At 32.5% G+C, this 72089-nt stretch overlaps 3 protein-coding genes across 3 annotated transcripts; 2 read left to right on the forward strand and 1 right to left on the reverse strand.

Moving 5' to 3' along the window:
* Positions 1 to 10973: 10973 nt before the first annotated feature.
* On the forward strand, positions 10974 to 36081 carry LOC139890238 (uncharacterized). Its single transcript, XM_071873133.1, has 2 exons — positions 10974 to 11247; positions 35771 to 36081. The coding sequence occupies exons 1-2, from the start codon at positions 10974 to 10976 to the stop codon at positions 36079 to 36081; spliced, it is 585 nt and encodes a 194-aa protein (XP_071729234.1).
* A 16634-nt stretch (positions 36082 to 52715) lies between these two features.
* LOC139893899 (uncharacterized) lies at positions 52716 to 54440 on the reverse strand. The gene is made up of 3 exons (XM_071877098.1): positions 54372 to 54440; positions 53151 to 54262; positions 52716 to 53040 (listed from the first exon to the last, which is right to left on the reverse strand). The coding sequence occupies exons 2-3, from the start codon at positions 54216 to 54218 to the stop codon at positions 52984 to 52986; spliced, it is 1125 nt and encodes a 374-aa protein (XP_071733199.1). The 5' UTR covers positions 54219 to 54262; positions 54372 to 54440; the 3' UTR covers positions 52716 to 52983.
* A 4303-nt stretch (positions 54441 to 58743) lies between these two features.
* Positions 58744 to 59751, forward strand: LOC139890239 (uncharacterized). Its single transcript, XM_071873134.1, has 2 exons — positions 58744 to 59008; positions 59186 to 59751. The coding sequence occupies exons 1-2, from the start codon at positions 58744 to 58746 to the stop codon at positions 59749 to 59751; spliced, it is 831 nt and encodes a 276-aa protein (XP_071729235.1).
* The last annotated feature ends 12338 nt before the right edge of the window (positions 59752 to 72089 follow it).

The following is a 72089-nucleotide window of genomic DNA, read 5'->3' on the forward strand; positions in this document are numbered from 1 at the left end:
AGCTAGATCCATTTTTCTCTTTTCCAGTAGGTTTATCCAAGGAACTTAAGGTAGTAATGATGTTCATAACATCATTCGATTCATACATATAAAGCTATCTTATTCGAAGGTTTAAACTTGTAATCACTAGAACATAGTTTAGTTAATTCTAAACTTGTTCGCAAACAAAAGTTAATCCTTCTAACTTGAATTTTAAAATCAACTAAACACATGTTCTATATCTATATGATATGCTAACTTAATGATTTAAAACCTGGAAACACGAAAAACACCGTAAAACCGGATTTACGCCGTCGTAGTAACACCGCGGGCTGTTTTGGGTTAGTTAATTAAAAACTATGATAACCTTTGATTTAAAAGTTGTTATTCTGAGAAAATGATTTTTATTATGAACATGGAACTATATCCAAAAATTATGGTTAAACTCAAAGTGGAAGTATGTTTTCTAAAATGGTCATCTAGACGTCGTTCTTTCGACTGAAATGGCTACCTTTACAAAAACGACTTGTAACTTATTTTTCCGACTATAAACCTATACTTTTTCTGTTTAGATTCATAAAATAGAGTTCAATATGAAACCATAGCAATTTGATTCACTCAAAACGGATTTAAAATGAAGAAGTTATGGGTAAAACAAGATTGGATAATTTTTCTCATTTTAGCTACGTGAAAATTGGTAACAAATCTATTCCAACCATAACTTAATCAACTTGTATTGTATATTATGTAATCTTGAGATACCATAGACACGTATACAATGTTTCGACCTATCATGTCGACACATCTATATATATTTCGGAACAACCATAGACACTCTATATGTGAATGTTGGAGTTAGCTATACAGGGTTGAGGTTGATTCCAAAATATATATAGTTTGAGTTGTGATCAATACTGAGATACGTATACACTGGGTCGTGGATTGATTCAAGATAATATTTATCGATTTATTTCTGTACATCTAACTGTGGACAACTAGTTGTAGGTTACTAACGAGGACAGCTGACTTAATAAACTTAAAACATTAAAATATATTAAAAGTGTTGTAAATATATCTTGAACATACTTTGATATATATGTATATATTGTTATAGGTTCGTGAATCAACCAGTGGCCAAGTCTTACTTCCCGACGAAGTAAAAAATCTGTGAAAGTGAGTTATAGTCCCACTTTTAAAATCTAATATTTTTGGGATGAGAATACATGCAGGTTTTATAAATGATTTACAAAATAAACACAAGTACGTGAAACTACATTCTATGGTTGAATTATCGAAATCGAATATGCCCCTTTTTATTAAGTCTGGTAATCTAAGAATTAGGGAACAGACACCCTAATTGACGCGAATCCTAAAGATAGATCTATTGGGCCTAACAAACCCCATCCAAAGTACCGGATGTTTTAGTACTTCGAAATTTATATCATATCCGAAGGGTGTCCCGGAATGATGGGGATATTCTTAAATATGCATCTTGTTAATGTCGGTTACCAGGTGTTCACCATATGAATGATTTTTATCTCTATGTATGGGATGTGTATTGAAATATGAAATCTTGTGGCCTATTATTATGATTTGATATATATAGGTTAAACCTATAACTCACCAACATTTTTGTTGACGTTTTAAGCATGTTTATTCTCAGGTAATTATTAAGAGCTTCCGCTGTCACATACTTAAATAAGGACGAGATTTGGAGTCCATGCTTGTATGATATTGTGTAAAAACTGCATTCAAGAAACTTATTTTGTTGTAACATATTTGTATTGTAAACCATTATGTAATGGTCATGTGTAAACAGGATATTCTAGATTATCATTATTTGATAATCTACGTAAAGCTTTTTAAACCTTTATTGATGAAATAAAGGTTATGGTTTGTATTAAAATGAATGCAGTCTTTGAAAAACGTCTCATATAGAGGTCAAAACCTCGCAACGAAATCAATTAATATGGAACGTTTTTAATCAATAAGAACGGGACATTTCAAGGACACACGATCAACCTCAGATTTTCACACAATTTCGCTAAAATGATTTCTTAAACAATGTGCTAAGGATAGCACAAGAGGCAAAAACATCAAAAGTAATGAATAAGAGTAACGATGACATAAAAATGTCTTTGAAGTATCAAGAATCTTTAAATGTCAAGAATCACATTTCCGATTCGCAACCCAAAGCACAAAGGCACCACGACACAAAGGCACGTAATATAACAAGAATGTTATATACCTAAACATAATAGCTGACATTGAAATGTCGAGCCTTTAGAAGTCAAGGATGACATATCGCGTAATATAACTCAAACGTTATATACATAACCATAACAGATGACATAGAAATGTCGAGAATTTCAGAAGTCAAGAATGACATCCCTCGGTTTCACTATCCGAGGTATTCTTATAGAGATGAACTCGCATGAGTCGGAGAATACGTTTAAATCAGAACGGGAGTTCCTCCCGGATTCAGAACATAACAGAGATGTATGTATGATAACAATATACATACCAATACGATATAAATAACCACATGTAATAATATATTATAGGCCGGGCTGTAGACTAGACTCACTAATGCACCCTATTGACTCAGGTAACGACATCAATGCAGCCTAATTCCCTACAACCAGAGCTCTGATACTAACTGAAACGACCCGTCAAAGTACACTTGATGACCATCGTTATCTTGGTCCCACAGCTTGATCATAACTCTATATGAATTTGATAAATAACCTTGCATTCTTTATTTAAAAATGATTTCCTATAAAGGAAACCTACCAAAATATGTAAGTTTAGAAAAACCATACATTAATACTTAACCAAACGTTGACCAAAATAAAGTTAACAACATCCACTATTAAATGTATCAAAATAGAATGCAAGTTAATGTTTAACAAAAGCTGCCATCATAAATATGCAGACTCTCTAAGCACAGCGGAAGCAATCAATCATGAACCTGAGAATAAAACATGCGAGTAACTGTTAACAAAAATGTTGAGTGAATTATAGGATTAATATTGCAAACAATACTTAATTTAAACCATAAGAATTTATGTTTGAAAACATAAAAACTCCTTTTTGGACCACAAAATTATATGCTAGAAAACATATAAAACATTATTCCATCTTCCGTGAGCCACCTGATAACCACTTAACCATTTATTTACCCTTGCCAAACACAATAAATAATATACACCGAACAAGTGTATCTTCAACTAAATACGGAGTACTAAACATTCCGATTATAAATTGCTAGCGCGACTAGCTCGAAATTGGGTTGTCAAACCCGATAGATCTATCCATAGGATTCGCATTCACCAGTAGAAATCAGTGATTACAATTACCAGATTAGGAAATATTTTTGTTCGATTCACAATGAATAATTTAAACTAACTTCCACTTGTGTCCAATACGTAAAAATAAAATGCATGTATTCTCATCCCAAAAAGATTTAAAATAGAAAAATGGGACTATAACTCACCTTAAAGCAAATGAAGTAACCAGACAAAAATGCAAACAGCAATGGAGTAAAGTGATCAGGAATGATCACAACGCCGACCTATAAATAAAGCAGGTCGATATAAATTACTAACTTAGGTCAAGTCTTAGTATGATAGCTATTGTACATGTTGCAAGTAGACATAGAACAACACTCAACATGCATCAATTTGATCATAACAGCGTACGGACACACACTTTCTATTTTTAGAAAGTTTCTATTTTTAGCAGGTTTCCATTTTTGGAAAGTTTCTATTTTAGGAAAGTTTCCATTTTTGGAAAGTTTCTATTTTTGGAAAGTTTCTAAGTTTAGAAAGTTTCCATATTTATAAAGTTGCTATTTTTGGAAAGTATATAAGTTAGGAAAGTTTCCTTAATTAGAAAGTCAACAAAAGTCAATTGAAAGTCAAAGTCAACCAAAAGTCAACTCAAAAGTCAACCTTGGTCAAACATAGTCAACATTAATTTTAAAAGTATAAGTTATATTAATAATATAGGTTATAACATTAATTAAAGTCATATATTTATAATTATGTCATAACATAAGTTTTAATTAAATTAAATGAATTATCAAAGTTAACATAAGTTTAAATGATATAATTAATATAACATAAGTATTTAATTAATTAATTAAATATTAATCATAATATAAGTATTATTAATTAATAATAGATTTTAAATCATATCATAAGTATTATTAATTAATAATGAATTATTAATCATATCATAAGTTTCTAATTAAAATTATTAAATCATAAGTATTTAATAATTAAATTATAATTAAATAATAACTAAGGATTATAATAATTAAATGATTAATTAATCCTTATTATAAGTCTTATTATAATAATCTCATAATATAAGTTTAATACTTACCATAAGTATTTTTCATTAATAATAAAAGTATTATTAATCATAAGTTTAATTAAATGTTTAATTAAATCATAATTAATTAATAAATGATATAATATATATATATATATATATATATATATCATAAGTCTTAAATTAAATAATTACTTTTTATATCATAAGTAATTTTTTAATAATGAAATTCATTATTTATATAATAAGTCTTATTTAATAACCATAAGTTTTAATTAAAAGTTCATCGGGTCATAACTTGAGCCCCGGGAATCAGTTTTCGGCGAGTCTTATATATATATCTTAGCCTAACCAACCCTCCTGACACATTAGTGTGCTCAAGAACACCCCAAGAACAGCAAATAAGTCATGACTTAAAACCATAAATCAACTTGTAGCTTTAATCCGTTCAAAAACACGTTTTAGTCATACCGGGTGATCCGTGGCTCGGATTTCGATGACCCGAACATGAAAGTTCATCCCATCATCAATCCTAACACACTAGTACACCCTAAAGACTCCAAAAATGATCACAAAGTCGGACCATACCTGATTCAATTCGTTTTCACATTTTAATCTCAACACAACACCATTTTAAGCATAACTAGAGCTCCGAGAATCGAAATGACATGAATCCGGAGTCTAAAATTAATGTCTTGATGAGAAGAACTCATCTAAACACTTTAATTTCACTTTTATATCAGTTATATTTATAGTAAACAACAATCAAACCGCTGTCCCAAAACAATCAAACCGAAAACATGAATTAACGAGCATTTCTACGCATACAATCAACAATACAATAACATATACTCATCATACTATTAATATAACATATAAAATCAGAAAAATAAATGAAAAATTGAAAAGCTAGGGTTAGGGTTTATACCCTAATCAAGAATCAAGAGATATGGTTGCGTAGAGATGAACGAGAGGAACGCGTTTATGTAATTGATTTGATGATCCAAGCTTGTTCTGATGAAGATGATGATGATTGTTTATGGTGGTGGCGACGGCCATGATTAGGGAGGAAGAGGAGAGGTTTTCTCAAAAATGAAATTAGGGTGGAATGAGGAGTAGTGAGGGTTTAGATCAAATTACATCACAAGTATCAAAGTTTGTCAACATTACCCCCTCCCCTTGTATTTTTGGCCGAACCAAAGCATGGGGGTGGGCCCTACTAGCCCAACTTATTAAAATGTTAATTGCTTGTGGACCAAACGCTCGAACGAAACCCGAAACACGAAAACACGACTACGCGATTTAAAATTCGGAGAGATAACAAATACGCGACGAAAAATATATATAAACATATGACATTAAAATATCATATTTAAAATAATTAGGACATAAAAATCCCAAAAGCTTGACCGTTGGTTTAAAAACCGAAACGATTCTCCAGATACACGTATAACTTAAAATATGAATACAAATATTCATTTATCACATAATGATTAATATATTATTACAAAAATAATAATATAGGTCATAGAAATGACGTGGCACGAATAATAGTTAACAGTCGTTAAATAATTAACGGTAAAATATAACGGAAAAAGTAGGGTCGTTACAGTCAAACAGGTCATCAATACGCGGGAGTGGATAAAGATTCTTGATGGTTAGCTTGTTGAGGTCTCGGTAATCAATATACATCCTTAACGTGCCATCTTTCTTCTTAACGAAGAGAACAGGTGCACCCTACGAAGACGAGCTAGGACGAATGAAACCTTTCTCTAAAAGTTCTTGGAGTTGGTTGGATAATTCCTTCATCTCAGGTGGAGCTAAGAGGTATGGTGCCTTTGCAATAGGTGCAACACCGGGAGTTAAATCAATCTGAAACTCAACCTATCGTTGGGGAGGGAGACCAGGGAGTTCTTCAGGAAATATTTCAGGAAAGTCTCTAACCACCGGTACATCTTCAATGCGTTTCTCTTTCGGTTCGAGTTCCTTAACATGTGCCAGAATGGCTTGAGTTTCACCATTCTCTAGAGGAATACTAACAATTTTATCGAAGCATAGGATTCTCGCTCTCATTGAGGCTAAACAATCCATTCCGATAAATACATTGAAACTTCCTAACTTGATCGGCAATAAGTCAATGTAATCATAAGTATGAGGTAGTTTGGTTACAACGAGTTCATCGTATATCTTCAAATTAGATGATGATTTCCCTTCATGTAATCATATTGAGATTTTCGAATAAGTAGTTTGGAAATTTTCTTTGATTCACTTTCTATTCCATATGTCATGATATTGGAATATTTTTATGAATTACCTTAATATAATCACGTTGGTCGGGCGTCATTATATTTCACTAATTCATATTTCCATTCCAAGGTCACTCCATAAGGTCAGGATACGTGATCAAACTAAAGATTTTTACTTATTAGAAAACTATCTAAGGATTTAAAACTTAATTGCTGTTTTACAGAATCCTTAACCTAAAACGTTTTCCCAACACACTAAGGATAGCATGGAGAGAATCTTCACGAGTTACGAATAACGTTTTCTGGTTCACAAACCAAGGCACCACGGTATGTATTATAACAATAATGTTATGTACATGACCGTAATCGATGACATGAAAATGTCGCGAAATTCAGAAGTCATAAATGACATCCTTAGGAAAGGAAACAGGGTATCGAGAGGGTTGCTAAGAAAATATATAAGGGCAAGATAAAAAGAAACATATAGTAAGGAAACACTAAAAACTAAGGCATGAATATGAACAAGTAAAGGCACTTAAGCTAAGCCAGGAAAGGTTATAGTCCTATAGATTGCTAAGGCACCTAACTAACACATAAGGCACACATAAAATGCAATCCTGGTTCTCTATAACAACCTGGCTCTAAAATAATGGGGGTCATATGTGACTAACCAATATCAAAACACAAGTGTAAAGTGAGAACGACTCTAAATGAGACGTTTTAATAGAACAAAATTTGATTTGTAGCGGAAACGCAATAATGTTTTACATAATGAAATTCATATGTAAATAATAATTGATAAGTTCTAAATATGTGGACTCCAATGCAACAGCTAGCTAAGAATCATAGGGCATCACATAAGCTAATCTTCACCTGAGACAAACATGCTTAAAATGTCAACACAATGGTTGAGTGAACATCATAGGTTTAATAATTAATAAATTTAGACCACAAGATTTATTTCAAAACATCAAAATATTCAATATGCCATGAGTTATAATATCGAGCTAAACATTAATCCCTGACACTGTACGGGTGTCGGTTATCATTATTATGTACCCCCTTGACGATCGGTCAATGGGTAAGGACGTCGCTCTCAATAGGCCTACTCACAATAATTAAGCTTGCAACATTTCAATTCCAGAAATTAACGATATTATAGTGGGGATTGCATGTAAGAATACAAGTTAACAATAATCTCATGAAGTTGCATATCAAAAAGTTTAGGCACTTGTGTCTAAATTGTAAATCATTTAAAGCAAGCATGTGTCTCACCCCAAGATTTATAAAATTCAATAAAAGATGTAAAAGTGGGGCTATGAGTTCACCTTAGTAGCAAGTAAGTTATTCCACGCAAAGAAGAATGAACGGAGTAAGTGATCGGAGATCTCAACCTAGAGATATAATCTTTGATTAGTTAATGTCTAACAGACATAAAGTATGTTTATTAACATAGCAACTATATTAACAGTGACGGTTTTCGAGAAAAGTTTCTTTTTTTGGAAACCTACTATTTATGAAAAGCTTCCACTTATAGTAAGTTTCTAGTTTAGGAAAGTTCGGGTTATAATTCTTCACAAAGATGTTGTACAATCTTGCCCAAACTTCGTTGCTATCATGCAAGTCACTCGAATGATCTGTTGTTACCGGGCGCCCAGAATTCTTGACCAGAATCCAAGTCATGGCATTCGAAATCCACAAGCGGTTCCCATAAGGCAACAAGGACCACCCTAGGCCACATGTAGCGGTGATGTTTGTAGACTTTGTACGTTATCTTTAATTATAACCTTTACGTTATAGATGTATACACATAACGAATTATTAATGTACTTAGTAATTATATATATATATATATATATATATAGGTGATAATATACTTAGTGTAATTAAAGTGTTACCATATAGATAGGTTTATAAGTCATAATTATTATTCTTTTATTAATCAATCGTTAAGTAATCTTATCAATACATGTATATGTTTAACTATATAATATATGTATATATTTTATGTAAGTGTTATATATATATATATATAAATAAAAAGATGGTACATATATATATATACACTTATATTACTTTTCTTTTTTGTGTTTAATAAGTTTATATACTTATACATACACACTCATACATACACACTCATACATACATACACAAGTACATATACATACATATATACACATACATATACATGTTTGTATATATTTACATATACACACACACATATATCTATAATGTGTACATGTACATACGTACGTATGCATGCATGCATGCACATGTATTATTATCTTTATCATTTACTATTCCACCATCAAATATTACTAACTATTATTCAAGTCCATAAATCATAATACTTAATCATATTCATCAACCCTAATCTTATTAACCCTAACTTTAACATAATACTTCATATACATAAATCATGATCATAAATTATATTCATACTTGATCATATTATCTAGTTCATACCTTTTTAATTATTCATACATCGTTCAATATACTTAACATAACTATCATCATGATCAATTCATAATTCTAAATCCTATAATCATATTCATCTTATTCGTAATCTTTTTATCATATTCAAGTTCATGATTATATTAACCTTATAAATTTATTCATCTTCATCACTTCAATATCAAAATTTTTGATCATATTCATAATCAATAACTAATAACATAATAATTAAAACAAATTAAAAGTATGATTAGTTATAGACTTTAGGGATACCTTAAGTGAATTTGTTAACCAAGAAACAAGATAAATGATGATGATGTTGAACTGAAACAAGAACTGAAAATGCAGCAGCAACAAATCAAGATCAAATGGTGGCGAATTGGGTTGGTTTTTGGGTCTCCTAGTCATGCAAGAAATAGCAGCAACACGCGGCAATTTTAGCAACAAAATCAAGTCGATCTTGGGCTGTTTTGGGGTCACGATTTGCATCAGCAAAATAGAAGGGAGATGGGCTGTTTTCGTTGCACAGAAATAGCAGGAAACAAGCAGGAAGGGCTATTGGTGGTGGCGAAAAGTAGGCTGTAGAGTGTGGCTTGGGTGTCGACTAAAAAGGCTATGAAGGGTGACGAATGGAAGCTGTTTTGAGGGGCTGTTTTGATGGGGAAATACAGCAGCAACAAGAGCCTGTTGTGGCTCAAAAATCACAGCAAAAACTGTTGTAATTTGCGACGGTGAAGGGTTGTGATGACAGTCGAACTAGTTGTGGTGGTGGCAGTTTGTTGGTGATGATTTGGAGGGTTGTTTGGGTCGACTAGAATGGTGATGAGGGTGCTCAAAATCTGCCGAATAACAAGCACAAGGGAGAGGGTTTTTGTGATTTTTGGTATGTAATTTGTGAATGAGGTTCAAGAGCTAAAGGGGTCCTTTTATAGAGTGGAGTTTTAAATCCTAATCACATTATAACTCTAAGGGATTACTTGAAGATCAAGGACTAGTATTAGGATTAGATTAGGATTAGGATTTGACTAGGTTTGTAGGTTACTTAGTGAACAAGTATATTTTTTTTTAGCCAATTTTTAAATTTATATATATATATATGTATTATTATTATTTTTTTTATTCGGCATTTACTTATTTATTTATATAATTTATATATTTTTTATTAAATAATTACTCTTATTTAATATAAGTTTTATTTATTTATTGTACATTATTTGTCCATACCCTTTTTGTTAAATTTTAATCTACTTCTCATTTGTTTTAAATTTATAAATGTCTCATTTAATTTATTACATATAGTTTATATTTTTAATTTAATATCAGGGTTAGGGTTTATATTTAATATTTAGGGTTAGTGCTTTAGTAATAAATAGGATCATTTAATACAAGTATTAATTATAGTTCATTAATCATAAACGGATAATAACCCTAAATCGAATACACAGAAGAACAAATAAAAATCCCAAGGGCATTTTGGTCCTTTCAGAATGGAAGTATGAGGGTTGTTATAAGGATTGAGCTGAGCCCCCCTTAAAGCGTTCATAAATTTCGATCAACCTCCCCTCCTAAGCATCAGATGTCGTCTAGACCTAATTCTCAAGGACCTAATTCTCAAGGACCTAATTCTCAAGGGTCTAATCAACATGTGATTTATGAAAATCCGTCCAAGACTGGTAATGGTAAAAGGGTTAAACAAGATAATGTTTATTTTAAGAAACTCTTACATAAAAGTCAAATGTGGGTAACAAAAGAGGGAAGTAATGGGGCTTGTGGTTCGGGTACTGCTTACAGGGAAAATGAAAAAGTTGTCAATGTTAATGGGAAACCCATTGCAGATAAGGCATGGGTATCCCCCTCAAACTAATCATTTTTCTAATTATTTATGCAGGTCGCCTTAGTACAAACAAAAATACTTGGATTGTTAATAGTGGGGCGTCCAGGCACATGAAAGAAAACATGTCTCTGCTGCATGATGTTAAATCCATTAAGGGTGGACCTGTTTCTTTTGCGTTTGATCAAGGAGGGTTCATAACTGCTCAAGGGATGATTTCAAATTCCCCGGTCAGTTTCGACAAAGTGAGTTATGTAAAGGAAATGGAAAATAACCTGTTGTCCGTTTCTCAAGTGTGTGATAAGAGGCATAAAGTTCTATTTGACGAACAGCAGTGTTACATCATGAGAAAGGATTATAAAGTTCCTGAAAATATGATTCTTATGACGGAACCTAGATGTCAAGATTTGTACATTCTTGATATGTCAAAGGCTTATGTATAACAACCCGGAATTTCCGATAAAATTTTAACAAATTCTTTACATGATTTCATCTAACCTCGACTAATTCTGACGATTCACGAACAACCGGTTATAAAAAGATATGTAAATATATATGTATATACATCATTTACAATCATTATTATTATCAGTATTATAATTATTATTATTACTGTAATAATTATCATTATCATTAATATAATTACTAATAATATTAACATTATATAGTTATCATTATTAATATTGATAATATAACATTTTTACTAAAATTATTATTGTTATTATTATTATTATTATTATTATTATTATTATTATTATTATTATTATTATTATTATTATTATTATTATTATTATTATTAATAATATCATTATTAAACTTGATATTAATTATTATTATTATCATTATCATTATTGTCATTACTAACATTATTATCATTACTAGTATTATTATTAACTAGTATTGTTATTAAGTAGTATTATTATTATAAGTAGTACTAATACTTATTATTATTATTATTTCTACCATTTTAGTATTAATACTTATATTACTAAAACACGTGGGAAACTATGTCGTTTCACCCCCACCCCCTCACAAATTTGGTCAAAACGACATTGACCCAAAAATTACCTCAAAAACGCAAAAAAACCCCTCAACTTTTGGACCTTAACAAAAGATACCCTGTAATCTAGGGGGGGTAAACTGTCAATTCCGAAACTTAAAATAAAAACTTCCCCCGTACCCTTCAACAGCCTGTATCTTCACCCTCGCTCTGATTTAAACTTCACCGAGCACTCCATTAAACTCGAAATATTATTATGAACAAAACGAGACTAACTACGTTCGAAACGGACACTTTTTAAAAAACGCTAAAAACAACGACAGCCCGTATCTTCTCGCTCGCCGCAACTTAAATTTTTTCGACAGTATCGTCAGACTCGAAATAATTTTATGAACAAAACGATACTAACTACATTTGAAACGAACACTTTTTAAAAAACGCTAAACACAACGACAGCCCGTATCTTTCTGCTCGCCAGGAGTTAAATTTTTCCGCCAGCACCGTCAGTCTCGGAATAATTTTCTCAGGAAAAAGAAACTAACTATGTTTAAACCGAACATATTTTAAAAAACACTAAAGACGACGACACCAACAATAACGCATAACACATGAGCCGTTTTCCCTTCTGTAAATAAAACTGCGTTAAACATGAATACGCGGACCGAAAGACCCCGCCGCATCGCGCGGGCTGAACCGAACTAGTTATTAATATTATTATCATTATTTTTATTATTTATCATTTATAAAAATTATTATTATTATTAATATAATATAATTATTATTATTATTAATATTATTATTATTAATATAATTATTAATTATTAATATTAAATAAATTAAAAGAATAGACATATACCTAAATTAGGTTATCTATTTTTAATTTTTTTATATATCGTGGTCTGCTTGCATTTTTTTAACTAATCCTATCAGCCTTTATATTTTTTATTTATCTGCATTTTATTTTTTAATTCAAATCGTGATCGAGCTTTTCTATTTTTCTTCTTATGTGTGCTTGAATGTCGACATCCTCAACTGCTATAAACAAATCGATCCTACATATTGGAAAAAAATTCATTCCATTACTCACCATCATTATCAGATACAATTTTTTTTTTATACTGAAAAATAAAATTTGCTCGACCTCTGTTTCATTATTTATTTATCAAAACTCGATTTCAAATGAATTATCAAAATGTAAAAATGCAGAGTTGTTAGTAATGGTGTAAACAAACTTCTGCAAAGATTCAAGTCTCAATTTTATGTATCGAGTCTTAATTTCGAAGTCAAAGCTTATTTGTAAAAAGTCAAACGATTATTCAATCAAGAAATTCGAGTTCGTTTTTAATGTTTCAGTTAAATTGATGATTTGAAAAGGTTCCTTAAATGATTTAAAACAAATTTCATGTTGTAATTTCCATCCAAAACGATCTAAAATTCGAAAACCCATTTGGAGTTCATCCTGTTCTTCGTAACTGTCATTGCTGCTGCTTGATTTTTCTGTTGATTAAGCAATCAAATCGTGGTCGTTCTGTTTCATTTGCAAATCCAAACTAAACCTATAATTCATGGTTATGCAAAGAAGAAGAAGATAAACAAATACGTGTTATATATATATATATATATATATATATATATATATATATATATATATATATATATATATATATATATATATATATATATATATATATATATATATATATATATATATATATATGTAGAAATAGATTAAAATAGAAAAACAGAAATGGAGCATTGGTTAAGGGTGTTAGCGGGTGAGCATGAGGTCACGGGTTCGAGCCCGGTTCGGGGCAATTCTTTTTATACAAGCTTTTGAAAGGTAGTTTCTTTTTAAAAATTCTTATTATTATTTATTATTATTATTATTATTATAATTAATAATTATTGTTGTTGTTACTATTATTATTATTATTATTATTACTATTAACATCATTAAAAGTATTATTATTAATATCATTAAGGTTATTATTAGTAATATCAATATGATTAAAATTATTATTATTATCATTATTGTTATTATTAGTATTAGTATTATTATTATTAATAACATGATTTTAAAACTATTATTATCATGATTATTATTATCATTATTATCAATACTAGAATTATAATAACTATATGTTTATCATTATCATCATTATTAATATTATTACTACTACTGTTAATATTATTATTATGATAACAACTATTATTTCTTACAAATACCATAATATTACCTATTATTATATTTTAATATTATATTAATTATATTTACATAATATTAAACAAATAAATATATTAATGAAAGACTTACTATATTAATGAACTAATGATGAAAATGAGTTAACATATATTTAAAAATATATATATAAAATATATATATATATATATATATATATATATATATATATATATATATATATATATATATATATATATATATATATATATATATATATATATATATATATAATTATATCACTAATAATTATGTACAAGTTTATTTGATTACAATGTTTTAATATATATAAAACTGATATAGGTTCGTAAATCTGAGGATAACTCTGCACTTGTTCAGTGCCATCATACTCGTAATTACTACGAAATATCATACAGTATCGTGAGTTTCATTTGATTCCCTTTTACTCTTTACATTTTTGGGATTGAGAATACGTGCACTATTTTATAACTGTTTTACACGCTAGACACAAGTGCAAACTTTAAACTATGCTATACCCGGCTATGTCCGACTAAGTCCTTAACCGACAAGTATAAACACAACTTGTCTTTGGGGCAAACTATGAACAACTTTTGGATCTACGTGATCTACTAATTGGTCCCTGCGAGACCAAGCTTATGAATAACTTTTAGATCTGCGTGATCTACTAATTGGTCCCTGCGAGACCAAGCTTATGAACAACTTTTGGATCTACATGATCTACTAATTGGTCCCTGCGAGACCAAGCTTATGAATAACTTTTGGATCTGCGTGATCTACTAATTGGTCTATGTGAGACCAAGCTTATGAATAACTTTTGGATCTGCGAGATCTACTAATTGGTCCCTGCGAGACCAAGCTTATGAACAAAAATCTTGTGGTCTAACACTATTACTGAAATCATTATTTATGACAAACCTATGAACTAACTCAACCTAGTGTTGACTTTTTAAGCATGTTTATTCTCAGGTACTTAAATATTGCTTCCGCTGTATATCTGCTGCTTTGATGATGATTGCTTGCCATGCTTGGAGTCATGCATTTCATATCATATCAATTAAAGACATTTAATGCATTGTTCATTAAATACAATGTAATCTATTTATCTTCCGCTGTAAAACTCAATAAAATGTCTCATATAGAGTCGTTCTCATTTATAGAACTATAATTTGATATATTTTGTGACGTTATTCTTCCAGGCCCTATCTGGAGGACGTCACAGATTGGTATCAGAGCAGTGTTGTTGTAGAGAACCAGGATTGCATTTTATGTGTGCCTTATACAATTAGGTACCTTAGCAATGTAGGACTACAACTTTCCTTGAATACAGTGTCTTTAATTGTTGCCTTTAATTGTTAAATGCTACACTATACTTTAGAAACTTAACGTATCTTAGAATGCTGAGCTAATCTAATAATTCTTCTCACTTTCCTAAGTACTATCCAATTCCGCCACCGCATTTAATTGCAACATCATGATTTCAGAAATTCTTGACATTCCTATGTCATTTATCATGGTTTTGTGTATTATATATGTATTACATGAAACATTATCCATGATTTTTGAAACTCCTATAATTGTTACTATTCATACTCAAACGTATATAACTCCCTGTTATATATCACGTACCTATATGCCTTATGCCTTTATGCATCGGTTTGCGAATCGGAAAATGTCATTGGGTTATCACAGTATACGAATTGAAAGTCTTTAATCGAAAGATTATCAAATTACATACTTATCATTTTATGATCTCGACACGTCATACTGCCATTATTGGAGTATAGACACATCATATCTTATTATATCTTATCATATCTATCTCAATAGACTTTGTCTAACACTTTTCCTAAATTTCCTCCGTAAATTACGGGAATCTTTTTGCTATATATACTATTCTAGGAGACGAAGATATCATTTAATATTCAACACCCATTTCATATCAAACCCTATTCAAAACACATAATATAGATTTCTCGAACTTCTCGAGCTCCAATAGCAGCGTAACCGGAATGAACCAACCAATTAGCCATCATCTATTTTGGATGAATTGGGGGTGGGTTCATAGCCGACTCAATCAATGGAGGCAAGAAAAAGGTGATCCCTTCCACCAACCGAATTCACCACTTGACGAAGAACCAGAAGCACTTACCGGCGAACCAATCCGAAACACCATTTTCACCCTCATTTCCAGAACAGCTCGCCACGATTATATAATATCTAGAATTCTAGATCTTATTCGTCCCCTTGTCCGAACCGCCAATCATCCCAGTATAATAGAAGAAGTTAACGAGATTCGCTCTCGAGTGGTGGCTCTGGAGAATATGGTGCAATATCTACAAGCATCATCAGCACCAGCAGCATAACCAGCACCACCAGTACCATCAGCATCACCACCAACAGCACTAGTACCAACAACAACATCTGCATCCCACGCCTCAACATCGCATTCGGAACATCGAACATCAACATCATACGCCCCATAGATACCAAGGAATATTAGTAATAACGAGTTAAGATGTATTGACTCATTCTTCCTGAAGAATTGTATATGTATACTTGATATATCTACATGGATTGGAACAATAATAAATCTTTTCGTACTAAGCTATTACGTGTGAATCTTAACTAGTATGTACTACTTGGTTAATTCATATCACTAATATGCTATAATGTACATCCTTCGTTAATGACTTAACAATCGTTAATCACTACTTCAGCACAATAAACTCCATTTCATAATAAACTACGTGTATTATTCAAATACATGTTTGATTTTACACTTCTGTTTTCGATGTACTCGAAACTTTCTAGAAACCATCATTCGTGCCTTGCGAATTTCACAAGGATTCCACGAGCACCAACATCATATACCGAGGTATATCAAAAACAATGAACGATGAAGTATTGATTCATAACTTCATTAAAGAAATATTCCGTGACGATTATGTAATCTCTCAAGTTTTGAAGATTATTTATTCTCGCTTCAACCGCAAATCAAATGAGTTTAATATTATATTAACTCATTAAATCTATATTATACCTGAAGAATACATATATGAACGTATATCTTCATAAAGATGATAATCCTTTTGTACAAACCGTTAATTGTGAAAATATTTTAACGGGTAGGTAAAACCCGAGAAATATTTATATCTCACATTAATATGTTACATCGTACAAATTCTGATTCAATAGTCAGTAACTATACTACTTACATTCACAAGATATATGTATCTGTTCACTAAGGAACAACCATTTGCATACAAATTCAATTAAATATTCTGATTTTGACATATCAGAATCCAAGTAAAACTTTAGCAAGTGTTATCTTCCTAAAGATCACTACATTCATGAATTATATTCATTCGTATTCTATGATGAATTATCACATCAAACCACCGAAATTATCATTCATTACTTTTGAAATTAACAACGCCTATTCATCAACCATTAAATCCGTTGACGATTACAATCAGCATTTAATCATCTAAAAATAAAATTTCTTGAAACCATCTCGGATTGATAATCAATGATTCAGATTCGTTAACCTTGAGAATGCTGACGAAGCAACAAAATCTATAGACAGTCTTAATGGCCAAAAGTTTGATGATAAAAAATAGTATAAGCTCAGATTTTGAACTGGAAAACGGATTGAGCAAACTATGAAGGAGGCTGTGGACAAATCATAAGGACTAAACCTATACTCAAGGAATCCAGATGATTCGATTTCTGATGGAAATTACAGAAGACAAATAATCTCCTTACGCATTCTAAATCCTTACAGAAGAATTTTCCACATTATCATTCGATCTTAGAAATTCTAAAGATTTCATCGTATCTTTTGTTATAAATATCCTCTATATTTCTGAAGATATCTTCATAACGATTCTTGGTCGCAATTAATTATCTCTTTGCGATATCTTTATCACATCATAAAGGAAACTATTTTAGTTTCTATATTCTCTAAAATTCAAGTTTAAATTATAAATGTTTTGAAGAAGTGTTGAGAATTGAAGCATGAGTTAGTATAATATAATGACGTCAGGCCAACGTGATTATATTACAGTAAGTTATGCTAAATTTTTAATGGAAGATGATGATTCATAGACTTTATAATCATCATTCGCCATGTTACACGACTCTTACATTCTATTTAACCTCTAAACATATCAAGAAAATATTTTTCTTGATGATTCGGTCTTTTCCCAGATATTCTGTTAATTTGACAAATCAAATCGTGCTATTACCTTTCCTTTCTACTTTATATCATTCAAAACTTCATACCTACGAATTCTGGACCATCACTCGCTTTACTTAAGAGTCGAGAAGAGAATAAAAAGGCAAAGAGCTCCGACATATAAGGAAAAATATAAAGCCCGATAACGATACCGAAATTACAAACCGTGTATATCAATACGTATGGCAACGTAAAGACACGGGAGAATTAAAAATATTATAACCCCAAGGTAATAGTAGAAGAAAACAAATTCCTCTGGTGGTAAATGAAAAAGAAGAATGACTGCATATATGGTCAATATAATAACAAGTATCAATACGGGATTGAGCATACTAACAAATCTTTTGGAAGTATGAATTTAGGAAGAAAGTATAGAAGTGGTGAAGATAATGAAACAGAAGAAGCTAATTTATAGCAAAATTCCAAACACAGCAATCGAGGCAATTCACCGCATTTAATCAAATAAATCTCAAAATTCCTTAACTACCGGAGAATCAAATCTTATAGATTATGAAGATTTCCTTTAATTCCTTGAATTCCGAAAATCAATCGTGACTACATCAAAAGATAAGGCGAACATTTAATTTTCTCATTCACTGATTTACGATAGCTTCGCTTATACTCTTCCTATAATCGAATCGTTTTATCCGAATTATTCAAAAGGAGTTAAAACTCTATTTTTCAACTCATATTCGTCATTCTTGTTGTAAACAATGACGATCTCTATCAAATTTCATGACTATGATTTTCATGAACTCCTCTATGTTTTGTCTGCCCTAATATTGTGGCATAAACGCTCAAAGTTTTAAATAAGCTCACTATTATTCATAACACATTTCATGTGTTCAGTGTACTGAAATGCTTATATAGCATCATCATTCCTTTTGAGGATAACCTAGTCAAATGACACTCTTGTTAATCTTTTAGATAACCTCTGCATTAATAATAAAATGCACTTCATCGAAGAACCTGTAAAATATATGGTTCGTATGATTTAAACTCTTGAAACAAAACAATATTCTATTAGTTGGAATTCACGCAAGGCCCCGAGTATACATGGGAACGTGAAGACCAAATAAAACGTAAATATCCTCGTCTATGTACGAACAACGCCGATTGATGGCAACAACTAAATTTCGGGACGAAATTTCTTTTAACGGGTAGGTACTATAACAACCCGGAAATTTTCGACAAAATTTTAACAAATTCTTTACATGATTTCATCTAACCTCGACTAATTTCGACGATTCACGAACAACCGGTTATAAAAAGATATGTAAATATATATGTATATACATCATTTACAATCATTATTATTATCAGTATTATAATTATTATTATTAATAATTATCATTATCATTAATATAATTACTAATAATATTAACATTATATAGTTATCATTATTAATATTGATAATTTAACATTTTTACTAAAATTATTATTGTTATTATTATTATTATTATTAATATTAACATATTATTAATATCATTATTAAACTTGATATTAATTATTATTATTATTATCATTATCATTATTGTCATTACTAACATTATTATCATTACTAGTATTATTATTAACTAGTATTGTTATTAAGTAGTATTATTATTATAACTAGTACTAATACTTATTATTATTATTATTATTATTTCTACCATTTTAGTATTATTAATATTATTATCATTATTTTTATTATTTATCATTTATAAACATTATTATTATTATTAATATAATTATTATTATTATTAATATTATTATTATTAATATAATTATTAATTATTAATATTAAATAAATTAAAAGAATAGACATATACCTAAATTAGGTTATCTACTTTTAAATTTTTTATATATCGTGGTCTGCTTGCATTTTTTTTAACTAATCCTATCAGCCTTTATATTTTTTATTTATCTGCATTTTATTTTTTAATTCAAATCGTGATCGAGCTTTTCTATTTTTCTTCTTATGTGTGCTTGAATGTCAACATCCTCAACTGCTATAAACAAATCGATCCTACATATTGGAAAAAAAATTCATTACATTACTCACCATCATTATCAGATACAATTTTTGTTATTTATACAGAAAAATAAAATTTGCTCGACCTCTGTTTCATTATTTATTTATCAAAACTCGATTTCGAATGAATTATCAAAATGTAAAAATGCAGAGTTGTTAGTAATGGTGTAAACAAACTTCCTGTAAAGATTCAAGTCTCAATTTTATGTATCGAGTCTTAATTTCGAAGTCAACGCTTATTTGTAAAAAGTCAAACAATTATTCAATCAAGAAATTCGAGTTCGTTTTTAATGTTTCAGTTAAATTGATGATTTGAAAAGGTTCCTTAAATGATTTAAAACAGATTTCATGTTGTAATTTCCATCCAAAATGATCTAAAATTCGAAAACCCATTTGGAGTTCATCCGTGTTCTTCGTAACTGTCATTGCTGCTGCTGCTTGATTTTTGTTTCTGTTAATTAAGAAATCAAATCGTGGTCGTTCTGTTTCATTTGAAAATCCAAACTAAACCTATAATTCATGGTTATGGATTTCTGTCGACTTGAATTTGGGAAGAAGAAGAAGATAAACAAATACGTGTTATATATATATATATATATATAGAAATAGATTAAAATAGAAACACAGAAATGGAGCATTAGTTAAGGGTGTTAGCGGGTGAGCGTGAGGTCACGGGTTCGAGCCCGATCCGGGGTAATTCTTTTTATACAAGCTTTTAAAAGGTAGTTTCTTTTTAAAAATTCTTATTATTATTATTATTATTATTATTATTATTATTATTATTATTATTATTATTATTATTATTATTATTATTATTATTATTGTTGTTGTTGTTGTTGTTGTTGTTGTTGTTACTATTATAATTATTATTATTATTATTATTATTATTATTATTATTATTATTATTATTATTATTATTACTATTAACATCATTAAAAGTATTATTATTAATATCATTAAGGTTATTATTAGTAATATCAATATGATTAAAATTATTATTATTATCATTATTGTTATTACTAGTATTAGTATTATTATTATTAATAACATGATTTTAAAACTATTATTATCATGATTATTATTATTATCATTATTATCAATACTAGAATTATAATAACTATATGTTTATCATTATCATCATTATTAATATTATTACTACTACTGTTAATATTATTATTATGATAACAACTATTATTTCTTACAAATACCATAATATTACCTATTATTATATTTTAATATTATATTAATTATATTTACATAATATTATACAAATAAATATATTAATGAAAGACTTACTATATTAATGAACTAATGATGAAAATGAGTTAACATATATTTAAAAAATTATATATATATATATATATATATATATATATATATATATATATATATATATATATATATATATATATATATCACTAATAATTATGTACAATTTTATTTGATTACAATGTTTTAATATATATAAAACTGATATAGGTTCGTGAATCCGAGGACAACTCTGCACTTGTTCAGTGCCATCATACTAGTAATTACTACGAAATATCATACAGTATCGTGAGTTTCATTTGATTCCCTTTTACTCTTTACATTTTTTGGACTGAGAATACATGCAATATTTTATAACTGTTTTACACGCTAGACACAAGTACCAACTTTAAACTATGCTATACCCGGCTATGTCCGACTAAGTTGTAGTGACCCGAACTTTTTCATGTTTATATATATATTAAATGAAATTGTTATTTACATGATTAAGTGTTTCCAACATATTAAGCAATCAAACTTGTTAAGACTTGATTAATTGAAATAGGTTTCATATAGACAATTGACCACCCAAGTTGACCGGTGATTCACGAACGTTAAAACTTGTAAAAACTATATGATGACATATATATGGATATATATATAGTTAACATGATATTATGATAAGTAAACATATCATTAAGTATATTAACAATGAACTACATATGTAAAAACAAGACTACTAACTTAATGATTTTTAAACAAGACATATATGTAACGATTATCGTTGTAAAGACATTTAATGTATATATATATCATATTAAGAGATATTCATACATGATAATATCATGATAATATAATAATTTAAAATCTCATTTGATATTATGAACATTGGGTTAACAACATTTAACAAGATCGTTAACCTAAAGGTTTCAAAACAACACTTACATGTAACGACTAACGATGACTTAACGACTCAGTTAAAATGTATATACATGTAGTGTTTTAATATGTATTTATACACTTTTGAAAGACTTAAATACACTTATCAAAATACTTCTACTTAACAAAAATGCTTACAATTACATCCTCGTTCAGTTTCATCAACAATTCTACTCGTATGCACCCGTATTCGTACTCGTACAATACACAGCTTTTAGATGTATGTACTATTGGTATATACACTCCAATGATCAGCTCTTAGCAGCCCATGTGAGTCACCTAACACATATGGGAACCATCATTTGGCAACTAGCATGAAATATCTCATAAAATTACAAAAATATGAGTAATCATTCATGACTTATTTACATGAAAACAAAATTACATATCCTTTATATCTAATCCATACACCAACGACCAAAAACACCTACAAACACTTTTATTCTTCAATTTTCTTCATCTAATTGATCTCTCTCAAGTTCTATCTTCAAGTTCTAAGTGTTCTTCATAAATTCCAAAAGTTCTAGTTTCATAAAATCAAGAATACTTCCAAGATTGCAAGTTTAGTTCCAAGTTTTCTAAATCCATTCCAAGTAATCATTTAAGATCAAGAAACCTTTGTTACTTACAGTAGGTTATCTTTCTAATACAAGGTAATAATCATATTCAAACTTTAATTCAATTTCTATAACTATAACAATCTTATTTCAAGTGATGATCTTACTTGAACTTGTTTTCGTGTCATGATTCTGCTTCAAGAACTTCGAGCCATCCAAGGATCCGTTGAAGCTAGATCCATTTTTCACTTTTCCAGTAGGTTTATCCAAGGAACTTAAGGTAGTAATGATGTTCATAACATCATTCGATTCATACATATAAAGTTATCTTATTCAAAGGTTTAAACTTGTAATCACTAGAACATAGTTTAGTTAATTCTAAACTTGTTCGCAAACAAAAGTTAATCCTTCTAACTTGACTTTTAAAATCAACTAACCACATGTTCTATATCTATATGATATGCTAACTTAATGATTTAAAACCTGGAAAAACGAAAAACACCGTAAAACCGGATTTACGCCGTCGTAGTAACACCGGGCTGTTTTGGGTTAGTTAATTAAAAACTATGATAAACTTTGATTTAAAAGTTGTTATTCTGAGAAAATGATTTTTATTATGAACATGAAACTATATCCAAAAATTATGGTTAAACTCAAAGTGGAAGTATGTTTTCTAAAATGGTCATCTAGACGTCGTTCTTTCGACTGAAATGACTACCTTTACAAAAACGACTTGTAACTTATTTTTCCGACTATAAACCTATACTTTTTCTGTTTAGATTCATAAAATAGAGTTCAATATGAAACCATAGCAATTTAATTCACTCAAAAAGGATTTAAAATGAAGAAGTTATGGGTAAAACAAGATTGGATAATTTTTCTCATTTTAGCTCCGTGAAAATTGGAAACAAATCTATTCCAACCATAACTTAATCAACTTGTATTGTATATTATGTAATCTTGAGATACCATAGACACGTATACAATGTTTCGACCTATCATGTCGACACATCTATATATATTTCGGGACAACCATAGACACTCTATATGTGAATGTTGGAGTTAGCTATACAGGGTTGAGGTTGATTCCAAAATATATATAGTTTGAGTTGTGATCAATACTGAGATACGTATACACTGGGCCGTGGATTGATTCAAGATAATATTTATCGATTTATTTCTGTACATCTAACTGTGGACACCTAGTTGTAGGTTACTAACGAGGATAGCTGACTTAATAAACTTAAAACATCAAAATATATTAAAAGTGTTGTAAATATATTTTGAACATACTTTAATATATATGTATATATTGTTATAGGTTCGTGAATCAACCAGTGGCCAAGTCTTACTTCCCGACGAAGTAAAAATCTGTGAAAGTGAGTTATAGTCCCACTTTTAAAATCTAATATTTTTGGGGTGAGAATACATGCAGGTTTTATAAATGATTTACAAAATAGACACAAGTACGTGAAACTACATTCTATGGTTGAATTATCGAAATCGAATATGCCCCTTTTTATTAAGTCTGGTAATCTAAGAATTAGGGAACAGACACCCTAATTGACGCGAATCCTAAAGATAGATCTATTGGGCCTAACAAACCCCATCCAAAGTACCGGATGCTTTAGTACTTCGAAATTTATATCATATCCGAAGGGTGTCCCGGAATGATGGGGATATTCTTATATATGCATCTTGTTAATGTCGGTTACCAGGTGTTCACCATATGAATGATTTTTATCTCTATGTATGGGATGTGTATTGAAATATGAAATCTTGTGGTCTATTATTATGATTTGATATATATAGGTTAAACCGATAACTCACCAACATTTTTGTTGACGTTTTAAGCATGTTTATTCTCAGGTGATTATTAAGAGCTTCCGCTGTCGCATACTTAAATAAGGACGAGATTTGGAGTCCATGCTTGTATGATATTGTGTAAAAACTGCATTCAAGAAACTTATTTTGTTGTAACATATTTGTATTGTAAACCATTATGTAATGGTCGTGTGTAAACAGGATATTTTAGATTATCATTATTTGATAATCTACGTAAAGCTTTTTAAACCTTTATTGATGAAATAAAGGTTATGGTTTGTTTTAAAATGAATGCAGTCTTTGAAAAACGTCTGATATAGAGGTCAAAACCTCGCAACGTAATCAATTATTATGGAACGTTTTTAATCAATAAGAACGGGACATTTCAGTTGGTATCCGAGCGTTGGTCTTAGAGAACCAGAATTTTGTATTAGTGTGTCTTATCGAGTTTGTTAGGATGCATTAGTGAGTCTGGACTTCGACCGTGTTTACTTGAAAAATGATTGCTTAACAAATTTTGTTGGAAACTATATATTTTTAACAAGTGAATATTATGTGATATATTAATCTCTTAACGCGTTTGATATTATGTGATAGATGTCTACCTCTAGAACAAGTCCCATTGACTCACCTAATAATAATGAAGAGTCAAATGTAAATTGGAATGATTCGTGGACTGATTCACAAGTTCCCGAAGAGGAACCGGAAGAAGAGTCGGAACCGGAAGAAGAATCGAAACCGGAAGAAGAATCGGAACCGGATGAAGAAATAGAACCGGTGGGGGAAATAATAAAACGGTTAAGTAAAAGAAAATCCTCAACCAACCGACCAAGGTTAATTATGGTCAATGGTGTTTCCGCCAAGGAAGCAAAATATTGGGAGGATTACCAATTCTCCGATGAATCGGATTCCGACGAGAATTCCGATGATGTTATAGAAATTACCCCAACTGAATTTAAAAAGGCAAAAGAAAATAATAAGGGAAAGGGCATAAAAATAGAGAAATCTAATTCTAACCCCGATGAACTTTATATGTATCGTCAACCCCCGAAGCCCTTAAGTTGTAACAATGACCCGGGAACCTCTAAACCACCAGGTTTTTCTAAACCGTTGTGGAAAACGACAGCTCGTATTAGGGGAACATCATATATCCCTAGAAACTTGGTAAAACGAACCAAAACCGAAGAAGAAGAAACGAGCGAGTCGGAATAAGATAGTTGTATTCGTGTGGTGTAATATATGTAATATAGTGTGCTTATGCTTTATTTATATATGTAAAAATTGCTTGTATTAATAAGTATTTTTTTATGAATCTAACTCTTGTCTATTTTACAGTATAAAAACACAAAATGGATAGACAACCCAATATTTTAAGAGACCTACCCGGAGACATGATTGATGAAATCTTGTCTAGAGTCGGTCAGAATTCCTCGGCACAACTATTTAAGGCGAGATCAGTTTGTAAGACATTCGAAGAACGTTCCAAGAATGTCTTGGTTTATAAGAGACTTTCATTTGAAAGATGGGGGATATCACATTGGGAAACCCATAAGTTACGATGTGTTTACTTTGACTCATATATTGCGGGGAACCCAAATGCTATTTTACGCAACGGGTTAAGAAATTATTTTGACTTCATGATTTAGAAAAAGCGGCTAACATGCAACATAAAGAAGCATGCTATGCTTACGGGTTAGTAATGTTCACTTCTCACCAAAGTGAGAAAAAGAACATCGGGCTACAACTATTCAACAAAACGTTCCCACAAGTGACGGAGTCGGTAATTGGGGTAAGAAATGAGGTTTTTAGGTTATTACGAGACTATTGGTCATTACGTAACCCTCGTCCCTTTGACGACGTTACAACACGCTGTCTTATCAACGGCCATAACGGTTATGTTCCACAAGACCAAGGATGGGAAGTAGTCCTAGTAAAACCAGAATGCATGACTTGTTTCTGGACGTATGAATTACGTGTCTTTATTGCCTTTGCTGAAAGACTTGTGTACTAGCTAGAATAATCTTCACAACTATCTTGTATCAAAGTTATTGTGTGCTATATTTCATGCTTTATGTAAAATAAGCGGTATTGTAAGTTTGTAAAATATTGTATAAAAGTTTGAACGCGAAATATTATTATAATCAGTTTTTCATATAGAATTATAGTAGTTGAATTGTATATTAGCTACTAAGTATGAACTTAACGGGTAGGTACTACCCGAATTTAAACTTATAAAACGCTAATATGAAGAAAAAGCTTTTATAAATGAGTTCATATTATGCTACGAAATACTTTTAACTACTCTTAATATTCTGTATGATTAACTTGTTCCATTTGACTATTTTGAAGGAAATGGCACCGACTACTCGACACACCGTGAATATGAATGAAGAGGAATTCCGTACTTTTCTAGCTTCAAACATAGCCGCAGTACAGGCTGCGCTACATACCAACAATAACCTTGGATCTAGCAGTACAGGAAATCGTGTAGGATGCACCTACAAAGAATTCACTGCCTGCAAACCGTTGGAATTAACGGTGGACCGAGAAGGTCGAATCGGTGTTTGCCATAAGTAAGTGTACTGAAGAGGACAAAGTGAAGTACGCTACGCATACCTTCACAGGTTCTGCGTTAACATGGTGGAATACCTATCTAGAGCAAGTGGGACAAGATGATGCGTACGCACTACCGTGGTCAGCATTCAAGCACTTGATGAACGAGAAGTACCGTCCCAGAACCGAGATCAATAAGCTCAAGACAGAACTTAGAGGGTTACGAACCCAAGGATTTGATATTACCACGTACGAAAGACGATTCACAGAATTGTGCCTATTGTGTCCGGGATCGTTCGAAGATGAGGAAGAGAAGATCGACGCGTTTGTGAAAGGATTACCGGAAAGAATCCAAGAAGATATAAGTTCACACGAGCCCGCCTCCATACAACAGACATGTAGAATGGCTCACAAACTAGTGAACCAGATTGAGGAAAGAATTAAAGAACAGATGGCTGAAGAGGCCAATGTGAAGCAAGTCAAAAAAAAGTGGGAGGAAAACGGTGATAAGAATCACCAATACAACAACAACAGCAATTACAATAATAATCGCAACAATTATCCCAACAATCGCAACATCAATCGCAAATACAACAAACGGCCCAACAACATAAACAACAACAACAATAACATCAACTACAACAATCATCCTAACAACAATAACAACCGCAATAACAACAACAATCAGAAGCTGCTATGCCAAAGGTGTGAAAAGTATCACTGGGGTTTCTGCACCAAATTTTGCAACAAGTGTAAAAGAAATGGTCATAGCGCGGCGAAGTGTGAGGTCTACGGACCAGGGGTTAACAGAACGAAAGGAACAAATGGTTTCAGAACGAGTAATGGCGGAGCAAGTAGTGTCGGAGCAAGTTATGCCAATGTAGTTTCTTATAAATGTGGAAAACCGGGCCACATTATTAAAAATTGCCCGAACCAGGAGAACACGAATGGACAAGGCCGCGGAAGAGTTTTCAATATTAATGCGGCAGAGGCACAGGAAGACCCGGAGCTTGTTACGGGTACGTTTCTTATTGACAATAAATCTGCTTACGTTTTATTTGATTCGGGTGCGGATAGAAGCTATATGAGTATAGATTTTTGTGCTAAATTAAGTTGTCCATTGACGCCGTTGGATAGTAAATTTTTACTCGAATTAGCAAACGGTAAATTAATTTCAGCAGATAATATATGTCAGAATCGAGAAATTAAACTGGTTAGCGAAACATTTAAGATTGATTTGATACCAGTAGAGTTAGGGAGTTTTGATGTGATAATCGGTATGGACTGGTTGAAAGAAGTGAAAGCAGAGATCGTTTGTTACAAAAATGCAATTCGCATTATTCGAGAAAAAGGAAAACCCTTAATGGTGTATGGAGAAAAGGGCAACACGAAGCTACATCTTATATATATATATATATATATATATATATATATATATATATATATATATATATATATCACAAAAACTAATAAGAAAAGGTTGATATGTTGTTCTAGCACACATCGAGAAAGTACAAACTGAAGAAAAGAGCATCAATGATGTTCCCATTGCAAAAGAATTTCCCGATGTATTTCCGAAAGAATTACCGGGATTACCCCCACATCGATCCGTTGAATTTCAAATAGATCTTGTACCAGGAGCTTCACCAATAGCTCATGCTCCTTACAGACTCGCACCCAGCGAGATGAAAGAACTGCAAAGCCAATTACAAGAACTTTTAGAGCGTGGTTTCATTCGACCAAGCACATCACCGTGGGGAGCTCCTGTTTTGTTTGTCAAGAAGAAAGATGGTACATTCAGGTTGTGTATCGACTACCGAGAGTTGAACAAACTTACCATCAAGAACCGCTACCCACTACCGAGAATCGACGACTTATTTGATCAACTATAAGGCTCGTCTGTTTATTCAAAGATTGACTTACGTTCCGGGTATCATCAAATGCGGGTGAAAGAAGATGATATTCCAAAGACTGCTTTCAGAACACGTTACGGTCATTACGAGTTTATGGTCATGCCGTTTGGTTTAACTAATGCACCAGCTGTGTTCATGGACCTTATGAACCGAGTGTGTGGACCATACCTTGACAAGTTTGTCATTGTTTTCATTGATGACATACTTATTTACTTAAAGAATGACCAAGAACACGGTGAACATTTGAGAAAGGTGTTAGAAGTATTGAGGAAGGAATAATTGTACGCTAAGTTTTCAAAGTGTGCATTTTGGTTGAAAGAAGTTCAATTCCTCGGTCACATAGTGAACAAAGAAGGTATTAAGGTGGATCCGGCAAAGATAGAAACTGTTGAAAAGTGGGAAACCCCGAAAACTCTGAAACACATACGCCAGTTTTTAGGACTAGCTGGTTACTACAGAAGGTTCATCCAAGACTTTTCCAGAATAGCAAAACCCTTGACTGCATTAACGCATAAAGGGAAGAAATTTGAATGGAATGATGAACAAGAGAAAGCGTTTCAGTTATTGAAGAAAAAGCTAACTACGGCACCTATATTGCCATTGCCTGAAGGGAATGATGATTTTGTGATTTATTGTGACGCATCAAAGCAAGGTCTCGGTTGTGTATTAATGCAACGAACGAAGGTGATTGCTTATGCGTCTAGACAATTGAAGATTCACGAACAAAATTATACGACGCATGATTTGGAATTAGGCGCGGTTGTTTTTGCATTAAAGACTTGGAGGCACTACTTATATGGGGTCAAAAGTATTACATATACCGACCACAAAAGTCTTCAACACATATTTAATCAGAAACAACTGAATATGAGGCAGCGTAGGTGGATTGAATTGTTGAATGATTACGACTTTGAGATTCGTTACCACCCGGGGAAGGCAAATGTGGTAGCCGATGCCTTGAGCAGGAAGGACAGAGAACCCATTCGAGTAAAATCTATGAATATAATGATTCATAATAACCTTACTACTCAAATAAAGGAGGCGCAACAAGGAGTTTTAAAAGAGGAAAATTTAAAGGATGAAATACCCAAAGGATCGGAGAAGCATCTTAATATTCGGGAAGACGGAACCCGGTATAGGGCTGAAAGAATTTGGGTACCAAAATTTGGTGATATGAGAGAAATGGTACTTAGAGAAGCTCATAAAACCAGATACTCAATACATCCTGGAACGGGGAAGATGTACAAGGATCTTAAGAAACATTTTTGGTGGCCAGGTATGAAAGCCGATGTTTCTAAATACGTAGGAGAATGTTTGACGTGTTCTAAGGTCAAAGCTGAGCATCAGAAACCATCAGGTCTACTTCAACAACCCTAAATCCCGGAATGGAAATGGGAAAACATTACCATGGATTTCATCACTAAATTGCCAAGGACTGCAAGTGGTTTTGATACTATTTGGGTAATAGTTGATCGTCTCACCAAATCAGCACACTTCCTGCCAATAAGAGAAGATGACAAGATGGAGAAGTTAGCACGACTGTATTTGAAGGAAGTCGTCTCCAGACATGGAATACCAATCTCTATTATCTCTGATAGGGATGGCAGATTTATTTCAAGATTCTGGCAGACATTACAGCAAGCATTAGGAACTCGTCTAGACATGAGTACTGCCTATCATCCACAAACTGATGGGCAGAGCGAAAGGACGATACAAACACTTGAAGACATGCTACGAGCATGTGTTATTGATTTCGGAAACAGTTGGGATCGACATCTACCGTTAGCAGAATTTTCCTACAACAACAGCTACCATTCAAGCATTGAGATGGCGCCGTTTGAAGCACTTTATGGTAGAAAGTGGAGGTCTCCGATTTGTTGGAGTGAAGTGGGGGATAGACAGATTACGGGTCCAGAGATTATACAAGAAAATACCGAGAAGATCATCCAAATTCAACAACGGTTGAAAACCGCCCAAAGTCGACAAAAGAGCTACGCTGACATTAAAAGAAAAGATATAGAATTTGAAATTGGAGAGATGGTCATGCTTAAAGTTGCACCTTGGAAAGGCGTTGTTCGATTTGGTAAACGAGGGAAATTAAATCCAAGGTATATTGGACCATTCAAGATTATTGATCGTGTCGGACCAGTAGCTTACCGACTTGAGTTACCTCATCAACTCGCGGCTGTACATAACACTTTCCACGTCTCAAATTTGAAGAAATGTTTTGCTAAAGAAGATCTCACTATTCTGTTGGACGAAATCCAAATCAATGAAAAACTTCAATTCATTGAAGAACCCGTCGAAATAATGGATCGTGAGGTTAAGAGACTTAAACAAAACAAGATACCGATTGTTAAGGTTCGATGGAATGCTCGTAGAGGACCCGAGTTCACTTGGGAGTGTGAAGATCAGATGAAGAAGAAATACCCGCATTTATTTCCAGAAGATACGTCAACACCTCCAACTGCTTAAAATTTCGGGACGAAATTTATTTAACGGGTAGGTACTGTAGTGACCCGAAATTTTCCATGTTTATATATATATTAAATGAAATTGTTATTTACATGATTAAGTGTTTCCAACATGTTAAGCAATCAAACTTGTTAAGACTTGATTAATTGAAATAGGTTTCATATAGACAATTGACCACCCAAGTTGACCGGTGATTCACGAACGTTAAAACTTGTAAAAACTATATGATGACATATATATGGATATATATATAGTTAACATGATACTATGATAAGTAAACATATCATTAAGTATATTAACAATGAACTACATATGTAAAAACAAGACTACTAACTTAATGATTTTTAAACGAGACATATATGTAACGATTATCGTTGTAAAGACATTTAATGTATATATATCATATTAAGAGATATTCATACATGATAATATCATGATAATATAATAGTTTAAAATCTCATTTGATATTATAAACATTGGGTTAACAACATTTAACAAGATCGTTAACCTAAAGGTTTCAAAACAACACTTACATGTAACGACAAACGATGACTTAACGACTCAGTTAAAATGTATATACATGTAGTGTTTTAATATGTATTTATACACTTTTGAAAGACTTCAATACACTTATAAAAATACTTCTACTTAACAAAAATTCTTACAATTACATCCTCGTTCAGTTTCATCAACAATTCTACTCGTATGCACCCGTATTCGTACTCGTACAATACACAGCTTTTAGATGTATGTACTATTGGTATATACACTCCAATGATCAGCTCTTAGCAGCCCATGTGAGTCACCTAACACATGTGGGAACCATCATTTGGCAACTAGCATGAAATATCTCATAAAATTACAAAAATATGAGTAATCATTCATGACTTATTTACATGAAAACAAAATTACATATCCTTTATATCTAATCCATACACCAACGACCAAAAACACCTATAAACACTTTTATTCTTCAATTTTCTTCATCTAATTGATCTCTCTCAAGTTCTATCTTCAAGTTCTAAGTGTTCTTCATAAATTCCAAAAGTTCTAGTTTCATAAAATCAAGAATACTTCCAAGATTGCAAGTTTACTTCCAAGTTTTCTAAATTCATTCCAAGTAATCATCCAAGATCAAGAAACCTTTGTTACTTACAGTAGGTTATCTTTCTAATACAAGGTAATAATCATATTCAAACTTTAATTCAATTTCTATAACTATAACAATCTTATTTCAAGTGATGATCTTACTTGAACTTGTTTTCGTGTCATGATTCTGCTTCAAGAACTTCGAGCCATCCAAGGATCTGTTGAAGCTAGATCCTTTTTTCTCTTTTTCAGTAGGTTTATCCAAGGAACTTAAGGTAGTAATGATGTTCATAACATCATTCGATTAATACATATAAAGCTATCTTATTCGAAGGTTTAAACTTGTAATCACTAGAACATAGTTTAGTTAATTCTAAACTTGTTCGCAAACAAAAGTTAATCCTTCTAACTTGACTTTTAAAATCAACTAACCACATGTTCTATATCTATATGATATGCTAACTTAATGATTTAAAACCTGGAAACACGAAAAACACCGTAAAACCGGATTTACGCCGTCGTAGTAACACCGCGGGCTGTTTTGGGTTAGTTAATTAAAAACTATGATAAACTTTGATTTAAAAGTTGTTATTCTGAGAAAATGATTTTTATTATGAACATGAAACTATATCCAAAAATTATGGTTAAACTCAAAGTGGAAGTATGTTTTCTAAAATGGTCATCTAGACGTCGTTCTTTCGACTGAAATGACTACCTTTACAAAAACGACTTTGAACTTATTTTTCTGACTATAAACCTATACTTTTTCTATTTAGATTCATAAAATAGAGTTCAATATGAAACCATAGCAATTTGATTCACTCAAAACGGATTTAAAATGAAGAAGTTATGGGTAAAACAAGATTGGATAATTTTTCTCATTTTAGCTACGTGAAAATTGGTAACAAATCTATTCCAACCATAACTTAATCAACTTGTATTGTATATTATGTAATCTTGAGATACCATAGACACGTATACAATGTTTCGACCTATCATGTCGACACATCTATATATATTTCGGAACAACCATAGACACTCTATATGTGAATGTTGGAGTTAGCTATACAGGGTTGAGGTTGATTCCAAAATATATATAGTTTGAGTTGTGATCAATACTGAGATACGTATACACTAGGTCGTGGATTGATTCAAGATAATATTTATCGATTTATTTCTGTACATCTAACTGTGGACAACTAGTTGTAGGTTACTAACGAGGACAGCTGACTTAATAAACTTAAAACATCAAAATATATTAAAAGTGTTGTAAATATATTTTGAGCATACTTTGATATATATGTATATATTGTTATAGGTTCGTGAATCAACCAGTGGCCAAGTCTTACTTCCCGACGAAGTAAAAATCTGTGAAAGTGAGTTATAGTCCCACTTTTAAAATCTAATATTTTTGAGGTGAGAATACATGCAGGTTTTATAAATGATTTACAAAATAGACACAAGTACGTGAAACTACATTCTATGGTTGAATTATCGAAATCGAATATGCCCCTTTTTATTAAGTCTGGTAATCTAAGAATTAGGGAACAGACACCCTAATTGACGCGAATCCTAAAGATAGATCTATTGGGCCTAACAAACCCCATCCAAAGTACCGGATGCTTTAGTACTTCGAAATTTATATCATATCCGAAGGGTGTCCCGGAATGATGGGGATATTCTTATATATGCATCTTGTTAATGTCGGTTACCAGGTGTTCACCATATGAATGATTTGTATCTCTATGTATGGGATGTGTATTGAAATATGAAATCTTGTGGTCTATTATTATGATTTGATATATATAGGTTAAACATATAACTCACCAACATTTTTATTGACGTTTTAAGCATGTTTATTCTCAGGTGATTATTAAGAGCTTCCGCTGTCGCATACTTAAATAAGGACGAGATTTGGAGTCCATGCTTGTATGATATTGTGTAAAAACTGCATTCAAGAAACTTATTTTGTTGTAACATATTTGTATTGTAAACCATTATGTAATGGTCGTGTGTAAACAGGATATTTTAGATTATCATTATTTGATAATCTACGTAAAGCTTTTTAAAACTTTATTGATGAAATAAAGGTTATGGTTTGTTTTAAAATGAATGCAGTCTTTGAAAAACGTCTCATATAGAGGTCAAAACCTCGCAACGAAATCAATTATTATGGAACGTTTTTAATCAATAAGAACGGGACATTTCATAAGTCCTTAACCGACAAGTATAAACACAACTTGTCTTTGGGGCAAACTATGAACAACTTTTGGATCTACGTGATCTACTATTTGGTCCCTGCGAGACCAAGCTTATGAATAACTTTTGGATCTGTGTGATCTACAAATTGGTCCCTGCGAGACCAAGCTTATGAACAACTTTTGGATCTACGTGATCTACTAATTGGTCCCTGCGAGACCAAGCATATGAATAACTTTTGGATCTGCGTGATCTACTAATTGGTTCATGTGAGACCAAGCTTATGAATAACTTTTGGATCTGCGAGACCAAGCTTATGAACAAAAATCTTGTGGTCTAACACTATTACTGAAATCATTATTTATGACAAACCTATGAACTCACTCAACCTAGTGTTGACTTTTTAAGCATGTTTATTCTCAGGTACTTAAATATTGCTTCCGCTGTATATTTGCTGCTTTGATGATGATTGTTTGCCATGCTTGGAGTCATGTATTTCATATCATATCAATTAAATACATTTAATGCATTGTTCATTAAATACAATGTAATGTATTTATCTTCCGCTGCAAAACTCAATAAAACGTCTCATATAGAGTCGTTCTCGTTTATACAACTGTAATTTGATATATTTAGTGACGTTATTCTTCCAGGCCCTATCTGGAGGACGTCACATTATGTAAAGGCAGCTGCAGGGCATCAGGCTTTTGTGTCCAAGGCCACTGAACAGGAGTCTATGTTATGGCATAAAAGGATGGGTCACTTAAGCTTCAGGAAAATGAACCATTTAGTCCACAATCTTTTAGTGGAAGGGGTGAATGTAAAAGGGTTTCATGCTCCTGATGGTTGTGTGCCGTGTAAGAAAGGGAAGCAATCTAAGAGACCACACAAAGTTAAGAAACATCATTCCATTGATACTCCTCTTGAGATGCTTCATATGGATCTTTTCGGTCCTGTTAACTAAAAGAGCATCACTGGACATTCCTATTGCTTGGTGGTTACTGATGAGTACTCGCATTTTACGTGGGTTGTGTTGCTAAAAAGTAAAGCTGAAACTTTTGAACAAATCAAATTGCTGATCAAGAGACTTGAAACGTTATATAAGCTGAGGGTTAGAAGGATTTGAACCGACAATGGGACAGAGTTTAAGAACAAGAAGATGGAAGAGTATTGTAATGAAAGGGGAATTCAACAACAATTCAGTTCACCATACACTCCGCAGACGAATGGTGTTGCTGAAAGAAAGAACCGTACTCTAATTGAGACTGCTAGGACCATGCTAACTGACTCAGAATTGCCAATTACCTTTTGGAGTGAAGCAGTGTTGAATGCGTGCTATACGATGAATAGAGAACTTGTTGTGAAACGTCACGGCAAGACATGTTATGAGCTGCTACTGAAAAAAAACCTCACATCAAACATCTCTTTGTACCATAATGGTTAGAGATACAGGTAGGAAATTTAATCCAAAAACTGTTACAGGTAGGTTCTTGGGTTATGGGAATGCGTGCAACCGAGTTGATAATTTGGAATCTCGGTGCGTTGAAGAATTTACCGAAATCGATGTTCAAAGACATGCAGTAATTCTAGCTGGTAAAGGTTATTCGTGGCAGTTTGATTATGACAAGTTGTTTGATTCGTTCAATCTTCCGGAGGATGACTCAGATGATGAAGAGATTGCTGCACAAATGATGTATAACATGCGTACCTCCGTGGAACGTATGTCTGATGTGCGTGTGCAATCTCAAGTACCTATTGTGACTGACGATAAAGCACCAGTGTCAGGGCCAGATGATGATGAATCAGATTCTAGTGAGTCAGTTCCGGCAATAGAGGAATCGACATTACAATCTGAGGGGGAGGATGTGTATCTGGATGAAGTTTATGAGGATTTGGTGGATGAGGAACCCACTAGAATTGTGCTTGACGAACCTGTTCAATCTGAGGAACCTATACAAACAGTGAATGTGGATCTGTTACAAACTGATACAGATAACACTACTGAAACAGGCGGACTAAGACGGTCTAGTCGATCGGTATCTCTTCCTAAATGTTTTGATGATTATGTTATTAACCCTGCAGGTGTTTCAGGTGCTAATACAGGTGAACCTTCTGCTTCGGACGAGCGTGTTACACCCTCTGAAAATGTTGTTACTGCTTTTTATACTCAATTAAATCAAACAGGAAGAATCTTCAGAAATGTGTACTGTGCTTTTGTGTCGCAAATCGAACCTGAAGATGTCAAAGAGGCATTGCAGTATGATGAGTGGCTTTCAGCTATGCAGGAAGAACTTTAACAATTTAATCATTTGGGTGTTTAGAGGTTAGTAATACCACCTTCCGGCTGTAAACCGTATGGCCTGAAGTGGGTATTGAAGAATAAGATAGATGATCAAGGTATCGTGATCCGAAACAAAGCAAGATTGGTTGTTCGAGGTTATCAACAAATTCCAGAGATTGATTATGATGAAGTATATGCTCCGGTTGATAGACTTGAGGCAATTCGAATGTTTTTGACATTTTGCTTCATGGAAAGGGTTTAGAGTTTTTCAGATGGATGTTAAGAGTGCATACTTGTATGGCACTCTCCAAGAGACTGTGTATGTGACTCAGCCACCGAGTTTTGTTGATCCACATCATCCAGAAAAGGTGTATCTCTTAGAAAAGGCACTTTATGGTCTTCACCAAGCCCCGAGAGCTTGGTATGCTACTCTGTCAAACTATATGATAGAGAAAGGTTTTAGACGTGAAGTCATCGATCAGACTCTATTTATTAAAGAGAGGGGCAACGATATCATGTTGGTACAGGTATATGTGGATGATATCATCTTTGGATCGACCGATCAGAAAATGGTTGATGAGTTTCAGGATGTAATGCAGAAACGATTCAAGATGAGTTCACTAGGGGCCATTAATTTATTCTTGGGGTTGCAGGTTGATCAAACTGAAAAAGGCATTTTTCTACATCAATCGAAGTATGTAGCTGACATCTTGAGCCAGTTCAAGATGGAAGATGAACGAATTGCCAAGAATCCTCTGTCGGTGAATCATGGGATTACGCCAAAAAATACAGGGCCAAAGTCAATCCAACTCTATATAAGGCTATTATTGGTTCTTTGATGTATCTTACAGCATCTAGCCCAAATATCATGTTCGCAACGTGCTTGTGCGCTCGTTATCAAGCACAAACGAATGTGAATCATATGTTAGCAGCGAAGAAGATCATGCATTATCTAAAGGGAACTCCAAGTTTGGGCTTATGATATCCAAGAAATGATGGGTTTGATTTAATGGCATTCAGTGATTCTGATTACGGGGGTTGTAGGAGAGATTTCAAATCGACCTCTGGTGGTTGTCAGTTTCTAGGTAGCAGGTTAATAAGTTGGCAGTGTAAGAAACAAACGATAGTTGCACAATCAACGTGTGACGCTAAATATATTGCTGCTGCAAGTTGTACATCTCAGGTAGTCTGGATTCAGCAACAACTTCAGGATTACGGTTTACAAATTTCTAACACTCCTATATATGTTAATAATACTGCTGCTATTGCTGTTACTAAAAACCCTGTTAATCATTCTAAGACCTAACACATAGGGATCAAGTACCATTTCATTAGGGACTGTTATGAAAAGAAACTAATAGATACCCTGCAAATAGGTACTACCACCCAAAGGGCTGACTTGTTTACAAAAGAGTTTGACTGACCTCGCTTCCTGTTCCTGTTAAATGTGTTAGGAGTGAAAGATAGGGCGTAGGTTGTGTCCGATAGGGAGTTATTGAAGTAATCATCCAATCTGTATCATTTGTATATTTGCATTTGCATGTTGCATCATTTTTGCATGTTACTTAGCTTATTTTCTGCTCATTTTATTTTTGCATGATCATTTTATTTTCTGTTATGCATTCTTATATTGAAAAAAATTGTGTTTATTTGCTTTCTGTAACTAGAATAGTTGAGAAAATTGGTTCAACGGAAAATACAAAAACATTGAAAAATGAAAAAGGCATAAAAATCTGAAAAATTAGAAAATGAGAAGTTGTTATGTGAAAATGAGAAATGATTGTATTACTGAACTTGCATGTTAATCGTTCTGCGTAATAAGTAAGTAGTACATGATTAGTTAATGAATGTTGATGAATTTTGAGGATTGAATTTTGGAATGAGAGGATCACTAGCGCATAAAGTAAATAATCTTGGCAAGGAAATCGTGAAAAGGTTTACAGCGGTTGACGGTAGTCACCTAACTATCACTGGGAATGTACTGAGAAATGATCGTTCAGGAACTCAACAGATGATTGAGGTCTCCCCTACTACGATTTATACTCTAGTGAAGGATTGCCAAGTAAGTCCGCAAGATGAGTTTACTATGTTCGAACCTATCAGTTTCTATTTTCCTTTATTGCTTGGGCCGAAACGCATTAGGATAGTCAGGTATCCAAAGGGGGTTTCTTCTCACTATGAACGGGTCGAAAAGTGCAATTCTGTATCACAGACATATCATCGGTTTGAGAAATTATCGGAGGAGACTGTTTCAATGCCAAAGATTAAAGCTAATGTGTGATTCATTTCAATAAGTGGTGAATCATCATCAAAGTTATATTTATTATTCTATTTAAAGTTATCTTTGTTTATGTTGGAAAAACTAAAGCGCAACATCAGAAAATCCAAAAAAAAAAAAAAAGGGTATATATGTTATCATTTATATGTTAGTAACACAATAAATATGGTGCTCCACATCAAATACAAAGAATCCGGGTTATCAAAGTTTGGACTTCGTGTCTATCTATCCACTGAATTCTACATGTGAAAGATGATCAAACAATGTGTCGATCAGAACAATTTAAGTTGTCTATATCCGAGGGGGAGAAGTTTCAGAGTTTCAGATCTAGAAAACTCAAATCATTCTGTCTGTCCTGGAAATCATAATTTTAGCAGGATTTTGCTTATCATTTAGAGGGACGCTACATCTATTGTCTGCGATATGGGTTGTGCCTATTGGTCTAGATAGCTGGGAACGTCTTCTGGAGGGTATTCTGACTTAGAATTCAATCACCCCCAAAAACATCATATCATTCCATCATTATTAGCTTTCCGCTTAAGCATGGGGTTTATAGCAACTGGTAACTGTGTTTTTACGGAGTATGTAATAAAATTGAGATAAAAAAAGCCTTCTGAATCGAAAGGTATAAGTTTAAGGTAGAAGCTCATGGCTGACAGGGTTGCTAGAAACATCGTGAGATGCTTCATGTTCAATCAAATCGAAAGTACATCGAGGTGATAGCAGACAGCTTCAATTTATTGTGCTTAATTGACTACCTAATAAATTTGTGCGATCTCAAGTGAAGACTAAGTTTAAGATTATTTACTTAAGTGTGCAAGTGATTTTCAAAAAGTCTGGAAGGAGAGTCTAATAAGTTTATTGATATTCAAAGACTGAAAGTATAGGTACTTGATAACTTGAGAAATATAGTTCAGTTCTGATCCCAATAAAAATGTTGATTAATTCATCTTCTCACAAAAATATGTGTTTATGCTTTGATTGCTGTATAGTTTACACTCCTGATAGAATAGTTCAGTTTGTTTAAATTGTATAGCATGTCAATTAGCTAGTTATGTCATGCTTGTGATATTCACTATACGGTTAGTTTATTGTTTTAATTCATCATAATGTTTATGCTTGCATTTATTTTTCATAGTCTGCATTTTAATATGAAAAAGACAAAAAGATTTTGTATGTTCTTAGCATTGTTGCATGTTTCAAACTGTATATTATTGCATATCATTTGGTGATTACTTCAGAAATTCCGCATGTGTGGACCAGGGGGAGTAAGCAAGTGTGAAAGAGATCCGTAAAATGAAATGTTCATTGAGTCAGATATTAGTTCATTTAACTTAGGTTGAAATACTATTGGATCTGGTAAAGGTTGAAACAACTAGAGTAAAGGTAAGGTGTTTGTTTGGATGAGACGAATTGTTTAGAAGAGAAAGTTAGAAAATACGAGAATGGAAAATTAAATTTTAAAATTGTGAATTTGCAACCGGGCGGTTACTCAATGCAAACGCACGGTTACACCATGTAACCGCCCGGATACGTAGATTAAAGGGTTTTTGAACTTCATGTACAAATGTACTGCTATACATTGCACCCGCGCGGTTGCATAATTTTTGGCCGGATAAAACCCTGCAACCGCACAGTTGCAGGACGGGTATAAATACCCAAACTCAGAACCGTGGGTTGCTTGTGCTCACAAATTGGTTAAGTCTAAAATTGTTCAAAATTCACAAAGTGCTAAGGGGAGTTTTTGATCTCCTTTTTCTTATTCTACTCATGTTACTGATCAATTTCATCTATAACAGGTATCTTTCCATCCATTAAATCTCTTGTTTTGATTAGTTTTTAGTTTTCATGAACTTTAGATCAATACAGGGATTGTTAATGTGTTATAACTGGAATTGTTGATCAAAATGTGTTAGTCGGAGGTCATAGAAGCTAATTAAATCATTTGCTTGATGATCAATACATGGTTTGTAGGTTTTGGGTTTTGAAAACCCTAACAGATACGAAGAATACAACCGTACGGTTGCATTTTAAAACCGCACGGTTGAACATATATCCGTAGCACTATTCAGCGCAACCGCACGGTTACACAATTGATTCAAAGTTTAGATTTTAAATATGTATCCGTGTGATTTGAACCTGCACCCGTACAGTTACAGGTGCACCCGGGTTAGATCCTATTGCAACCATACGGATGCATATCAGAAACCCTAATTTTGAAATTTTGATTACTAACTTTTGGGTTTGCGATATTTTTGGTGTTTGTTTCAGATTCAGCTATGTCTGGGACTCCAATTACTAATGCTCCTACAACTGAGGGTACCGGCTCTGGATCCGGTCGTCCTCATGCTGAGAAGAGGTCTAAGCCTCGTCGTGTGACAAAGTCTAGATCCAAGAAGGCTACTGACCACAACAACGAACTTCAAGTGGGCCCTAACAATAACCAGCTGGCCAATCTAAATAAGATTGAGTATTTAGCTGACTATCACGGGATTATGGAGTTTCTTGAGAGATCTCGTATTTACACAGTGACGACCCGGAAATTTCCGACCAAATTTAAACTTAATCTTTATGTGTTTCCGACACGATAAGCAAAGTCTGTAATGTTGAAGTCTCGAAAATTTTGAAGTGTGTTCATGTAATCAATTACCCTTCGACTGTTCTCGACGATTCACGAACAATTATGTGTAAATAGATATGTATGTATATGTGTGTGTGTGTGTGTGTGTGTGAATATTAAATTGAGAAATATTAATGAAACATTAAACGGTTTGGTTGATATAAAAATAAGAAATCTATTATATGACTTGAAAATGTTAAATGTATAACGATATACTTATTCGTTTGAGATAAACATCTACGTAATAAGACGTGTCATGTGAAACGTGTATGTATAGGTAGACAAAGTATATTGAATATATATATATATATATATATATATATATATATATATATATAAGCGGTTTCGAATACAATTAATAGTTATAGTAACATTTGATGGTTATTAAACTAGTTAATAAAAACTTATAAGGATTTAAAAATGAACATAAGTTCTAGTAATAGATTATGTGATCTGAATATATCTAGTTCTAAAAGAATAAACTTTATAATAGTTATTTGATTTAATGAGAACGTTTTCAGTCTAAAAGAATTCTTTTTCTAAAACTTTTCATAATGTAATTTGAATATATGTATAAAACCTAATTAAAACTTTACGATATATATATATATATATATATATATATATATATATATATATATATATATATATATATATATATATATATATATATATATATATATATATATTATATATATATATTAAATCACAAGTACATATAATTATTGTTTTAAAAAATATATATAAAAAATTTTGAATATATAAAGTTAGAAAACTTAATTAAAGCTTTATATTATAAATTTATATATATATATATATATATATATATATATATATATATATATATATATATATATATATATATTGTTTTAAAGGTATACAACGTACTATGATAAATTTCGAAAGATTGTACATATCAAGAAGTAGATTATTAAGTTATTATCATTATCTTTTATTGCTATAAGTGTTAGAAATTATATAAAATGATTTGAGTGTCACGTCTTCTTTAAAAATAATATAACTTTATAAATATCTAGGACCATTTTTGACAAATTGTCACCAAGCCATTTTAATAAAGATAAAAGTTTTAACGTTACCTTAAAATTTAGAATCTTTCTAGAAATCTTTTGACAAGTTATAAAAGATAACGGTCCGTGATTCAATTAAAAATAAATAACTTGCAACGTGTAATTAAAAAATATGTTCATATATATTTTGAATTATTTAATAAGTGATATTAATATTCGATTATTAAATCGATACTCATTTAGACAAGTTAACTTATGAGAATTTGATACATGCAAATTACTATATTATTATTATTATTATTATTTTCATAATTATTATTACCATTATCATTAGAAATCTTTATTATTTTTATTATAGTTATCATTATTATTATAAATAATACAAACTATTATTATTATGAATAATATTAAATTTATCATTTTTATAGTTAATAACAATATTATTATTATTATTATTATTATTATTATTATTATTATTATTATTATTATTATTGATTGTTGTTAAGTAATTATTATTATGACTAATATTAGAAATAAAGTTATTAGTATAATTAATATTATTATTATTTTATTAAAGTTATTATTATTACTTTTATTATTAGTATTATTATCAAAACTACTAATATTAGTGTCATTACTAAATATTTATCTAAAGTATATAAGTATAGTTAATTTAGTTATTAATGAAACATACAATTACTAACATTAACATTTTAATTAAAATTATTACTATCACTATTATTATTATTATTTTCATTAACATGATTTTATATATAATTTTATTTACATTATTTTTATTATCATTATTATTATTATCATATATATTATTATCATTACAGTATTATTATTACTACAAACATAATAACATTATTTACATAAATGTTTACATATAACAAATTCTGATTTAAACAATATAATACTAATTATATAGATATATATGTATTAACATAACTATATGTATAAATATTAATATACAAAATATATATATATATATATATATATATATATATATATATATATATATATATATATATATATATATATATATATATATATATATATATATATATATATATAACCTTTGAAATAACACATACATTACTAAATTAAATAAGTAATACATATATAAACTAGTTTGATTATTATTACAAGTTAATTATATGTTTTAATATATGTAACTGATATAGGTTCGTGAATCCGAGGCCAACCTTGCATTGTTCAGTATCGTCGTATGAATATTTTTACTACAAAATATTGTATTGTGAGTTTCATTTGCTCCCTTTTTAAATGCTTTTGCAATATATATATATTTTTGGGACTATGAATACATGCACTTTTATAAATGTTTTACGAAATAGACACAAGTAATCGAAACTACATTCTATGGTTGAATTGTTATACCGGATATCACCCTTGTTGAACTTGGTAGCCTAAGAATTGGTGTTTATTATAATTGCAACCAATTGACGCGAATCCTAAAGATAGATCTATGGGCCTTGACACGCCCCAGTCAGAGAATTTGAACTGCTTTAGTACTTCGATGTTTATATGATTGGGGATATTCTAGATGCATTTTGTTAATGTCGGTTACCAGGTGTTCAATCCATATGAATGAATTTTAAACACTTACGAGTGTATGATTATTGATTAAATGAAATCTTGTGGTCTATTAAAATTATGGAAATGATTGATTACGATAAACTAATGAACTCACCAATCTTTTGGTTGACACTTTAAAGCATGTTTATTCTCAGGTATTAAGGAAATCTTCTGCTGTGCATTTGCTCATTTTAAAGATATTACTTGGAGTCATTCATGGCATATTTCAAAAGACGTTGCATTCGAGTCATTAAGTTCATCAAGATTGATAAGAAGTCATTGATAGTTTGATATATTAGGAAATGGTATGCATGCCTGTTAACTTTCGATGTAATGAAAGTTTGTCTTTTAAAAACGAATGCATTGTTTGTAAAATATATCATTTAGAGGTCAAATACCTCGCGATGAAATCAACTATTGTGAATCGTTTATAATGTATATGAACGGGTCCTTTCATACACGGCTATCTCTATTGTGGTGCCAGCATATCTTTCTCATCAACATGAGTTTTGGAAGAATGTTACTTTATCAAAGGCAATGGATGGTGAACGACAGATTGATGTGATAAACAGTGTTGTTCAGGGTAAGCCGATTGTTGTAACTGAATGGCATATCAGGAGGCTATTAAGCTTTCGTGATGTAGCGGATATGAAAACTAGACTTAATTTGGGACTAGTCAAAGGCTGTTTCCAGATATGCAAGCACTCTGGGGATTTGACAAAGTCAATGGTGTTGAAGTCAGGTTTCTGTCCAACTTTCAAATACTTAGCTCATGTTATTGTTCACTGTTTGAGCTCTAGAAGAGAAGGTCATGATGAATTGAATTTCGTGATGCAATCTATGATGGTGGCTTTAATTCCGAATCTTCCATTTAACTTCTCTGGAGTTATATTCGATTACATCATCGAGAACAGCAAGTTCAAGTCTGATCCTTATCTTCTTTATCCACGATTTCTCCAGCTCGTTATGAATTCTCAGCATACTCAGCTTGTCAAGGAGGATAAATACCTTATTAAGCTGAATGTGATGACAAATGAAGTGGTGAGGCGTATGATTTATTACAAGGGTAAAGTGGCTCCACCAAACCGTCCACTATTCGGTCATTTAAAAAGGGTTAACTACGTAGCTCGTAATCCAAGAATGTGGAGGAATGAGAATAGTGATTCGGACAAAGAAGACATTGTTCCTGATCTTACTGAAACGGATGATGAAGAGGAGGTTGTGGAAGTTGGTTCTCATTCTGGTCGTGCTGCCGATGACTTGGATAATTATAGTTTGGAGGATGAGGTGACAGAAGGTGGTGAGTTATTGATGTCCTTAAAGCGAAAGGAGGTTGCTAAAGATGAACCTTTGAGAAAGCCGAAGAGGAAGAGAGGTCATGTGAGACGGGCTGTTGATCTCTAAGGAGGTGCTTCAGCTACTCAGACTGCAACTCAAAGAGCTGAGGTGCCACCTACTCAACAAGCTCAGGCTCCTCCAGTACTACCTACCCGATCTACTCAACAAGTCACAACACCACCAGTTGCGTCTACACATGAGGGTAGTTCATTGGTTCTCGCAACTGCTGATCCTGCATTTGTTACTCTCCAGGCTACTGTGCTCAATCTGGTTGATAAAGTTGATGAAGTAATGAAGAAGAATAAAGACAAGAAGAATGAGGTGAGTGAGTTACAAGCTAAAGTGGACCCTCTGACATCTGAACTCGAGAAATCAAAGAAGTTAGCAGCTGATCTGAAGAAGTTAACAGAAAAACAGGCCAAGAGGATCAGACGGATGGATAGTCGTGATAGGAGGTTCAAGGGAAAGTTAGAGGCTGATCCTCAAGATGGGACAATTCGTTTGAAGATGAAGCATGTTAATGATGATCTCCTGTCTACCAAAAGCGAATATTCTTCGGACTCTTCCTCTGAGGGGACTGCGAACGTAAGTCAGATACAAGAGGTACATTTTCCTAAACCTCTATCTGTTTATATTCATAAGTTAACATATTTTTTAGACCATCAAGGTACAGTGATTAGCTCGCTAGACTATGATGTGGAGGAGGGAGAAATTGTACATACAATGACAGATGAAGAGGTAGCTAGAATGTTTGGTATAGAGGTATATAAGTTGACTGCTGCAGAAAAAGCTCCAAATACTGTTGGTACACGTGAGAATAGGCATTCAGGTGATGATAGTGCTGAGGAAGTCATCGTTGAAGATGCTTCTGATGATGAGAATGTTGCTGATAGTGTAGATGAAGATGACTTACCTGAGTTTGCTGATCTTTTCAATCAACAAATGATGATGTTTTGAATCGGAAAGTGGATGAGAAGCGGACTACTGAGGAAAGTGAGTCATCTGGTGTGAACAAGGAAGGTGAGAATATTGATACTGTAAACAAACAGAAGAACCAAGAATGGAGGGAGTATCAGAGATCCTGTACCAAGGCGTGGTTTAAGAAAGTACCGCTGGAACCCAAATACAAGTTATATTATGATCGAACGGGAAAGGTTACAGGTGGGAAGATTCTTAGCTGGGCATATTTGAAAGATTTCAATTGCTTTGCAGTACGAAGGGAAAATGGTGTTGATTATTTTAAGCATGATGTTGATATGAAAACACTCCCATATTTTGAAATGATGGAACTTGCTAGATTGCCACTGCTCTATCATGAATCTGATGGATGGGGACAGTGGATGCAGTTTAAGATTAGGAAAGAGTTTAAGTACGGCTGGTCTGTGTTAGAGCCGCAGTTTCCAAAAGTTTCTTATCATACTGATGAATCTACAGGGAACAGAGTTCGAGTGGTTAGGTATAAGCGTGCAAGGACAATGAAGTTTGAACCAATTCGTAAAATGCCACAAAATTTTGGTGATCGTTTTCGATGGTGGTATTATGATGGACGAACAGAAGAAGCGGTGATTTTGTTGTATAATCCTAATGGTAGTTTGGACCAGATCAGGATTATAGATCCAAGGTGGATTCGAAATTTGTGCAAAGAAGATATCAAGGTGTTGCGGAGACACCCTATCTTTCATGAGTTGTCTAATACTGCGCAGGCAATTCAGTTCAATCGTGCTGTTCGAACATGTTATGCTTATGATATCCATGCTTAAATGTCTGTCTTTTGAATTTGAATTAATAAACTGTGGACTTGAATGTTTTATTTTTCAGTTTATTTTGATTTGGTTGTGATAACGTGACATAAACGTCTTAATTTTCATGTTATTGAATATGTTTGATTGTGTGATTATTTGTCTTTTACCGAGGAAAGTATATTTTGTTATTTAAGATAATGAACTGGGTCCTAGGGGGAGTTTGTTGGAGCATACTTAGTCCCCGAGTTCATTATGATCACGTTGAAGTGTTTATCGTTTAACTTTCTCTGTTGGAATGCAACAGCACGGTTGCAGGTATGCAACCGTACGGTTAGACAGGCAACCGCACGGTTGCAAGGTGCAGCCGCCCGGTTGCACACGCTGTGTGTGTATATAATGGGTATTACGAGTTCATTGTTAGGGTTACGAATCCTAACCTATTTCATACGTACAATTCGATACCCTGGTATTCTAGCATTTATCTAAGTCGATCTTTAACATATCTAAGTCGATTTATTCATTAAGATCAAAGGTTTTCATTGGATTTTGAGTATAAAACCCAATAACGAGATTTTCTCCACTCGTTATTGAATCTAAGATCATTTGATCCTGTTTACACGATCCTACATTAGTTTACGTATTTTTATTACTTTTAGTTGAAATTCGATTGGATTGTTAAACTACATACACTAAGATATGATTTTGCTACAGTATTTCATATACAGATTTCGTTTTCTTTTTAAAATATTTTGCGAGTAGAGCGTATATAAAACGTGAAAAGTTACACATGGAATAAGGAGCATGATATATTTGACCAAGATGATGTTGAAGTGTCGACTGAGGGATGATTTTAAGAGACAAAAATCGTACGATGTAATGATAACTTGAGTGGACAACTTAACGCGTACTAAATGTCCGATTTTTCTTTCTTTCTTAAAAAGCGATCATGACCACCACTTCTTGGACAGTTGGACTCTATCTTCTTTCACAACATCCAAAATAACCCAAAAAAATAATGCCAACATTATATACTTTTAATTTGTAGATCCACTTGAACGTACTGAAAAATAAAATATTAATTGGTTTCATTCCCTGCACATTTTCTCTTATTAAAATCTTTATTTTTCAACTTTTAATTTAAATATTTTTATTTATATTATATAATAGTTGATAAATATTATACTATAAAAACACATTTAAAACTCAATTTATGCATATAATTTTTATCAAATTTATTTTAAAAAAGAAAGATTGTCAAAAGTTAAATTGGACACTCCAAATGAGATAAGGGAAGTAATAAGCTTAATTAATTAGGTTACATAACTAGGTAACAACAAACCGTTATAATAATGTTCGACTTTTAATATGATTGTTATTTGTTAGGCCACTCCCTATCGTAACTAAACTATTCATCCTCTTAACCTTCTACATCAGCGCCACATCAACACCAATATCCTATAACTAACTCATAATTAAACACTCCATATCATGGCTAAAACAATACTCCTCTTAATATACAACGTACAAGCAATAAAGCATCAAGTTCAACAATAAAAAGCCACCGGGACCCACAATTCCTATAACTAACTAAACACATCCGTTAAATCCATGGTGAGTGCGGGTTACTAATGTGGGTAACTAAGCCATGCCTATGGTTCATTACGGGTAATGACGGATAACTAACCCATAGGGAGTGGTCTTAGTCGGCTTTGGGTTGTATTAAGGGATAAGATCGATTCAATTGGTGGCATTTTCTTGGTTTGTTTTTAATAATCATAGTTAGACCACTCCCTATGGTTCCATTACCCGTCATTACCCGCTCATTACCCGTAGTTACCCGTAATGAACCATAGGCACGGATTAGTTATCCGCGTTAGTTATCCGCATTCACCATGGATTTAATGGAAGTGTTTAGGTTAGTTATAGGAATTGTGGGTCCCAGTGGTTTTTTATTGTTGGACTTGATGCTTTATTGTTTGTACGTTGTATATTAAGAGGAGTATTGTTTTAGCCATGATAGGAAGTGTTTAGTTATGAGTTAGTTATAGGATATTGGTGTTGATGTGGCGCTGATGTGGAAGATTAAGAGGATGAATAATTTAGTTACGATAAGGAGTGGCCTTAGGGTTGATGGTGTTATGGTTTCTGGTGTTGATTGGTTGTTTATAAGACCACTCCCTATGGTTCCATTATCCGTCATTACCCGCTCATTACCCGTAGTTACCCGTAATGAACCATAGGCACGGCTTAGTTATACGCGTTAGTTACCGCACTCACCATGGATTTAATGGAAGATTTTTGGTTAGTTATAGGAATTGTGGGTCCCATTGGCTTTTTATTGTTGGACCTGATGCTTTGTTGCTTGTACGTTATATATTAAGAGAGGTATTGTTTTAGCCATGATAGGAAGTGTTTAGTTATGAGTAATTTATAGAATATTGGTGTTGATGTTGCGCTGATGTGGAAGGTTAAGAGGATGAATAGTTTAGTTACGATAGGGAGTGGCCTAATGCTTTTTGTTCAATGTAATTGATCTGTTGTAGATCTGGTACAAAAGAGTACTACTCATAATGATCATATGATCATGTTAATTAGACGTCAAATCTACGTCATTTGTAATACAATTTTTTTGGAAGTTCGGGGATCACCAGGGGACAAAATTACCCACGCATTCATCTCCCGCAGTTGAATAGTCCGCCTCCAACTGCTACTCATGAGAAAACAACGGCCCAATCCGAGGGCATGAACGGTATAACCCCCATTCCCCCACTGCCCCGCAACGCGATGTAAGGAAGGCACATGTGGGTGGAATTCAAGAGTTAAGGGACAACTTTGTGTGCAATGTTGCACCTCACGGGAGACGAACTCCTGACCTCTCACTATGAGAGTCGGACCACTAACACATAACACATGACACAATGTTTCATTTGTAATACAATTAGATCTTTTAGAACTATTTTAATATAATTTCTGTATTTTCTAATAATAAACCAATGAACATGTTCACTTATAATACACATGAATACATAAAATAAAATTAACTATCAGTTAATCTTAAACAAGAATTAAATATAGGATATGTTGTTATTCTATATAAGCCCTAAAGCAATATACAGTATACATGGGTGGATAAAGTTGTTTTGGACTTATATATCATTACTTTATTGGACTGGCATAACTCTGTGTACATCCCCCCTAAAACTCATCCAACCATTTCTCATGTTTACTTCCGAATAAAGGTAAGGGGTTAAATTGAAATTCAACCCATGAAAATTTTTTAAGGTATTACACATATAATCAAAATAAAAAAGGGGCCTAATTTCGCCTTTTTTCCTAACCGGCCACCTCGAAATGCGTTACTAGTAAGGTTCGAATATTTAACTCATGTGAGAATGTCATAACACAAACCACCAAGTATCGTTACATATATATATCATCAAATAATAGACATATATAGTAGCCAAATAGTATATAGTTCATCTCAAAAGGTTTCAAATTCAAACTTCAGAAAAATATCTTAAGGGTGGTCATGAAAAAGAGTCGAACAATCACATGTTACCTATATAGGACACACACATCCAAGTGTAAGCTCTTTTCTGGGTAGTCAACTGAAAAAACTATATATGTTTATATAGTAGCCAAATAGTATATAGTTGCTCCATAATCCATATATTCAAAATCCATTATTTTGTGCAACAGTGTGAGTATAACTGTGCAAGCTAGTGTAACTGTACGTAACAACAAAATCTTTTAGGTCTGCTAAGTGATGATTGGGTTATATTTATCCATGTAAACAACCAAACATATCGTTTTGATTTTTGTCTATAAGATTTGTTGATTTTTTTTTTTACTTTGCCCCTTGATAAACTCAATGTTGTTAATTACCCCGTAAAGTTTAAAACAAAATGTTTGAGCGTATATCAACTTCTAAAAACCCCTATGATAATATAAATCTTAATTTACTTCAATTCATGTCTGCAAAAGAATAGCAACTCATATATCTGCTGCAAATCTGCAAATAACTACTGTATATGTACGTACGTATCCTGCAGATACTGGAATACAGTGTTATAACCTCATGTTGTCCAACATTATTCTGGTAATTTTTAATTTAATATACAAATACAATTTTTTCCAATAGATTATAAGGTTAATGTATACTTAATAACCTAGAGGCGGAAAACACTAGACAAAGCTTAATCGAATTAACACGGACTTTCGGGATCGTAGAATCGAACCTACTTGAGATTAGAACGACACCTAGAGTTATTATTCATGTTGGCTATATCTGGGAACGATCAAAGACGATAAAACCCGGTTAGGGTATGTGTAGCGTGTGTAACCTAGCAATGTAACCCATAACCCATGTTTATAGTATCTGTAGTCTTCGACTGTCCCCCTCAGACGACAGTTACTCAACTAGTACCGACTTACTCTATCTATCGACAGAGGCGACTGTCGGTCGACAGTAAGTCAGTTTAACTTTGGATTACATTATTAACTAACATGAACGATCAATATCCAAAAGTCAATCTACGATTACAATAATAGTTCAATACCAAATGGCTGAGTTTAACTTACAATGCGATTAGAACTAGGGATTAACAAATATGCACTAATAAATACGCGTGTGTATATACATCAAGCATAATTTTTAAACCAAGACTTTATATTGTCTTCAGGAGTTGACCTGGTAGGGTGTTATATTGTATTGAAGCCTAGAAGTGAACTATCAGTTTAATTAGCACAATATCTTTTACTCCAATATAATTGACAACCAAACTGTTCACACTTAAAACTAATTTATTAGCCATAAATTATATATTAAACAGAAATTAAACTAGGATTAACATCAAAATATTACATTCAGAAAACTTCAAAGAGAGCAGTAGTACCCTTGGTCTAATCATATACTACAATTGGCACTAATGAGACAGATTGATAATCAAACCAGTAACAATATGCACAAGTAACACTGACCTAATTGTAATTGCCTTCCCACACTTTACCATTTAACTGATACTCATTCAATTGATGCTGCAAAACAAATTATAATTTACATCAGATATTAGTGTACCAAATACTAATACCTCTACAGTAATTATTAAAAAATATATGCATACTGGAAATAATACAGTATGAATTACCTCATTTTGTCCAAAACTATGCTGGTAATTGAACAAGTAATCAGGGCTCCAATTGCCTGTCATCAACAATGAAGAATTATCACCTACAAATCCTGAGTTAGTTTGCAAGTTCGAGCTCATCCGATCTAATTGATCGTTTCCAATTAGACGCTCGGATGGGCTACAAAATCCTAATTGGTTTACATCTTGATTTAAAAATGGTCTAAATTTTGAAACTTGATCATGATCACCACCACCACCATGTTTACTATTTCTCTTTGAAATAGTTCTCTCTCTTGCTCTCTCTCTTGCCCTATCTCTTGTTGCTTTTGCAAGAGGATGATGAAAATCTGCACATCTCCTAACTAATTTACTACTACTTTTTTCCTTTTGTTTTTTGCTACTTTCAGATGAAGATTTTGCTACTTGATCATCATGATCATATCCAGTACTCTTAATCAACATGGATTGATCAACTGTTCCAGATAAAACTTCACATTCTGAAGTTGAAGATGCACTGTTGGATACACCCATGAAGCTGCAACTAGGGTCAGGAAGAAGTTCTAAAATCGACGCTTTCGATTTTTGTATTAGCCAATCAACTGTCTTACTAGCCTTATCAAACCCTAACAGGTCTTGCAGCCCAAACAACTTTTTAGCAACATCAAGTGACAATCTCATTCTTCGATCTCTAAGGCCCCGAGCCGTGTTAATCTTGCTGTGTCGATCTCTTTTCGAATGTTTTTTTCTTTCAGGCTCCATTGGATTATTATTATTAACATTAATATCCCATTGATCATAATCTGCATCATTGTTCATAGCAACATTTCCAATATTATTATTGTTACTACATTCTACAACTGTAGATTCTTCCATGTTATTAGTCATGTCATGAGCTAGCATATTTGAATTGTGGTGGTTATGATCATTGGAGAAAAACTGGTGTTGATTAAAGAAATCACAAAATACAGCTTCATCTTCTATTGGAAAGTTAATAGGGGATGGAAGGGAAAAGGAAGAAGAAGAAAAAGATTGAGTATGATAATTATCTTGAGGGATGATTATGTTGTTTGAATAGGGGTACTTCATACTGTTTGTCTTTAGCCTCCAGAAAGCTACATGTGGTTAAGTAACTGTAGAAAGCATGAAAATGAAAGGCTTAATTACCACACAACAATAAATTTTAACTGTAACAAGGTACAAGATTAAGAATAGGATAAAAAGAAAGAGAAAGGTACATACATATATAAAGAGAGATGAGAAAGATGAAGATTAATTGAACATTTAATAAGAATTGGGACTTTGAGAGAGGCTAGCAAGCATGCTATACTTTTCATCATAGAGCTCTAGACATATATACTGATTGTGAAAGAAAAGGAGGCCCATTTTCTTCCTCTTATTGGTCAAGAAGCAAGAACAAGAAAGCACTTGTTAATAATGGAGCAAAGGTAAATACACTTTTGAGATAGAGAATTTTGTTTTGGTAGTAGTTTCTTACTCACTCCTCACCATACACATTGATATTTTCATCCTCACTATACACATTCATATTTTCATGTGTTCCAAAAAATTACTTTATCTCTTTGTAAACCTCGTCTCGAATTTATTGTCCAGTATTTCATTTTAAAATGTCTCAAATTAAGTGTTCACTTTTATAAATTAAAAAAAAAATAAGAAGTTTAAGTTCTATCATGTCATTAATGTATGTGGATGAGATTAAAGGAAGAAAAAAAAGTAAAGATCAAACTGTAAAGTAACAGAAAATATAACACGTTTATGACATTTTCTTAAACTGTGTGTTTATTGTCTGGCGATAATTAATGCGGGACGGAGGGCGTAATTATTAATCATTAACCTTAACAAATAATTTTTATTTATTAGTTCAATTATTTATTTCATAAACTTTTTAGTCACACTGTCTTAGATATATTTGTTGGGTCAATCAAGTTTACAAACTTAGTTTTAAATAAAGTATTTATTTAGTACGATTTAGGTACTGAAACTTGAGTAGCAAAAAAACAAGACTAATTAGTTAATTAGTAATCCTATTATTTAGTTGTCATTATTAGTTTTCTAAAAGGCTATATATATATATATATATATATATATATATATATATATATATATATATATATATATATATATATAGGGTCAGGATCAATGAGGAAGTAACCAATCGGGGGAAGCAAATTTTTTTTATTTTCGTTTTTTTGGAATTTTTTTTTTCTGCATCAAGATCACACGAAAATATGAACATTTAGAAGAGACACTTCGTGATGAATGTTATTATTTAGGCGGGAAAACGATCGACAAAAATAACATTCAAGATAATATTGTTCGTGAAGAATATGAGCGTTTTTTTTTTCATGTTTTGTGAAGTAAAATTTTGCCCGATTTAGATTTTAGGGTTTAGGGTTTGGTGTTTTGGGTTTATTCCATAAACCCAAAACACCAAACCCTAAACTCTAAACTCTAAACCGTTCGTGTTAAAAACTCAATCTAAGTCCTAATTCACTCAATCTAAATCCTAATTCTAAACCCTAAATCTAAACCCTAAACCCTAAATTTCTAAACCATAATATCTAAACCCTATAAACCCTAATATCTAAACTCCAATAGCTAAAACCTCAACATACGCTCGAAAAACACGATAATTGTTATATATTACATCTTCGAGCGTTTTCCCGCCAAAATTAAAACATTTATCACAAAGTGTCTCTACTAAATGTTCATATTTTCATCTCATCTATAATGTTCGTGAACAAAGTTTTTTCAAAAAACGAAAAAAAAAAAAAAATTTACTTCCCCCCGCTTCCCCCCGATTGGTTACTTCCCTCTTGATCCTACCACTATATATATATATATATATATATATTGAAAGGATCCATAGAGAAATAGAGTATGTAGAGAACCCATAGAACTCATAGATTGAACTTCAATATATGTGGAGATTGAGCTTTAAAAAAAAACTGAAAAAAGTCAATCTGCACACTAAAAAAAGTCAATCTGCAAAAAAAAAAAAGTCAATCTACACAAAAAAAAAACTGAAAAAAAGTCAATCTGCAAAAAAAAAAACTGCCAAAAAAGTCAATCTGCACAGAAAAAAAAAGTCAATCTGCAAAAAAAAAAAAAACAAAACAAAAACTGTAAAAAAAAGTCAATCTGCGAAAAAAAAAAAAATCAAATCTGCACAGAAAAAAAAAGTCAATCTGCAAAAAAAAAAAAAAAAATTGTCAATCTGCAGGATATTGACTCAATCTGCACGATTTTCATGAGTTCTCTACTACCTTTAGTTCTCCATGGATCCTCACCCTATATATATATATATATATATATATATATATATATATATATATATATATATATATATATATATATATATATATATATATATATACACACACTAGTGAAATGACCCGTACAACCACGAGTTTGTTTAAACGAAACAGTTTAATGATATATATTAGGTATTAAGTGAATGTATGTTAAAGTCATTTAGTTCAATGACCCGTAAAACCATGGATTACGACTAAAAAACTTCTCGTTGTTTTTACAAACATATTGATGTACTTATCTTGGTCCGAATAAATGAACTACATTTATTCTCCCACTACAGTCTTTCAATTTTCATCACAGTAACTAATTTCATTGTCATAAAATCTACATTACAACATTTTATTGAGACATGTATATCGCATACATATGTAACATAATTAATTCCGTAAAGAGAACTCATATTTAAATAATAATAATAATAATAATTATAATTATAATAATAATAATATTATAATAATAATTATAATAATAAATAATACTAATAAAGTTTACTTAAAAATTGAATATTTATATTATTAATAATAATTATTGGTAATAACAAATTTTTTTTGAAATTTTTTTAAAAATAAAATATAATTATTATATGAAGGTTGTACAATATTCATCAAAGTTTGTATATGTTTTCAAGAGGTGTTTTGTAAAAAATTGTATAATTTGTTTTAAAGTTTGTACATATGGTCATGAGGTGTTTTATCATAAGTTTGTACTTAATACTTCAAATATTGCACATATGATAATGAGGTGTTTACCATAAGATTGTACATAATGCTTCGAATATTGTATATATGGTCATGATGGTGTTTTCTCATAAATTTGTACATAATGCTTCATATATTATACAATTAAATATTAATATCTATATTTTAGTAAATATAATTAATTATTTTAATGACATCAAAGGACAATTGGCCCAACGGTATCGTGGTGACCCTCCAACCAAGAGGTTGAGGGTTCAAGTCCCATTTGGGACATATTCATGGTTCTAAATATTCGTGTTAATGGTATGTGTGAGTTTGCCTTTCAAAAAAAAATTATGGGGGTTTATAATTTTTCTTTTTATTTTTGATTTTTTTTAAAACTTGAATAATTCTCATTTATGATGTCATTATTATAGAGATTTATATATATATATATATATATATATATATATATATATCACATGAATAGAAAAAGTAGAAGAACGAGTATATTAAAAATATAGTCTTTGTGTTCTTTTCCTTTATCTCAAATTTTGGTTATATTTGTATACTTTATTCTTGTTCTAACAATTGGAATGTTCTAATTTGTAATAAGAAAGAAAGTAGCATGGAAAAAAAGGGTTGATTACAACCTTCTACATTCAAAGTAAGAGGAAGTAAGCTGGAACACTTGGCTGATCATAATCGTGAACAAAAGAAAGATGCAGTAAATGTTCACAAATCGACGATCAATAGCAACCAAGCAACAATCAAGTAGCAAGATTGATCACAATCTGTTATCAAAGAAAGAAACATGAAACAACAGTAAGCCAACAAGATTACAAAAAGAAATAGCAGCTAGCTAAGTAGCAACAAGTCAACAACGCAACAAGAATCTAGAAAGAAAGAAGACCAAGACTGTCTTTTTCTCTCGAAAGTATAGAAATAAATGTCATCAAATAAAAGAACGAAAAGAATGAAGAAGCCGACTAAGAAGTGATTGTTGGGTTAATCGGGTTCCCAAGTTAAGTTTTAGATAAGGTACTTATTTAGTAACCAAAACTTTAGTAGGAAAAAAATGGATCAGTTAGTTAAATAGTACTTCGTATGATCTAGTTGCTATTTTTAGTTTTTAAAACGCTCTATATATCATATATTGTATGAATAGAAAAATAGAAAAACGGTTATATTAGGAATTAATAAATGCGTGTCGTAAAGGCACACAATAAGATTATTATTACATATGACCATTTAAATTGTAACAATAATTCCTAAGAGCATCAGGAGTGGGAGCTCGTTTCCCCTTAGTCACCTACCCCGTCGCAAGTCACCCCACTCCCCAACCAATTTTCGAGCTTGCGTCCCGGCCTGGTCAGTCGCATAGGCAACGAGGTGGTTCGGTGTATTAAAAAAAAAACATTAAACATGCCAACAGCTCTTTTCCTACCGTTGGGATTTTTTTTTGTTTTTCAATTCTATATATACACAACACATATACAAACACAAACACAAACACATATCATTTTACATCCATTTTACTCAACATATACTCACACAATCAAATCCAAATTCTCTCATCAAAATAAAAAATATCTTTAAAAATGAGTAGTTCCGACGAAGAAAGTTTGGTGAACGCAATGAAACGTATATTTGCTTATCGAAGTAACGTGGTAATACGTAGAGAGGCCGAGGAACAAAATGAGGATCAAAGCTCAAGACGAAAACGTCGCTACATTCGTCGTGATCGTGTAGAAGCGCACAATCGTTTGATGAACGATTATTTTGTTCAAGATCCGAAGTATCTCCCTGAATATTTCAAACGGCGTTATCGAATATCACAAAGTCTTATTGAAAAAATAATTGAAGGTATACTTTCTTACTCTACTCGTCCCGATGCACCAAAGTGGTTTACTTAATTTCAACAACGTCCCGATGCACGTGGTGTTCTCGGAGTATCTACTATTTTAAAAGTCACTACTGCCATTCGTCAACTAGCATACGGTGATTCACCGGATCTATTTGACGAATATTTACAAATTTCAGAGAGAACATCACGTGAGTCTTTGCAAAATTTTACAAGATGTATTATAGACTTGTATGGTAATGTATACATGAGAGAACCGACCGAGGATGATATACGTCGGTTGTATCATAAACATGAAGAACTAACCGGCTTTCTTGGAATGCTTGGAAGCATTGATTGTATGCATTGGGCTTGGGGAAAATGTCCAAATGCATGGAAAGGGCATTTCACCCGAGGCGATCAAGGTTACCCGACAATCATGTTGGAAGCCGTTGCATCGTATGACAATTGGTTTTGGCATGCATATTTTGGAATGGCCGGTTCGAACAATGACTTGAATGTCCTTAATGCATCTCCATTGTTTGATAGTTTCCTAACTGACACGGCTCCTCAAGTTCCATACGAAATTGGGGACGTTGATTTTGACCGAGGCTACTATCTTGCCTATGGGATTTACCCTTCGTGGGCTTCTTTCGTTAAGGGATTCTCAAGTGTTGTTGACGCAAAAAGGAAATACTTTACAAAGAAACAATCTGCAGCTCGTAAAGACGTTGAGAGGACATTTGGAATTTTGCAAGGTCGTTGAGGTATTTTAAGACAACCTGCTAGGGCATATAGCGTAAACAAAATCAAAAGAATCATGTATGGTTGCATCATATTGCACAACATGATAATTGAAGACAATGGTTTTAACATCGTTGAAAATAAATCTTACTACTTGCCTGTCAACAACCTACAAGGATCAACTTGGTACGAAAGGTGTGATGTATATGGCGAGAAGACAAAAGAGCTGCGCGACAAAGACGAGCATGCGTATCTTCGACATACTCTAGTTTCGCATCTATGACATAATCGCGATGACGAAATAGTTAACGAATTGTAACTTTTTAATCGCGATAACGTATTGTTTTTTATTTTTTATTTTTAGGAATCGTATGGTTTTAATTATTAGGAAATGTAATGTTTTTTTTATTTTTAATGAAAGTTATTTTCATTTATGTTAATTTTTATAATTTTATCAATATATGTTATATTTAAAATCATTAAAATAATAATAAAAATATAAACTGACATGCCCAACTGACATAGGTCACCACTCTCTACTTTTTCAGACTCAGTAAGTCAGGCCTGACATGCCAAGTGACATCAGTCACCACTCCCAGTTCTCTAATAATGTAACTTTTTGATTTTCTAGATTTCTCATATTTACCCTATATTTTGAACTTTTAAATTAGTTTTGTGTAAATACATAAAGTGTTGATTTGGAAAAATATTGTGTAATAATTTAGAAAATTAAAGTTTTACATGTAATAAAGGTTTTAACATATGCCCTTAAGGTACACTACAAACGCACATTAAAAATGTAGTCTTTGTGTTCCTTTTCCTTTCACTCAAATTTAGCTTACATTTGTGTATTTTAGGCCTTGTTCCAACAATATCGACAAAATTTGTGACTTATTGTAAATTCAATGGGGACAATAAAATTAATGAAACGGGAATAATTGGTAAGTGAATGGATAGGAATTAGTTGTTATTGTGCCACTTCACGTGATTGAAAGCAGCAGGTGTGTTGTTTTCTTGTGAAGCTATAATGAATCCAATACATATACCTTTTCTTTGAAAGCAACTCTTGGTAGTGCCTTGACCAAAACATGCATGCTGTGTATGTGTTCTTTAATTTCTAGGGGAGGGGGTCCTGGTTGTGGTGGTGCTTGATTGAAAATTGATGGTGGAAAACTAGTTAGCTCAGGAAATTAATTATGGTTGCTTTTTTAATTTAGTTGATCTCAATGGAAATGGAGACTAGCTTGAGTGTTGCATGTACAGGAGAAAGACAAGAAGATCAAGACCTAGCTATTATCCTGATGTGATTGCTCGACTCTTCTCTATTTTGCTAAAATATTAAATTATTTGAACAATATTTCTCATTACAAATTGAGTATGTATTATATAATTTGAAAATAAATGTTACAAATTTCATAAATCATCGTACATGTATAATTATCTAAAGATGGTTAGGAAAACGGTCGAGTTCAATTAATTAAATGATCGAATATTTTTATTAGGTCTGAAGAATCGAATTACGTAGTATAAAATAGGTAGATTAAAACCTAAAAAAAAAAAAATGTAATTTACATGAATCAAAATGAACGAAATAGAAAACAAACAACAAAAGATTTTCTTGTTACTGTATCTGAAATTGTTCATCTATAGCTTTTCTATGCAACAAAACTCTTCTTTTGACTTGCCTAACGCCATGTCACTTTCACCAAAAAGATGCTATTTAAAGGAAGATTAGGTATACTTGGAAGATTATTTGTATTATTTTTTTTAATTAATTAGCTCCATAATCGAAGTTGATACACGTAATTACTATTTACAAATATAGTCTTTTGCTTCCCTTTGATGATAAAGTTTATAGTTAACCTTCTACTTTTGTAGATAACGGTTCATAGTATTTTAATAAAACCGGCCCTCGAATTTTGTCAACCCAAGTTCGATTCCAACTCTAAACACGGAGTTTTCAACATTTGATGGTACTACCAACATCAATGTGATTTTAAAAGGTTTTTGTGGGTTTCCTCACCTTTGATGGTACTACCAACATCAATGCGATTTTGAAAGGTCTCTGGGGGGTTTTCCAACCTTCGATGGTACTGCCAACATCGTCGTGAATTTGATTTCCTCCTAACGCGTGTGTTGATGACAAATGAGAGCATTTAATGTCGATATCGCCATTAAAAAATATATATAAGGAGTTTAATGATATTTAATACTCCCTCCATCCAAATATAAGCGTCTAATTTTGAGTTATAAAAGTCTTTTTCTTATACTTTAAATAATATTGTTTGTGTTATATAATAGTTGATACAAATTATATGAATAAATTAAGTTTTAAATGTATTCATCAATTATAATATATCACAAACAAAATTAGGTAAAATCATAGTTGAAAAGAATGACATTTAAAATTCAAATTAGACATTTATAGCGGAGATGAAGGGAGTAGTTATTTTGTGCAACCAGACAATTTTTTAGAACATATATATAATTAGTAACATAGACATTCATTTTGAGACGGATGGAAACATTAATTCTTGTCTTTATGTCCCTTAATTTTTATGATCAAATAGCTCTAAGTTCAAAAGATGTATATTGAAAGAGACGCCATAACATGTGTTTCCTATAGAAATTCACCAGACGCATCCGAATAGTCGAATACCGAAAAATTACTTCCACCGGATCCCCACACATTTGACAGAAGCAATCATCATCCGACTGCCACAAGAGTTGTAAATTCTTGTTCAAGCTTCCACATAGCGGATTCCAGCTTCAAAGGTTTTGGATACCAATAAGCTATTGCTACATTGGTAACTTTTTTTTACCCCATTTTTGTATAATTGATCTGATATGTTGATCTTCATGTTGAATAGTGAAGCACCCCCTGACAATATTTATTATAATTATCTTACGATGAAATTTAGCACCTCATATTTATATTAATTTAAATTATTTACCGAACTCTCAATCATATTTTGTTGCATCACTCAATACCTTCTAACAACACATCCACAACGATACACATAACACCCCTTGAAAAATGTCATCAATATCACGCTAACCAACAAACATCAAATACCTCCACGCTACAGTCACTATAACGGATAATCTAATGCAAAGATAAATAAAATATTGAAAACCTTAAAAGGAGCATAAATTTAATTTTTAAAATCAAACTCACACACCAATTACACAAATATACAATAATTCACAAGTCTAATAATAATAGTATATTTATAGTAGGACTGAAACTCTCAATCTCGTAGTTGAAAGGGTAACCATGATAGACCAATAACCCTTTGTATAAATTTTTGTTACCATGATAGACCAATAAGCCTTTGTATAAATTTAAGTTGCCGTGTTCAGTTTTTACTGTTGCACTGCAAGGGTAGTACAATTTCTTGAAAAATGTAGTCGACCAAACTCCATGTGAAGCAAGCACTACTATTAACTTTCCATATTTACATGCCGCATATATCTTTAATTTTTTCTCTACTTTTCTATATAAAGACTTAAAGCTAGAAATCCCTAACTTACGCTGTCATTTCCTTTGTAGACTTATGACCACTTAAATAGGACCACATAAGTTGGTTCTAGGGTACGTTGCTTTCATTTCACATATATATTCAGATAAGGATGACTACATGAGGCCCTCAACTATTTACCAATATATGACATAACAATGTGTACTATGCCATTCATTTCAAGTGTGGATGACATACATCTTACAACCCTATTTATTAAGTGCTTTCATTTCAATTTTACTTTATCTAGAATGCACCTTTTGATATGTTTGTACTCTAGTACTAATAGAATTCAAGTTAGTATATATGATGCTTCTCTAGCTAATTCTTTGATATTTGAAATTAGTTTTGAGATCTTACCCAATATAGTATTCACGTTTACAGGTACACGGTCGACGTTTTCCCTATTCATAATTTCCTTATTTAGTTTATCAATGAAGGGTCGAGTATGGTCTTATTGGGTTATCATGTGATTATTTTCGATTCTTTCTGGCTACTATACATCAAGATTCTCTTATAAGGATATGAGAACTCGAACCAATAAGCTATTTTATCAGTTTATACGTTTCATAAATGATTATACGATCAATCTTAAACATGATATAATAAAGATCATATGGTTGATCCCAGGGCAAACCAATGATCTTAGATCAATCTTGCTAGCTTTTTTTGAGATAAGGGTGTAGGATCTTACAAAGAGGATAACAAATTTGATAATCTTATTTCTAACCGTCACTACATATTTAATTAACACTAGTTTAAAGGCTTCTTAGTGCCTTTTTAAGGCTAGTTGTAAGTATGGAATTTAACTTTAAACCTACGGCGGGCCCATATGAAATTTGGGCTTAATCAGGAATTTGAAATATATTCCTGAGGTAATAGTAAACATGTACTCTAAACTGTATATAAACCATATTTTTTGTTTTACAAAATTATACATGTAAAGTCAAGTAAAAAATCTTAGCATGTATGTATATGTATATTATATATAAGTTACTTTCTATATCATCAATTATCTTTAAGCTCGAATCTCATTGGACTTATATACCTGTTTTTACGAGTGGGGCTGAAAAATTAACGAAGGTAGCACTATATATAATCATTACGCTTTGTGCGTTGTGGGTGTACGATTGATTCTAAACCATGTACATGTCAATTCAATATGTCATCTAATTCTTTAATTATTCTCAAACTGTACTTTTGGTCATATTCCAGTTCCCACCCAGCTGGGCTGTTGCTCACAAGGTTCATTTCATCTGCAATTTTGGGTAAAATATAAATTATTGGTGCATCACTTTCCATCTTTAGCAATAAAAGTGAAGTGACCTGATGACACCAATATAATAGCCAGCTGCTTGAATTATGAATTTCTTTATTTGATAGAACTTGTAACACTTATGTACTGTATGACTTTTAGGGTTTGTAACTTTAAATTGGATTTTTCTTGTTTTGAAGTCTTTCAATTCCAAATTGCTTTCTACCTCCTTTTTTTGGACACTTGTGTATCAAAGGATTATAGGGTTTGTTCACAGTACTCCTGCTTGTATATAATTGTCGATGACCTTATTAAGCAAGTCCTGCGTAACTTCCTAGCCTGAATTATTCTTTGATTTGTGTGTATCATAGTTCTCCATTAACGATAATGATTTTAAACAACACAAAAACCTTGAACTAACTCTATATTATACTTCTATAATTCTTCTATCTATACTATACTATATATATATATATATATATATATATATATATATATATATATATATATAATGTTAGGATTATTGGACCCAACAATAAGAGTGATTTGCAGAAATCACCCACTCACAAAAGATAAACGAAATAAAGAAAAATAAGAACGTTAAGAATTAACGTGGTTATATGTAATCAACGGATTGATTACTTTAATCCACGGACCAAACTAGATAGATTTTATTGATAATTTTCGTGATACATTGTATGTGTTACATTAGGGTGCTTAAATAGGCAAAACTCAACAAGGAAACAACTTAACGAGCAAGAAAACTATTTTCTAGAATTTTCTTCAGTCAGGACGCACTTCGCGACCGCGATACAAAAGTTATGGTCGCAAGTTTTGACTTCCAAGCTAACTAATCTTCTGATGAGCTTTTCGCGACCATAGCTCACTTTTATCCTGTCGCAAAAGGAACCTGGTGACCGTGAGTCACCCTCCTATGGTCGCAAGAATCAGAAATCGACAAATTCTTCTTTTTGTTTCAATCTTCTTCACCACTCCAACAATCTCCCACTTGAAGGAGTATTTAAAAAAACCCAATCTTCGTCAACCCAACACATCAGCAAACTAACCAAGATAGTTGAACCACCATACATACCGCCAAAACGCCATTTGGGACACACACACTCATCACATACGTCGAATGAGTAGACTTTCGATAAAAGGTCTTCAACACTTCTTGTTAGACTCGAACCATCATCTCTCTATCTCTCTAGTAGGTCATCTTCTCTCATCAATTCATGAGAAGACCGGTTGAGGCAATGCAAAACCTCAACTTGTCCGTCGTCACCACCTTAGTAAGCATATCTGCGGGATTATTCGAACCAAGGACTTTCTTCAATTTTAAAGTACCATCTTTTATATGTGTCGAATAAAATGATACCTCAACTTGATGTGTTTCGTACGACTATGAAACACCGGATTCTTCCCAAGATAAACCGCACTTTGATTATCACAATACAAGAAGCAATAGTCTTGTCTTTTACCCAACTCACACAAGAAGTCCTTCAACCACTCAAGCTCTTTAGTAGCTTCCGCAATAGCCATGTATTCAGCCTCCGTTGTAGATAAAGCAACACTTCTTTGTAGTCGAGACATCCAACTAATCGCCGTCTTCCCTAATGTGAAAACATAACCCGTAGTGCTTTTTCCCGGATCATCACATCCACCCAAATTAGCATCCGCATAACCTCTAAGTATGACATTTTTTTAGTAAAACACAATCCCATATTAGAAGTACCTTTCAAGTAACGAAGCAACCATTTGACCGCTTCTCAATGCTCTTTCTCCGGTTTAGACATATAATGGCTTATTACTCCCACTGAATGGGCAATATCCGGTCTCGTACAAACCATGGCATACATAACACTACCCACGGCCGATGCATAAGTAACAAACCTACTTTTTCCGTTATTATCGTTACTTGTCCGTTAAATATTTAACGGTGATTACATAGAACCTTATGTGTTTAATTGAATTAAATGCATATTTGATCCTAGTGGATTACTTGAATTAATATGGTTATATTAATTAGTGAACTTGTTTCGGATATCGAAATACTTAGAAAATGATACGATTAAGATGATCGCCTAGAAATCTTTTCAGTTTACAGAACTTAGAAAAATGATAAATAATTAATTTTGATAATTATTGACCTTATGAAAAATTTAATTAATTTATTATTTATTTAATGAAATAAACTCGGTGATTTCGTTTCAACGACTAGTTAACGTTTCGAAGACCCAGTACGGTTAACGGCACAAGAAACGGACCACGCGCGTACAAGAAATTAAACAAAACCGAGCCCGAGACCCCCCTTAAAGGGCCATTCGGCGGACCACTCCCCCTAGCCCCCTTGTTTTGTAGTTTGGGCCCTTGTTTGCTAGCATTGGATTTTGATTAGGCCCTAAACCTATATATAAATGGAAAATTTAATCTGTAAACTCTCACAATTTCACAAGCTAGTCGACTGTTGCCTCTCTTCCCCTCTCCTTTGGCCGTCGATCACCATCTCACCACCATCACCTTCAAAACTCAAAATTAGACAAAACCTCGTGCATCAAATTTGTTCCTCGCATCGTTCTCTACGCGTACATACTTGCAATTTGTGTTTTAAGGTATAATTGATAACCCTAACTTTTCTAGATCAGTTTTTATTTCAATTAATAGTGTATTAATGTCTAGTGCTCAATTGGTTGCAGTTAGAGTCGTTATTAGTCGTTAATTTGCTCGATTGTTGTCGTTTGATCGATTCACGAATTTGATTGCTATGAATCTGATTATATAAGTTTATGTACTAATCCTTTATTGTATCTATATGGATAGATCTCGAAATATTAATAAATTTGGACTTTGATTTTGCATGATTTCATTATCGTATGCTTAAGTTATGGTCAATCGAAATTTTCGTTAGGGTTTTGCATGCTATACGAATTTTCTGGGTTATATGCTTTATGAATTGGTCATTGTAATGATAACCACTAAACTTCTTGTTAAAAATTACTCAAGTTGGACTCAAGAATCGTGCCAAAAGGTTTTGTATTGCTCCCGGTGTGTTATAATGAAAATTGACGTTTTATAATGAGCTAAAACTGTTTTCGTAGTCACGGGAAATGACCTCACATGAATTATAAGTTGATTGAGACCTTGATCTTATGTAATATGATTATTTAAATGTTCCTAAGCGTGTTACTTTTGTATGATAACTTCTGAAAATGTGATTTACTATGTGTTTTATGCTACACTAAATGACATGTCTGATTGTTTCTCAAAAACTGAAGGTCTGACTTCATTGAATTAACTGTACAAATTGGCTACATGAAAGTCTTCGGTTATTTTACCACTAAAACTTTGAAGTGTCTGGAGTAATCTCCAATTTTCTGTTCATTAAAAGCTATTTTCTAAATTAAACAATAATTTTTCTAAAACTGATGCGCGTGCAGAAACTGATTTGGTACACCGTAACTAGACCCTTTCTGAAACCTGACTTGTAGACATCGTATGAGACCCTGACTAGACTTTTTGGAATCATTTTTGAGTCAACTTATGATCTGGAGTTTTCCATATTACCATGATTTATTTGCTATGAATTAGGTGCGTTTGTTTGCGACTAGTGCATGAATTCGATGCGAAACGATGAACTGTTAATGCGTACTTGACGAACTGTGAGCTAAAACATGTTAGTTGACTTAGGATTAAAATTTTAACCAAGATTGCATGACCTACTGAGATGTTTGACTTTATTTGACCACTTTGACCGATTTGACTTTTGGTTTGACTTTTGTTAACTTTTGTTGACTTGCATGAACTAATTGACTTTTACTTGCTTATTGAGTCGGTTTGAGCACTAGAACTATGCGTACACTATGGGTTGACATGGTGTGACCTATGTATTTACTTAAGATGACCTATTTGACTAGGTTGCGTTTTTCGGTCGTGATTGTTCGACTATCGTACGGTTTTACTAAGAGGTTTACTCTACTTTTGCAAAGGTGAGTCTACAGTCCCTACTACTTTTTACATGGGATGAGATAACATGCTTTTTCTAATATTTTACATATTAGGCACGAGTAACTAAATGATATACATATGAGTTCAGATAAAACATCCCTTAGCTTGATTATATTAATTACTTTACGTAAGCTCGACTTATAGAGACGGTACAGTTAGGTTTGACAAATTTCGCCTCAACGTACGGGGTGCTTATTCTGTTGTAACTTGTACACTTGATCGGTGTATGCTTAGAAAGGGTAAAAGGAAGACGTGTTGTGCTTTAGCTATCCGCAGGGTTAAAGCATTATAATCAAGCGCTCATGCTAATGTATTATTTTTACGATGTTTTTCAGAAATCTCGTGGCCTAACTTATGATAAATGCTTTACTAAATCTGTAGATTCACTCAACGTTTTCGTTGTCCTTTTTGCATGTTTTTATCTCATGTCCTTAGAGGTAATGCTTCTGCTAGTTGAGGTTACTCTGATTGCTTGTTGCTAAGTACTGGAGTGAAGTCCAGCATATTTTATCATTTCTATTTCAAGAACTTATATTCACATTGAAAACCGTTTGTTTCAAATAATGTTTTGGGATTACTTATGTTGGTCTTTTGTGTCAACTGTTTTTTAGAATTATTTTACATTTCATGGCTTTACCATTTGAAATTTAATGTGAATACTTTTCGAAAATGTCTCATATAGAGGGCGTGACCGTTAACTGTGGGACCAGAGTTAATACGCCGTTAGTGGATTCTGACGGGGTATTACATATGGTATCAAAGCTAAAAGGTTACCTAGGCTTAGGCTGCATTAGAGTGTCGAACTTTAGGGCACCTTTTGAGTCTAGACCGTAACCATAGACTTGTTAAGTTACATAGACTATAGTTACACTACTTGTTACCTTATTTGATTTCTATATCTTAATGATATAATTGCTAAGTGTACTAACTTTGTGATTTTCTTGAGTGTTAGATGACTTCTTCCAATCCCATTATTCTTACCGACTCCGACACGAAATTCGAGGAAACCGTGCAAGCGCAGGGAAACACTATACTTGAGTTCATGGATGAGGTTGTGTTCGAACCTGAAATGGAGTCTGAACCGGAAGAGGAACCGGAAGAGGAAGAATCGAAAGAGGAATCGGAACAGTAACCGAAGGAGAACTCGGAACCAGAATCCGAATCTGAACCCGAACTACCCAATTCACCTACTGGCACCGAATCACCTTTCAGGTACCCAGATTTTGATAACCCTTACGGACCGAGAGGCCACCGTAAGATACCGAAGGGACCCGCTCGAGGTAATAACCCATTTTGGAAGATCTTTCATTTTGACAACCAATCACTTAAGATGTGCCCCCGTTTCCATCCCTATGATGCTTCTACTTCCCAACCTAACACCTCCACTGCTGCTACTAACGATAACAATACCGATAACCTTAAGTCGAGAGTTGAGAACTTGGAAAAGATCGTCGAGTACCTGTTGAAGGAACTTCAGAAACCAAAATAGAGATGCTTTATTTGAACTTGTTCCGCCTTACTAGATACTATTTTATTTTATTGCTTATTACTTGGTACTCGCACATACATTGCTGGATGTGGTTTTTCTTTTATGGTTTTTACGTATGACATGAGGGATGTTTTACTTCTTTGTTAATGCATGAGCAATAAATGAATAATTTTGCTACTTAAAGTGTTTGGTTTACTATTGTCTTGTAATACATGGTAAATTATTAATAACTGTTGTGAATGGTTTATTGTCACTACTGTTATCACTTCAAGTTGTTACTTAGTGTTGATACTACTACTGTACACTATCACTGCTACTGTTACTACTAAGCACTATGTACCACTACTACTTACTACTGGTGTTGGTTAAGATTTCAATCATAATATTCAAAAGTTAATCACTTTGTTTTGATGATGACACAAAAGACATAAGTGCTTAATCATATGTAAGACGACATGAGTTCATAAGCCTACACTATCTCTAGCAAAAGACCAATGCATAAATAATCATCTTGGTAAAAGTGGTACGCGGCTGCACCACGGTCGACCATGAACCTGACCGTGTGTGTCCTGTACTAACGAACTTAAGTTTTTCTAAAACTGTCAATCTACGACTAACCCCACTGTCAACCGCAGTTCGACCACAGTTTTCTCCGTTACCAAATTCATCCACTTTAAGTTAGACCACTTTGAGGCATCTATAATTTACAAAAACCTTTTTAAACATATTTATAATAGTTTCCATCTTTGATCTCAAAAGAGTTTTGAACCAACAGATGTTAATTTTTCCTAATCACACCTAATGATACCTTAATGACATTTTAAGCCAAATTAAGGTTAAACACAAAAGTGTTTTATCTTTCACTTGTTACCAAATGTCATTTAAATACATACTAATGATGGTCATTAAAAGTCCCAACAAAAGAGATGCTCTCCCATGAATCTTATGTATGTATGTATTATTGTGAACTAGTAATTTGTTAAAGTCTCCAATTATGTTCCAACTAGACTCAAACTAGTTCATTTGAGATGTAACAATGTTCCAAAGGACAATACACTTCCATTAGCAAAATGACAAGTAATTAAGAAAGGTTGATGAAGTTTTTGGAAGATAATGGTTTGTCAAGAGATAAAATTCTGCAATTACCCCATTAAGTAATCAATGACAAATGGTCAAAGCTGGAAGACTTTCTTCTTTTATGGACATGTCAACTTCTACACTTATGTCCAAAACAAAAAGGGTAATGGGGATGATTTCAGAGATAATTGGCCTTTAGTTGCAGCTATTCAACAAGGGAAAATGACAATTTTTAAGGGACAAAAACAGCCATAAGAATCAGATGTCAGAGGTACACGGTCGAACCACGGTCGATCGTGCAGTGAGCCGTACAGCTTCCAGGCTGATTTCTCTTTCCTATAAAAGCCAAGCCTTAAAGCATTTGAAGACTCACCTCTAGCACTCATATTTTCTTTTAGTTACTGATATCATTCTCACAATTCATTGTAAACTTTTAGAGTGATTCTAGCAAGAGTACTTGTAAGCTTAAGTTGTAAGTTTACTTGTAAACTATCTTCTTAAAGGGATCTAGAAGGTAGTTGTATTTTCACTAGGATAGTGCATTATGATCTTGTTGTAAGAGCTTTAGGTGATTTAAATTCTTCAAAGGGACGTAAGGGTTCACAAGTTGCGGCTTATCGAAGTACTAGTGTTGTATCCGGACACTCCACCGAGTTTGGAGTATCATAGTGAAGAAAAATCTCAATTCGTAGATTTGGGGAGTGGATTAAGGAAGATTAGTTAAAATCTTCCCGAACCACTATATATCGTTGTATTTGTTCTCTCTTCCCTTATCTTTTTGATTACATTTACGCATACATATATTTTATACGTAGTGTTTAAGAACAAACATTTTAAATCACACTATATCAAGTTCAAGTTCAACAAAACGTAAAGAATTTTTTTTTGTAAAATCGACTAAGTAACTATTCACCCCCTCTAGTTACTTACAACTGGCACTACTAGAATCTTAACTAGTTAATATTAGTTACTATGCATCACTACCCGTTGCTAGTATATTTTTACGTACCGAT

The sequence above is a fragment of the Rutidosis leptorrhynchoides genome, chromosome 2, assembly GCF_046630445.1.
Source record: "Rutidosis leptorrhynchoides isolate AG116_Rl617_1_P2 chromosome 2, CSIRO_AGI_Rlap_v1, whole genome shotgun sequence".
NCBI lineage: Eukaryota > Viridiplantae > Streptophyta > Magnoliopsida > Asterales > Asteraceae > Rutidosis > Rutidosis leptorrhynchoides.

Coding starts and splice junctions, on each gene's coding strand:
- LOC139893899 (XM_071877098.1), bottom strand. CDS start 54,218: ATGAAGTACCCCTATTCAAACAACATAATCATCCCTCAAGATAATTAT. Junction 53,041..53,150: donor ATAGTTTTGGACAAAATGAG/GTAATTCATACT, acceptor TTTGTTTTGCAG/CATCAATTGAATGAGTATCA.
- LOC139890239 (XM_071873134.1), top strand. CDS start 58,744: ATGAGTAGTTCCGACGAAGAAAGTTTGGTGAACGCAATGAAACGTATA. Junction 59,009..59,185: donor TATTGAAAAAATAATTGAAG/GTATACTTTCTT, acceptor TACAAATTTCAG/AGAGAACATCACGTGAGTCT.
- LOC139890238 (XM_071873133.1), top strand. CDS start 10,974: ATGTCTCTGCTGCATGATGTTAAATCCATTAAGGGTGGACCTGTTTCT. Junction 11,248..35,770: donor TCTTATGACGGAACCTAGAT/GTCAAGATTTGT, acceptor TTATTCTTCCAG/GCCCTATCTGGAGGACGTCA.